The 72089-nt window shown below is 35.4% G+C and overlaps 1 pseudogene; it reads right to left on the bottom strand.

Annotated features, from left to right (window-relative positions):
• Nucleotides 1–35648: 35648 nt before the first annotated feature.
• LOC149784228 (uncharacterized) lies at nucleotides 35649–58680 on the bottom strand (annotated as a pseudogene).
• Nucleotides 58681–72089: the final 13409 nt, after the last annotated feature.

Here is a 72089-nt window from a genome sequence, read left to right as displayed (position 1 = left end):
AACATAGGCTCCAAAATATATCCACAGCCATTGCAAAAACAAATAAAACAAGGAAAAACCAAGTACTTCCAAATGATGTAACCCCCACTCACCACAAAATCAAATCAAGCCACAACCAAGCAAAACCCACACCAAATCCAAATAAGGCACCAACTACAAAAGCAAAACCACAAAACACAACATCTACCCCAAGAATTCAAAGGAAGGTAATCCATGAGAGTAAAATATCTGACCCATCAGGGATCACAACCAAGAAGCGAACAAATTACCAACACAACCAAAACAATTCTACCAAAACTGACAACCTCCCCAAGAAACCAGAAATTTCAAAAAACCCTCCACAAAAACATAACTAACAAAACTAACTCAAATAGACAGTATGTCCCCCCAGATCCCCCCAAAAAACAAGTAATATATAACAGTCAAATCCCAGGTCCATCAGGGAATCACCCTGGGAGTGAAAAACCTCTTAAATTTAGCATTAGAAACATAACAAATATGACGACCCTCTATTCATGACAGCCCATCAAAAAGGTAAAATACATAGGGAACATAAAGGGCCCCATGAAATCCAAAACTCAACCCAACCCTAGCCAAATTAGAACTAAGAACACACGGATAATGCAACCACAGCACCACTATCAAGACAATAAACCAACATTCCTCTCACTTGAACACACTCCTTTTATCAGCAGCAAATCCAACCAACTACTAAATCTAAGTACCAACAGTATCATTGTTGCCCTATTAAGAGTTCACCTGAGACAGTTTAGATTATTAAGGCCAAGAACAAACTACTTAATTTTCCACGGTAATACTTTCAACTAAGTAGATAAACTACTACAAATTGAAAATATAGGACATATCAAAATTAAAATCGAAAGGTACTACAAGATGTAAAAAGATCACACAACCCTGCCACTTCTAAATCAACACTACCCAAACAAGCAACTAAAACAAACCCTTGCAATGATCTTACAAAGCCACCCCCACAAACAAACTTCAAAGGAGTATTAACACTCAAAGGCTACAACAAAGACCAGGACAATGAAACATTAATCAAAAAACTCCAAGAAAATGGTATCAAGGTCCAAAAAATATATCGACTAAAAAACCATAAATAACAAAACACCTCAAAATCTGTTTTAGAATCTACTGAACAACTAACACCATTGGTCAAGCTATGCCCATACGGGGTGAAACACTTGAACCCTTTATTAACAAACCTCGGTTCTGCACAACATGTCAACATTGGGGACACTATGCCCAGAAATGCCGATATAATGTGAACACTGGTGGTCAGCACAAGGGCGCATGTCACTCATATAACATAAAATGCCCTAACTGCAGGGACCCTCACCATCCCAAAGCAGCAGAATGTCCTACACAATTAAAGAAAGGTTCATCATTGATCTTATGAACACCCAACAAACATACTTTGCAGCAAAAAATATAGTGAACAAAACCAAAACACCCCTCAAACATCCAGAGGCTAGTAATAGATCTAATCTCCCAAATCGAACTATGCCAAACCCAAATCCCACCCAGCAAATCATAACTCTCCCCAAAACAAAACCATAACTAACTCAAATACAACAACTACAAAAACAGATCGTACACAGGAAAGACCACAATCAAATCAATATCACAGTCACTCTAGCTACAACAAAACATAAACCTACCACCAAATGATATTACAACCACATTAACAGACATACTAAAGAAATTATCCGAATTCGATAGAAACAATCCACCAGATCTAGTAACCATAGCAACAACACTAAATCCTATAATAACCAATAACTTTAAATTATTGCTTTCAATTACTCCTCTGACCACCAATACAGCAGAAATATATAATACCTAACATGGATAACACAACAAAAAGAGAACTTATAGTCTAGCAATGGAACTGTATGGGATTAATTAAAAACCTCACAGAACTACTATTTAAACTTAACAAAACAATCAACAAACAATTTATCATTTGCCTAAAAGAATTACTTCTATCACAAAACGTAAAACGCTCTCCTAAGATTCAGGGTACTCACCAGGCATATTCAAACACCGTACTAATGGACAAAAGGGAGGAGTCCTGACGATATTTTTAATAGAAACTTTAATATATTCAGGAGCTATATCAGTCCCAATTGCCAATGATACTAACAACATCCTTGCAATAAAATCAATCCTGATAAGTACTGGCACAACTACTAGCCAAATTACCAACATATATGACCCAGGAGACAACAACTATCAAGTAAACTACAACCTAATTACAACAAAATATAACAAACAACTTAATCATCTATGGTGACTTGCACACAACAAATTATGGGGAGATAATAGGAATGACAAAAGAGGAAAGCTGGTCGGAGATTGGATAACAAAATGACGGATCTCAGCTATCGACAAACCATATGCACATTTAAACTTGCACAAATAACTAACTGGTGTGTAGACCAAGAAAATTCATTAGGTAGTGACCACTTCCCCATCATCAGCTCCCTCCAAACTGCAACTCAACATATCCCATTGAAGTCCCCCCGCCAGATGGAAATATGACAAAGCAGACTGGAATACATTCCAAAACATCTTAGCAACCATATATACTAAGGATTTAGAAAACCCAGATACTAACATCCATTCACAATGCAGCTTGCTTAAGCATACAAAAAACTGTAAAATCTCCAACAAAACCACCAATACTCTGGTGGATTGACCTATGCAGCAAAGCACATAAGGAAAGAAAGAGCATTCAACAAATATAAACACACAGAAAACTCCATAGATTTCACCCACTTCAAAGATAAGGAAAAAAGCTTAAACACATCATAAAAATAGCTAACGAAAAGTCCTGACAAATATTTTGTTCTAAATTAAATCTAAACTCCAATTCCAAACAAGTCTGGGACAAAATAAAAACTATTAGGGGGAAATCAAACTTCTCAACTTCCAAACTAATAGTTGCTACCACCAATCAATAATAGGCCGATACGCTAGCTAATCACTTTTCCGACATGAGCAGCAAGAAGAACCATTCCAAGACCTTTCAAGACCAATGACATATAGCAGAAAACACCCGTCGTCGCCTCTTTCAAAACAGAGGAACCATAGGTTCAAACTTAATCAGCGAAATCACCTTATACAGCGGCATCTGGAGAACAGGAAACACCGCCAGCAAACCAATCATTACTGAAATACAAAACAGTTTAGATAACATATGGAGATGGGCGGAAGAATGGGGGTTGTAAAATCTCACATGAGAAAACAGTAGCCATACTATTTACCCCAAACGAAGCAACAAATTAGCCTACCCTAACCTCTTTTTTCAAAATCAACTAATCAAATATGTTATAGTAATTATATTCATAGGAAAGTATTTTGACAGCCACATAAACTGGGAACACCATACAGATATCCTTATACAAAGATGTAATAAAGACTTAAACCTCCTAAGAAACTTAAAAGTACCACATGGGGTTCCAACGAAGAAACTGTGCTTACCATCTACAAAGCCCTTGTAAGATCTAAATTAGACTACTGTTCTCACGTGTATAACTCAGCAAAACATCCACTCCTAACCAAACTAGATGCCATCCAAAGAAAAGCTGTAATCGTTTGCACAAGCACACTTTCATCCACCTCACTGGACGAGCTTCAAGTCCCCACTAAGAAGCTACTGCTAAAGCTGAGACGACAGGAAATGCTACTCAGATACTCCATTTAATTAGCCAACCATCCCAACACGCATCCCACTAAAATTGCCATTTGCAAATGTAACATTTATTTTAGCCACAAACTAGTTCCAAATATACCAGGTGGCAAACTAATCCTAGAATTTAGGGAACAACTACAAATAATTGAACAACAGGAAGAATATATCAAACCACCTGACCAAACCCCTCGTACACAAACCAAACCAAGGATAAACACCATGACCACATAATACGGAAACAAACTGGAACAAGAAAATAAACTAAAATCCATAATCGCAAATGACATAAGGGACACCTACCCTGGTTTTATCAAAATGTACACAGACGGATCCAAAACAGCTGAGCCACCTAGAATGGCAGCTGCAACAGTAATCCCTGAATATAACATCCTCATGGGAACCAAGCTACCGGGCCATTGCTTTATATACACAACATAATTCTCGGCAATTATTGAATCACCTCATTGGATCAAAATAATAACATCCAAAAAGGAGCCAATATTAACAACTCTATTAGTGTCATAAACTCAATTAAAACCCCTAGAGCTAAATCAAGACAGATGTTTCTTGCAGGACCTTCCATTTGATTAAAGAATTATCCACAATAGATCAAATAGCCGAGGTGATGCCATCACTATAGGAATCCGGTGAACGGGCAGGCTGATAAAGTCGTAAAAAGATAGGAGACCCCAGTCCAGACACCCTTAGATATAGCATTACAGAAGCTCAATGCTTTGTAAAAACCTATATCTATCAAAAATGACAGGTGCACTTGAATTCCACCCCTAAAGGTATGAAGCTACATTCCATCCTTACAACAGTTAACAGGTCCATTAAACCACCCAAAATGTAACAGTGTTGACCAAACATTAACCCAATATTGATAGGTAAAACCAAATTATCAGGCAGTTTTGGTAAATACATAGGTCCGAAACCTATAAACAAACTGCTACCATTGTCACACCATAGAAGACCTGCAACATGTATTAAATAGTTGCACCAAATGCCAGCTAGCAAGAACCAACTTCCAAACAGCACAACATGCAATTTGAACTCCTTAAACATTTCCAGAAATTCTAGACTTAAAAAACCCTGACATGCAATTAACATCCTATAATATATTAAAGTTCTTAGAAAAAAACTGAAATTAAAAACAGAATTTAACCAGACACAAACAACCTTGTCAGCAAGATAACAAAAGACGGGCGACTTTGATATGTCTAACGAGACCTGAGTATTTAGCAACGAAACCCGTCTTCCATTAACAAATACCAAATAACCCCCTCCTCAGTAAACTTACTTAAAATTACCAAAAACGATTACTTCAATTAAAAACCAAAAACCTACTATAACTATTAGTCAGGCTAACAAACTTAAAGTTAGGGAATAAATAAGTTCAGATGTCTTTGACACGTCTTAGCGATCCGAGTATTCGACAAAGATATCTGTCTTATTAAAATAGAGTTAGCCTGAAATAAAATAACAACACATTAATAAAACAAAATAAATACAACTAACATAACTAGTAAACAGGCTAATAAAGTTAAAAAACTAGGGAATAAATAAGATCAGATGTCCTTGACATGTCTTAGCGACCCTAGTATTCGGAAAAGATATATGTCTTAATAAAATAGACGTAGCCTGGGAAATAACAATATACTAATAGTTTCATCAATAAAACTAAGAAAATAAATCAAACAACCTTAAAAATCCACAGATAAAGGAACAATAAACTGCAATAACCCTTAGGCTATTTTTTAAAACAAATTAATTTATTTTATACAACTTCACTTTCTCTATTTGCATGCTCCATACTAACCAAATTAAACAGCACAGAATATTTTTTCCAAAATCGAACAATCAAACAAAATCTCAAATTTCCTGCATACCAGAACCTTAGACCAACAAATTGACCTAGAAACAACGGACACCACTACTGTGGAGAGCCGTCAACCTTCCATCATTTTTCCTCCCTTGCCTCGGTCGGACACCAATTATCAGCGTGCAATGCGCTCATAAATGTTTCCTAATAATCACATGAGTGACTGAGCGCAGTGCACACTCATCACATCAAGTGAAACAGTTTTTTATTTTCGAGACATGAGAGTGTGTTTGGTCCATTTCCACTCTTGTCAGCCCTCCATTCAAGCCGTTAGGGACCTATATGGATCCACGATCTGTGGGTAAATTAACAATGTCCTTTGGGCACATAAATACATGAGGGATGAGGCACTGATTCCCTCCCCCAGGAACAATTAACAGGCCGCAGTGAGATCATTAATCCGAGGTACATGTACTTAATGTGCACACACCTCGTTAAGTCAATAAATCATTCATTCAGTCTTTCTACCCAGAGTTCACTCGTTAACAATGAAGATGAGTAGAATCAGCACATTATTGGAGCGTCAGATGAGCACGAATTATGCCAGGCGCCATCTGGATGAGCTGGTCATGGAGGCAATCCAGGAAAGTGAGAGGCTTAAAGAAGAGGTGTAAAACAAAAAGAAAGAGAAGGAAAATAATCCTTGTTGTTCTTGTTTTTGCAGGGTTTGACGCCATGTTTCAGCACACGATAGGCTATACTTGGCGACCAGTATTAATGGTGGATGAAGAACCCGGGAAAACCACCGACCCACGAGAAGTTACTGGCAAGCTTTCTCACATACCCACATTGGCTGAATCCGAGACTCGAACCCACGCAGACAGAGTGAGATGGCAGTGATCCGTAACGGAGAGCGCTTTAGACCACTCGGCCACTCGGGGCCCCGATTCAGATTCCTAAATAATCCTGCCTCACCTGATGCTAAGATAGAGCATTTACGTGAAAATGATGGTGAGGACATCTCCACAGAGACAAGCACCACATCCACTACCAGCAGAGACCTTTGGTCCCAACAATAGAGAACAGGGATCAAGAATTGGAGAGGCAGAGGCAAGAGTGGGAGCCTCAGCGTCTGCAGGAAGTAAAGAGGCAGCATCCACGGGCGTGGAATAGGAGAAGGAGGAAGTCTTCACTATCCCTAAAAGTGAAAACTGGGAAGATGAAGCCGCTCAAGCAGCCTATGCGCTCCCAAAAACAACTGTGAACTGGGGGCAAGACTGGAGCGGCCGTTGTATCTGTATTCGTTCGCATACGTTTGTGTGGATATTATAGTTGTTTATTTTTCCCCTGTATGGATAGTATAAATTGGTTTTTTTTTAACTTCCCTTTGTGGCGTGGGGGGAGGGGGTGGTTTTGTATGCGTTCAGGTACGTCTGTATGGATAGTATATTTGGGGATAGTATGCGTTCGCGTACGTTTGTGTGGATAGTATATTTGTTTTTCTTCCTCTACCCTCAATTAGGAAGGTATAATTTGGGTTAGCTTTTTCTTCTTCACTCTGTGGTGTGTGTGTGTGTGTTTTTGTGTGTGTGTGTGTGTTTGTATGCGTTCGCGTACATTTGTGTGGATACATTTTGGGGTTTATATTCGTGCACGTACGTTTGTGTGCATATTAGAGTATGTGCTTGTATACGTGCGCACATGTTTGTTCGAATAGTATGTTGTGTTTTTTTTTAAAGTAAATATTGGGGCATCATTTATAGTACATATTCGTTTTTTTACCCTTCCCTTCTGTATGGATAGTAAATATTGGATTTTTGATAGCAAATATTGGGATACTTTTTATAGTAGATATTGAGAGTTTTACCCATCCCTTCTGTTTGTATATTAGTTCAGTCACTTGCAGCAGTATTGCCAGTGTCCACTACCGTAACGTCAATTCCTTGTGAATCTAAACAGGCCCATGTTCAATTCCAGTAGATACTGAGACTTTTACCCATCCCTTTTTAACACGTCGGTTGATGCAATAGTACTTCCCTACACTACTAATGACTAGGTGGAAATTCTGGTTCTTTATTTATTTTCTTGTTTGTTTTTACCATTGAGGACTTTGGTGTCTGCTAAGACGAACCATCTCGTGAGCGACAATTTAAAATGCTATAAAATCGAAATGGTGTGCCTGTAACATTACAGCCGAACCCGAATCAACATATATTTTAATTTTACATCGAAACTATGCCAGTAAAAAAGCTAACCCGACATACAAAAAGAGAGTGTTGGGGTTTACATATTGCAACTTTCCTAGCTTGGAAAACAAATGTGAAATGTTACATCAAGAACATTTCATATTTCAATTATTTTTTTAATAGGACAAACATGAAACATAAAACTGTATATACAGACTATTTCATTAATAGCGCAAACAAATACAAAAAATACGAAAATCCGAAAGTTACAATATCAAACGCATGATATACAAAAATAAAACACGGCAATATAACATATGAGATTAAATATATCTAATTATTCCAATGTAAAGCAAACCTCCTATTTGTGCAAGAAAACAACATTTTTAAGATGAAGTGTCATGTATTGATTCTTTGCTTTAAAGAAGAACAACTTCTTGACTTAATACCTTTGTGAAATAAAAGTAAAAGTGGAATAGATAGAAGGTACAGCTTGGGATTTTACTACGTCACAGTGATTATTTATAATAATTGCATATTAATTAATACAGAGACCATTGAGTTTCCTGTTTTTGGTCCAATATATCATTAATAATTTTATACAATATAACAATTGTGCTTAAAAGACACTATTCATTATTCTGCTTAGAACCTTGGAACCTATCTTAACAAATAAATTGAAAATTGATGAAAGTGACTATAAAAAACACCTTACCTTGTGCTTTAATTTTGCCAGATTTTCGAACGGATTGTTGCAGAAACATGAAACATTTTTAAGTTTCCCATCAAGCATATAAAATACATTATTGATTTATATGTCGTCTTATTATTCATGTATTTTTCCCTGGTAAATTTTCAAATCGGTCACCATTGTAAACTTACTAATGAAACTATGAAACTGTAAAACCAGCCGATTGAACTACCTGTATTTACAGGAATATTTACTTGTAACCTCACGGTCACGCAATTTCTACAGAAAGACCGCAACATCTCGGGATTCCAAATGATTGTGTTATTCCAAGTTGGAGCCCCAACAGTAGTGATTAGAGGTCACATAAATATACATGCTGGAGATACAATATTCAGACGTGAACTTAGTGACAGGTTATTCAGGGTGAGAATTTGAAGAGTCACATGAGGATGGAATGGAGCAGGGTTGAGTTGTTGGGTTTAACGCCATTTTATGTACACGATACGCTATGCATGGCGGCCAGTTTTAATGGTGGAGGAGGAACCCTGGAAAACCCCGGGAAGAACCACCGGCTTATAGACAATTCGGCCCGAACACAATTCTTCCCAAGATAATTCGGCCCATCTTGGACCAAAATTAAGACAATTCATCCCAGCTTGGAAGACATTTCGGACCAAATCGAAAGACAAATCGACCCAACTTTGCAATAGTTGTATGAAGTTCTTTTTCTTCAAACAGCAAGCAGATACTATGTAAGATATATATAATTTAAGTTGGACAAAATGTTTTTGACAATTTGTATAGGTTGTAAATAGAATATGTTTTAGGGGAAAAAATGGAACAAATTTTAACAAACTAAACTATCTAGATATTCTTTAAAAGAAAATGGTCATACTTCGTTATATATATATATATATATATATATATATATATATATATATATATATATATATATATATATATATATGTATGTAAGAGAAAACACAAACTAACATATATTGCGCATTCTATTCAAAAATACTTAAATACATTTATATTTTATGTTAAAAAAATAGTTGGATCTTCACAACGACATTTTCGATTTAAGTCGACCGGTCGAATTATCTATATTGATTTATAAAACATAACACTTAGGTATTATTCTACAGAATACGATTACATTTTTCTAAAAGTAGCGACACCGTACATGATAAATTATAACAAATATATTTGATTTTAGGCTTCAGATTGTAGCACTGCTTTATATATGACACACTCGATTTCACATGGCTTTATAAAATAGAAACGATATATTGTTACATATTAGTGACAAGACTAGAGGCCAGGTATACCTCTTGAAAACACTAATCCGACATTGAGAGGGATACTTAAAAGGCTTTCTTACCTTTTAATGAATACTTATTTGTTTTGTTAGATGATCTGTTATTTTATTAATCGGAGAATATAGTAGAAAATCAAGGACCCTTGATTCCCATGACATATGTTTCACCCAGGCTTCATAGATGTACTTCAAACAGGCTATAGTAATTGTTATTGCATCTTTTAATTGACTCTTCTTCGAATTCTTTGTTTGAGTAACATGTGTTTAGGGTAGGCCTATTTATACATGTAGAACCAGTCGAATGCATATTTATTATTTAAGGTTATAGTGTTGTAGCTATATAGTGCTATACTGTGTGTCTGTACCTTGTATATTCCAAGTTGAGATTGATCACATCTGACTGTAAGCACCTTTGCACCTTTACACCTTTGTTTCATTTGTTTCATGTGTTTCCTTTTTCCCCTTGTGGGATTTTCTATGTATTTTTGTATTTTGATCATTTTTTGCATTTTTTGTGTTTTGATACTTTATCTCCAAAGTGGGTTTAGTCTATTGTGATTGTTGATAGATATTTTCATTATTACATGTACATATCTAGGGGATTAACCCCTTTCTGAATTAGCTAGCTCAGGGAGGAAAGTATATAGCAGTGTGAGACCCACATAGTGAGAAATACTCAGTCAAATGGATTAGAATGGAGCAGGAGCTGGGAATTATCAACAGTCAGCCCAAAGGGACAAAATTATGTACATATTTTAAAACCCAGGTAGTAGATAGGGTATGGCATACCACCCCAAGGATGCCAGGCTTTAGACTTTAGCACAGCGCCAAATGTCCCCAGGCAGGGGGAAATGCTCTCATTATTAAATGCAATGGGGATAGATATACGAATGATAGAAGGCTTGCAAAACGCGGGATGCAACAAGTATATTCTGTATCCCCGCCAACACGACACACCCCTACTGATAGTGGACTCAATAGAGGTTAAAGGGGTGGTGGCCCAAATTAGGAAGGCCCCCCTTTACTAGGGAAATAGAGGCGAAATTAGTATAAGTACATGTGTCAGGACACACCCTAGAAGTAGAAACTCAAGAGTTAATAAGGAAAGTAGAAAACAAACTGAAGGCAAAAGTAACCACGCACAAAATGGCGACTGTCTGGGGCTTTAGCCGCTTAAAGTCAGGGGTGCGGATCTTAATTACGTCATGAGAAGAAGCCAAGAAGTTACCTACCTTCTTTTATGTAATGGGGTTTCGTTTGAAGAGCTGGTATAAGGGAAGTGAAAATGATAGGAAATGCCCGATATGTAATCAAACAGGTCATGCCCCAAAAGATTGTAAACACCAGCCTGCTGACCAACCAACAGCAACAGCTGCAGCAACATATGCAAGTAAGGCTGCATCAAGCAAAAATATGTCCCCCAAAACGATTGAAATTGATACACCGTGCAAGAAGTTTCTAAACAAGGGGAAGAGCAAATACAGGCAACACCAACAACACAACAGGACCAAAATGTCACAATTGTTGATGAATCTCAAATATATCAGGAGTGCGGTCAATTCTTGAGCCCAAATAAAACAGGGAAAATGAAGACCCCTGGCAAAGAAACTTTGGCAACAAGTAACACATATACCCTCCGACAGGAGGAGGGAGAGTCCATACAGGAGTAGGAAAGAGAAGAAGAGGAGGGGAAAATACAGATATGCCTGGTCTGGCCCCTTTAACATGCTCCACACCCCTACCTAACAAAAAATTGAAAATGAGGAAAGCTGCATCGGGGTCTTCATCATCGCAAAAGGAAACTCTTGATGAGACAAAAAATGACACCCCGAAACTGCACATGATAGAAATGAAGTCAATCTAATGAAATGAAGGATGAAAAAGAAACTACTGGAACACAGTGATAAATCTGACAATACGAGCGATGACGAAAACACAACGGATAAAAGTGACGACGGGAACGACGGCGACAGTGAAGACTTTGAGAAAGTGACGGAATACGACAGTGCTACGGACGATACAAAACGAACAATGGAAAACGGAGGAACGAAAACGGAAACGGAAATGGAAACCGAAATGAAAACTGAGAACTTGACTGATCAAACAAACAAAACCGATAAAGAAATGTTAGAGACTCCGACAGAAAGCATAACAGGGTGAGACCCAGTGCCCCCCCCCCCCATTGATTTAAATTAACTAACCGGAAATACTTACAACCATTATTTTAATATATTTAGCATTTACCTCACTAAATTATAATGTATATACAACCAAAATAGCGGCAACCTGGGGAAACGACAAAAATTTAAGGAAAAAACTTCCGTCTTTTGTCAATAAGTGTTAATGGAATTAATAGGGATAACATTTTAAATTTGAGCACTTTAACCCAATGTGATATGATTTTTATACAGGAGTCACACAATGGTTTCGCAAAGGAATTAATATCCTTATGTGAATAGAAAATGAATGGGATTGTGATTTTAAATAATTATCTAGGAATAAACACAAGCGAGGGGCGGGGGCGGTAGTGATAAATAGTAAAAAAAGGTGTAAATAGGAGAGAAGGGAGGTGTACATTTTATTAATGTTTATATACCAGCAAATAAGTATCAGAAACTGTAATTTATAGAAAAACTATCTAAATATTTAGAGAAATATACTATGGAGGATCTTGTTTTGGGGGGAGATTTCAATTGGGTGGAGCATTCAATTGACAGGATAGGCGCTTAACAACAAATTACATGAGATTTAGACCTGAAATGGAATTGTTTTTGAAAAATCATAAATTTACAGATATATATATAGGAAACTGAATATGCCTAAAAGGGAATTTATCTATGAATACAAAATAGGAAATGGGAGCTGATCGGACACATTTTATGGAAAACACTTTGAGAAACATATATATACAGATACAGGTATCTTTAATTACAAAATATCAGATCATAAACTTATTTACTTGGACTTAGAGATTAAAAATAGAACTAAATGGGGTAAGGGGGAGTGGAAATTAAATAACAAATTTTAGAAGAGCCAGAATTTATTGAGGAACTTAAAGACGATATACAAAAAATTATGAACAAGGCGAATCAGGACATACTTGAAGAATGGGATGATTTAAAGAATATCATTAAAAGAAAGGCTATTATATTCCCAAGAATGGGGATAGATAGAATTAAAATTGAAAAAGAATGAACATAATTTTTTTTTTTAAAAAGGGTCTGACGTCAGAAAGAGAAAACAATTTAAAAGAGAAGATAAGTAAGATATGAAAGAAAAGGAAGAGAAATAAAAGCTGGGAAATTTACCCAAATTTATAAAAAGCAGATGGACTGTAGACAAGAGAGGAATTGAGGAGGGGAGGGGGCAAACGTTTTGACAGTTTAAAATTAGGAAATAACGAGAAATCATCCAACAAAAATAAAATTTTAAATCACATTAAGCAATACTACACCTAATTGTACCAATCTCAAGAAATTGACAACACTACGATAGATAAATATTTACAAGGAATAGAATGCGAGATGATATCATCAGAACATAAAAACTTATGTGATGATTTCATCTTTACACATGAAATTACAGGTGTAATTAAAGATTTATCTACAGGAAAATCACCAGGTAGAGATGGACTCACCGCGGAATTCTATATTAAGTTCTGCAGGGAGTTGTCGCCCATACTAGAATGAGTGTATAATAATATACTACTAAGAAACGATACAGTGACAAACAGTATGAGGGAGGGGATAATTAAATTGATATATAAAGGGAAAGGAGACGGGGAAGATTTACAAAATTGCAGACCCATCTCCCTTTTAAACACAGATTATAAGATATTAAGTAAGATATTAGCAGATCGCGTAAAGAAGGAGAAATGGCTAAAATAATCAACATAAATCAGACATGTGGGGGAAAAGGGAGGGACATTCAAAATAATATCTTAAGCATTAAGACAATAATAAACTATATAAATGATTCTGGACAGAAAGGTGCTATGGTACTTTTCGACCAGGAAAAAGCTTTTGATAGATTAGAACACAACTATACACAGAATGTCTTCGAGAAATTTGGATTTGGAAATAAGTTCCAAAAATGGACTAAAATCCTGTACAGCGGAATAACTTTAAGAATACAGGTAAATGGAGCCAATAAAGGGAAATTCGATATTAAAAGATCGGCGAGGCAAGGGTGCCCCTTATCAATGCCATTATGTGTAATAGCAATACAAATTCTAAGTATAAAAATAAGACTAAACAACAAAATTGAAGGTATCAAAGTTCCAAACATCAGAGAAGAGGTGAAAATACTACAGCACGTAGACGATTGCACAAGCTTTATCAAGTATCCCAATTCCTTTAAACACCTTGTGAAGGAATTCGAATAATTCGGTAAGGCCTCAGGATCCCAAATCAACCATGACAAAACGGAAATTTTAAAAAATAGGGAACTGTCGAGGGAACCACTCTGGTTTACACCACAACAAATTAAGGAAAAGGTTAAAGCTTTAGGAATATACGTTGGTAAAGATGAAGAAAAGGACAAATGAAACCAAATGAAAATTAAAGTAAATGAAAATGTGAACATCTGGACGCTTAGGCCACTATGCCTCATGGAACGGGCCCAGGTGGCCAAAACATACATCTATGCTAAATTACCTATAGCTTTTAACATCTATAGACATTAAAAACGAGACATGCACAAAATGTATGGGATTTTAAAACCCACTATGTTAATAATAGAACAATTTATAGAGCAAGAGAAGGTGGGGGGGGGGGGGCTAGCAATACCTAGCCACTTAATTATTAAATGTGCAAAAATATAATTAACATGTTTAAAACGATACAAGCAGAGCCAAAATACCATTGGAGGGATTGTAAATATATATTGGTTTGAGTTTTCAATGAGACTAATGAGATATATAAAAAAAATAAACTAGCAAAATAACTAGAAACACCAAGAAGATTTAGGAGTACCAAATACCTATTAGTTAAAGATAGAGACAAGAAAGAATTATGGGAATATGATGGAAAAAAACCCACCTACAAATGGATAAGAGAATAAATTATTAGTAAGATAAAAGCAATGTAGAGATGTAGAAAATACATGTGATTTGGAAATGAGCGTGGGGGCACTGGGTAAAACTAGGCTCCCTGCTTCAAGTACATGCATGATGAGTGGTTGACAGGAGATATAGCAGTGGGGCGGCATATGGTCAGAGTATCGCAGCAATGCCCACTGTGCCAAGAAATTACATTTACCAAAGTTCACTCCATAACCCAATGCGAAAGTAGGAAGACAGAAAGATTAATAACAAATAATGAAATAAGTAAAAAAGAGATATACAAACCGCAAAACATCCTATACTTAGACGGGAATTATGATACGAAAAAGTTTATACCAAATTACGAATTTCATAGTAGATACGATGAAAGCGTATGGACATTTAATTGCTACTGGACGGGACTGACGAAAGGGTGAAAAGAAGAGGGGATGAATGGGGGGAAGCAAAGGAAGATCACCCCTTAAGGGTAGATTACCGAAACCGGATCTTTGCTCTCATACTCGACCCCCGGCATGGATCCCGCAGCGGACAGTGCCTTGCCTCCATTTTATGATTTCTAAATTTAGCGTAAATATATCTTTACTTTCAAAGAAACATAACATAGGGAATTTAGAGGGAGAAACAGGGGATCTACATGGAGTAAGTACAAGTCGAGGACGTCATGGGGCTATGTCACAGGGCGCTACGCGAAGTGAACAGGCGCATGAAAGAGCTTGGAAACCATCCCATATAGAACACTTAATAGGCACACACGAAACTAGGGTTAGCATATAAGGAAATATGATTTTAATTTCTAAATATCTTCTACCTCTTCTACCTTTTCCTAAATATACAGCTGTAATTGTAAAGCTTCTGGTGAAGAAACCAACACTAGACTATAACGATTTAAAGAACTACCGCCAAGTTTCTAATCTCCCATTCATATAAAAAATCTTAGAAACGGTTGTTCTATCCCAGCTTGTATCTCATCTAAATTCAAACAGTCTTTTTAGCAATGTACAATCTGCATATCGCCCTTGCCACAGTACTGGAACTACTCTTCTAAAAGTAGTTAATGACATTCTCTCTGCGTTGGATAGCGGAAAGATTACAGTCCTCACCCACCTTGATTTGTCTGCAGCACTTGACACAATAGACCATGATATTCTATTTCACCGTCTCCAGCATGTATTTGGCATTCATGATGCAGCCTTACTGCGGTTCAAGTTCTACTTGGTCAACAGGACATGAATTGTATCGGCAAATGGAATACACTCCAGTCCAGTTGATCTATATTGTGGTGTTCCACAGGGATTTGTTCTTGGACCTGTTCACTTCATGCTGTACACTCAGTCGCTCTCAAGTGTCATAGATTCTCATCCAGTGTCTCACCAATTGTACGCTGATGACACCCAAATGTACAAATCTAGCCACCCAACTGAAGCTGATGCTACCATCCAAGGTGTAGATAGGTGCATTTCTGATGTGAAATCATGGATGACATGTAACAAGCTGCAGATGAATGATGATAAAACTGAGACCATTCTGATCACAACACAAAGACTTTCTCATTCACATCCTTTACCTCAAATAATAAATATCAGTAACACCAATTTTAAATTCACACAATCAGTACGAAACCCAGGTGTTACTCTGGACAGTACTCTCACATTGCACCAACATGTCATGAACATATGAAAGGTTGCATATCTTGAGCTGAGACGCATCAGATCAATTCGCAAATATCTTTCAGTTGATGCCATTAAAACACTTGTGTGTTCATTAGTACTTTCAAGACTGGACTATTGTAATTCAATTATGTCTGGTTCATCTCAATATCTAACCCGGACACTTCCGAAAGTTCAAAACACAGCTGCTCGGATCATACTTAGAGTACCACGATCAGAGCACACCTCCCGCTGTTCTGCACCTTACAATGCCTATCCATTCGATCCAGAATCAAACATAAAATTAGTTCTCTGTGCTACGTTTCACTGTCGGACTCTAGTCCAACTTACCTATCTGACCTCACCCATACACACCAGCAAGATACTTACGCTCCTCTTCTGACAAGCGTATACTCGTTATTCCCACTATGAAAACAAAATCATATGGACAGCGTTTTTCTACATACCAGGGCCCAGCAACGTGGAATAAATTGCCCACTGAACGTAGACACAAAGATACAGTAATCACATTCAAGAGGGCTTTCAAAACTCACTTATTTCGACTGTAAGAACAAACTTAAAGACCTAATAATGTTTCCTGCCTGAAATATTCTCAGGATGTTTTCTTTGTTTTTGAATGTTTTTCTAATTTAATGGTGTTTGTTTTTGCAATAATATTATGATATGTTATCTATCTTAATGGTGTTGCCTAATTTTGTAAAGCGCTTAGAGCTTCTAAAGATTAGGCGCTATACAAAGTCCTTATTAATAGTATTACTATTATAATACTGCCCCAGCACTTTATATTTACTAAACCTCACTCTCGAGGGATGCTTTAAAATATTTTGGTAACATTTGCTGCTAAATAATTATGAGAAGACCTGTTCGAGATGGGGGAAATACATGCAAATAAAGAAAGTATGAACCCCATTTCGAATACAGTCAATCTCACCCAAATAATGCGAGGAAAAGACACAGTAGACACACATTATATACTAAGGATTTTATTTTTTATCATAATTATTACACCGTTATACTCGCCATAATTCAAAATAAAAATTAAAATTAAAACATAAATCATTGGAGATTTTACCCAATGGAAAATGATAGGGCAACTAGGTCAATAACTTTAATATCTAAATACTGTCCCAACACGAAAACAATATATAACATACACACATATAGCACATATACATAGCACACACGGGACGTAGGTGACCTCTAGCAAAGGTCAACTATGGAAACTAGGGAAGGAATTCCGAGTAGGTGAGAGAAACCTAACCCGGATGAACAACCCTATATAAGCACAAGGGAACTTCAGAAATACCCCAGCTAAAATATTTCTAAATAAATTTTAATTCAAAATTCTTTTTTTAAAATTAAACAAACAACAGATCTTTGGGGATACAGAAACACATACAACAACTTTTATTTTTGCATGCATACATGCAGACTTACATTAATACATACATACATACATCCATACATACATACATGCATACATGCATACATGCATACATATTGTGCTTGACTAAAATGTTCTTTTTGCAGTAAGCTTCGGTCAAGTTATATATATATATATATATATATATATATATATATATATATATATATATATATATATATATATATATATATATATATTTATATACTTTGCATACGTCACATTTTAGAATATATTTCTCAAGTCTGGAACAATTGATCTACTGAATACATGGACAGATTGTAGAAACAATTACATTGGAAGATGCGCCAATTAATTGCTATCGAGAGTCTTTTCATACAGAAACTGATTGATAAACCTCTTGCGCAAGGAAGGAAGAAGAAGAGATAATGCATATTTGTATAGTTATAAATGCTCAAGTACCTAAAACAATCGACCTTCTTCCACGGGAGATATGATGCATCTCATTATCATCTTTGTAACTCACAATCAACACGTCCATCTCTACTATACTTATTTTATTCCGACGTATAATATATATTTCTCCCATGTAATATTTGCCTTTGGGGACGGCTGTCCAAAATATATCAGAAAGCTCATAACCTTTATAACTTCGAAAAACATTTATCTAATTCAACAAATGTTTCAAATTTTATTCTCAACCTATTCTATTTTACCAACTAATTAAATTGCGAATGAAACGGTGTTCTCAAACCAAAGCACACGTTCACAGGTAGCAACTAATTATTGTACATGTTTGATATTCATTCTGACTTTGAAAAACAAAATAAGTACTAGAAAGGAAAAGGTGACCTCCCTTATTTCATTTATTACACTTATTATATACCAAACGAAAAACAATAATTAAGTTACCTAAAGCAAGGATTTTGAACATTACGGTAAAAAATACAAACATATATAAGAATTGTCAAAGAATATTTTGTCTTAGTGAACTTACGCATATGTAAGTTATAAATTACTGAGTATTTCTTACTTAGTAATTCCTTTTAAAAATAAACACTTGTTAAAACTATTGTCATTTATATTATAAAGTTGGGCCAAACTGTCTTTCGAGTTGGGCCGAATTGTCTTTTAAGTTGGGTCGAATTGGCATATGTTCGGTCCAAGATGAGCCGAATTGTCTTGGGCCGAATTGTCTTTAGGCCGAATTGTCCAATAGCCGAACCACCGACCCACGAGAAGCTACTAGCAAGATTTCTCACATACCCCTATATTTCCGAATCCTAGACTCGAACCCACGCCGACAGAGGTGAGATGGCAGTGATCCGTAACGGAGAGTGCTTTAGACCACTAGGCCAATCGGGGCCCGGATGGAATGGAAATAAACCCTTCAAATGTGAAGATTCTGATAAAATGTTTGGACAAAGAAGTACCTTTTGTTTTAAATGCCACACGAGAACACATTCTGGACTTAAACCTTTCAAATGTGAAGTTTGCAATAAATTGTTTGTAGAGAGCAGCAATTTGAAGGTCCACATGATGATACATACTGGAAATAGATCAGAAGTTTGTGATAAATTGTTTAGGCAGAGTGGTACCTTGAAGAAGCACTTGATGATACATACTGGAGATAAACTATGTAAATGTTAAAATTTTAATTAAATGCAGACTTAACATGACAATACATAATGAACTGGAATCACCCATCAAAAATGAGTGTGTGATAAAATGTTTGGACTGAGTATCCACTTGCAGAGCCACTGGATGGTATACTGTAGATAGCGCATTCAAATGTGAAGTTTGTGGTAAAATATTTAAGCAGAATACTAAAATCAAATAGTTCAATGCCACAAAATAACATAAGGTTCAGATTAATTATTTGAAGGTACTATTAAGAATAGATACTGGACATTAAAATGTGAAGTTACTTATGAGATGTGTTGGCAGAGTAGTACTACCATGTGGCATGAATTGATGGCGAATAAGCATGAAAGGGTTTAGTGCTTTGGTTTTCAGTTGAATATGTTTATTAATGTATTTATTTGCTTTCAGTTCAATAGTATTGATGTTTTGCTGTAGCTTCAGCTACTTTATATTCATCTCTGCACCTTTGCTTCTGCCACGGGGTTAACTTTCCCATTTCGGATATTATACCCATATAGATCAGCTTGGCTGACACTGATATATGTTAAAATACTAAAAAAGTAGTTTTAAATACTTGGCTCCTTTATGATGTAATCTGTAAGGGGTTACTAAATTTAAATCTACTAAATGTGTTGATTTTAATTTACACTAAGTAAAATTCTTTTAACAAAAAGAAAGAAAGCGGTTTATATGAAATAAGAACAAAGAAATGGACATAAAGATATGTTCTTCAAAAGATACCAAATGTAAACACAAGCTCATATCATGGCCACTTCCATGATATTACCTAGAACTTTGTTAAATGTATAAAAGGAACATGATTTAAATGAATTTTGCACACATCCTCTCATTATTCTCAATAATTTGTATTTTTTCTTATATTAAACTTACATTAGACTCGAATGTGACCATCTTAAAAAAACTAGGTTCTGGAATTGTGGAAAAGTTCTTAAATTTGAAAGTTCTTTTTTATGTCTTGAAATTGTTTCGAAAAAAATTGAAAACGACATTAAAATGTCTTGAAAAAGTTTTACGTTTCCATTATTTCAGGAACTGGTAACGCAATTTGTCTCTTGCATTTGGGACAAATAAATGCATATGTCAACAGAACACTAAAGTCCCAAATTGAATGAATCCTGCATTTTTAATAAAGTAAATTAAAAAGCAACCAGTTCAGACTCATTCTGTTCTACAATTAATTGATGTTATCACTGCAATATCACAGAGCCATTTTGTTTGGTTCTCCAGAGTTGCTCTTTGATGGCAGCTTCAACAGAACATGTAGTCTTCATCAGAGTAAGTCAGCATCAATCTTCAATAAAAGCAATACATCTATTATCAAAGGAAGTTGTCACTAGAGTTGGATAAAGGCAATGGAATCTGTATATTATTGCATTTTCCAAAGTGCCGGGAGAATGAATATTGCACCTTGAAAGTTTCCTCTTTGCAGAAACAATAATATATTGCTTACAATGGCTATAATGGCCACATAAACACAATCCAATTCCAATCGTTTGTAACTAGATATCTGGCCCTCAATTTAACTGAAGGTAAGACATCAGACAAAGATGTTTGTGCAACATTTTATTTGGTCACATATTTTGATTTACCTAAGAATGGCCTCAGCAAATATGTAGCCCCAGCAAGCTGATAGTTGTCTCAGCCAGACCAAACTCTACACCAATTTAAGGTCTGGAACACGAAGCATATAAACAACAACAATATAGCTATGTTCTAGCGGTAACAATGAATATAGTGTTGAGTGAGCGTTTATTGACAATAGGATGTAGATCAAATGAGGACTACCATTTTATATGATATATGTGTTTGCTAATTTGATTTGGATTTTTTAACGTAGCTTTACCAATGTTTCAGTTATATTACTACGATGTCTGCAGTGTGGCAGATTATAGTGATGTCTAGCACTGGGGCATCATGCCACATACATGTAGCATGATGACCCACCCAGTCACATTATCCTGCCACCAGGCCAACCAATCCTAACACCAATCTCTTAATGCTGAGCGCCAAGCAAGGCAGCTATTAGTACCATTTTTGTAAGTCTTTGGTATGACTCAGCCGGATATCGAACCCACGACCTCCCACATGCGTTCTAATTTGATGACATGTGACTGCTACATGAATTTTCTAACAATGTGACCTATATTCCCATTCTTGGGTTTTTCATATACATGTACAGTAATTAATGCATTGTGAATTTTATTTCATAAATGCAATTTGTATATATACAAGTTTATTTCAGAGAAGTTTTGACTTCATGAAAACATGAAACCACAATTTCTAGTTATTTTCTCTCATTGTAATTCTTACGTATGCCTGGTCTCCTCATGCAAATTTCACTTGTATGCGAAATTTGATTTTTGTCGCTGCTCCTCCACATATCGCAATTTTATTTATGTAGACAATATTTCCTTGGTGTAAAGGCTGTCCAGTTGAAAGTGTAGGACTGTAGCTGTTAAATGTGTGGGAGATTTTCATGTAATCATTATAACTTAAAATTGTGCAGCCATCGAGAATTAGTCTGTATTTGTATTTATTTGATTATTCAATTAAGTTTTAGTGTTGCGTTAATGTGATGCATAAGTAAAAACAAGTCCTGAATGAAACTGACTTCGAATCCAATTGAAATCCGAAATGGAAGACGTTGACGTCATTAATAGTCAGTGAAGAGCTTTAATGTTAACTGTGTCTTGTTGAATGATATAAAATATTATTCCAGTTTTTGAATTCTGTATAAATATCGATAAATGTCCTTGTCCAAGAATTAATTTAGAGCACTAGTATTTCCAGGGATAATAATCACTTGAAATCCAATAATTTGAAGAAGATAAAATCTCAGCCAAAACTGTTCACAACAAACAACTTTAAAAGTTTAAAGCGCATTGACTACTTCTATACAAAACTTTAGGTATAAGGCTAACTTAAGACGCAAAAGAGATTCCAGGATAGGGGTTAAGAGTTCAACATTCCAGAAGAAATGGAAGTTTGTTACCTGAAAATTATCACGTCACCCAGGTATGGCCTTGACGTAATTCTTATACTTGAGAAAGAACAAGCAACAAACAGAAAACGTTATGTACTAAAACTGTCACTCATTTTGAAACAAGGTCAGGAACTAGGTTAGCATTAAATACAATGTCTCTATTGTTGTTTATGTAAAAAATATTTTTTAAATCAGTCAGAACTGAACTCTATTCCAGACAATATCAAATCCATAAAACAAAGTTACATTATGAAAGCAATTAATAGAATTAAAAAAATTAAAAACTAAGAAACAAACAATCAAATTAAATCAAATATATATGGCAGTATATTCATATCAATTTTCTGGGATATGATTTAATTTGCCATTATTGGACCGATTTTTGTGTGTCTTTCTTTGGGCCTAATATTATTTATATAATGTCTAGATATGGTGTTTATAACCTTTATGTGGGAAGATAATGGCGCCTTTAAAGCCTGCATAGGACCTTCAACAATTAAGAACAAACTTCATCTCGGTTCTGCAGGAAAGAGTTTTGAAAAGAAGGCCTCTTTCCCTCAGATTTCTAAAGCCTCATCAAGACACACCAGTTTGCAGACTACATAGTTTACCCTGTTTTGTAACAGCCACATAATTGAAAACTATCATTGGACATCGGCTTTACCTACTCTGCGTTGTTAACAAAACGTGAAACATAGGAATTGCTGCAGAGAAATACGTCTTCTAAATCGATGTTGCTAGAGTGACGCGAGAAATATAGCAACCTCTAACATTTGCATCGATGTGTTGTGGATAGTAGTACTGTAAAACAAAATAATCCATTTCATGCATTAGTGAATGCAGACTCACAAATCATCCATCTGGATCAATGCAGATTTAGTGGGGGGGGGGGGAGGGGGGAATTTATCTTACGCAATAGATGCATATTTGATTTATTACTGTCCAAACAATTTAAATAAAAAACCAATGTAATGCGTAAAACTCTCAGAGATGTTTAAACAAATAAAATCTAAATTTACCAATATAAATTGTTTTCAGTGCTAAACTTCTAATATTCAGTGCAATGAATTACAGAATAGTTTTACTAAAACTACTGTCCATTTTTTAAATTTACTTCCTCATTTACAAATCAGAAGTCAAGAATGTAATGTTACATACTTATATACCTTTATAAGAATTGTCATGACAGTAGAATACATTTTCGTCTATAACTCTATTTCTTTTTTGTAATTCATTTCTCTTTTTGTGCATTATACTATATGACTCTCCAATAATTTTCGACAGGGAGAGGGAGATATTTGAGCAACAAAGCTATAAATTCCCAGCCTTTGGATAGCTTTTAAAAATATCTATCTTACTGATGGAAAAATAACACATTATACCTTGTTTTTTCTCGTTGAAATGAATGAACAATCATGAGGTAAAAGGAAATCAAATATTTCTGATTTGAAAATAAATCCAAGGTACCCACTAATCTCAGCCAAAATGGTTTGTTCCTTAGCATAAATTAGTTTACTCTCGATACAACTCAAACTGTATACAATCTCAATGATATTTATTTCATTTTCAAAGTTTGCCTTTTTTTGCCATGATATATTTGAACATTACTAAAACAAGTTTTCATCCGGCTGGTGTCAAGGATGCTTCGTTGTTATGGTAACAAGTGAAACATCATTATCTAAAACATATCATATTCAAACTTTCCTGGCAGTACAGCAACATTAAATGAAGTGACTTTAAGATGTAAGCATTACATTTCACACCTGGTTGACATGGTGACCAATGTGTTTGTTAAGATATACTATTTCATTAATACTAAAGTTAGCAGTGTATGTTAGGTCAAATGTGAAAATATTTACTACCTGGAATATCTAGACTTTTAATGGCTGCTATGGAAGATGTCATACCGTTCGAATGTTTAGCCAAACATAGTTATTTTTTAGGTGTCATATGCTCTTTTGTTCCGATTGTTATATGGTAAGAAACTCTGGTCTGTGCTGGATATATATCTCATTTTGTTTCATCCTTCCCTTTAAACCTATGCACATTTATAGGTTGTATAAAATAACAGTTTCCAAGGAATGTCCTAAGTCTCCATCCACAGATTCTGTACTGGTATTTTTATTTGATTTCGTCTTATGTCCTTCAACAAGTATATAGTTACAAAGTGTTGATCTTTATTGTTTCCATGTTATGACTCGGTGGCAAGTCCTCAACCTAAAGGCCATAACCCACGGTCTGTTTTGGGTATCGGGGTATGTCTAGTTATTCGTACGTCCTTCAGACACATCTAATATATTTTGTTAAAAAAACACTAAACCCATTCTTTGGAAGCACTAAACGTAAAGTATTGATCTGGATAGGGAAAACCTGTACACATAATCCTTCACAACAACACATTCATTTATATCAGTGTAAGCTAAGCTCACATAGTCTTGTTACGAGTCTATGCTCTTAAAATAACATAAAACAGCGAATGACAACAAGCTTAGTAGAATTATCAAATAATTTATTTAACTAGAATATAAAGGGAACAAGATACAAATATAACTTACGGTACTGCGAGTTAAATTCCAAAATAATCAAAGAATTACAGACACAAGTCCCAGTAATTTAATGTCCTGAATAAAATTCAGAAAAAAAGTCCCGAAAAAATCCAAACACTTAAGTCGATGACGTGTCTTTGGTAGCTATTAAAGTGTTGATTTGTCAATAGTCTTTCATTGAATTACAGTAACATAATTCCAGATTCGCATTTAGTATACATTCCACTGTCTTTATCCAAGTATTTTATCAGAGCACCTTTGTATTTCCAAGGAAAAGAATCAGTTGAATTCAATAAGTTGAAGAAAGAAAATAAAATATTCGTTACCTCAGATCACAGTTATCATTTTCGTAAGAAAACCATTACCTAATGGGAAATAACTTTCTAGAATGATCTTGACGTTTACAAAATAATAACCTGGATAATGTGCAGTTCACTTAGGAAACTCCATAACATTGACCCAAATAAACATATTAAGCTCTAATATTAATAATGATCGTGATAGTAAGCACAGTCATTTAGCGATGTATTAGCTGTTTACAATGAGTTTAGAAAAAGTAAATCAAATCAAGTAGAAATCAACTCAAATTTGGTCAAGATGATGTGTTGATATACTGTTATATTGCAATAATATGTAATGAAATTAAATAAAATAAAAGTAACAAACAATGTAAATTAAATAGACATAACAATACCCCTTATCAAGAAAAAGAAAGGTTTACGCGATACAGATTTCTATTTACTCCGAGTCCAACATATATTTAACACAAATTACCCAAGATGAAATCTTATGAAAGACACAAAGTATACATGAAACAATATATTTCTTTATACATGAAAGTAAATATTGCATTAAATTTTATTTTCTCCTGATGTGCTTAATGACAAAATTTGTATTTCTGCAACATGAAACTCCACTTAATCTCTGATTTTTCTTTTTTATCTTGCCGATGAAAGTAACAGGGCTGTGATCACTACACAGACTAATTGGAGAAGGAGCTGAACTAATGTAGACTTGAAAGTGTTGCAATGCCAATGTCAAATCCAAACATTCATTCTCGACTGTGGATCAATTCAGCTTGTACTTATTTAATTTCTTAGAAAAATTGCATACTGAAATGATCCACAACATTTTTGTCTTCTTCAATCAATACTGCTCCAATCACAACATTACTTGCATCAACAGAGAGTTTACATGATTGACTGAAATTTAGAGCTGTAAGAACTGGTGCACTCTTAAATATGGCCTTTAAGTTATCAAAAGCCTCCTGACAGTTTTGTTTTCTTTCTCAATACATTTGTAAAGTGTTCATCAATTATGGAAAAATTGGAACTGGATTTCCGATAGTAGCCAACCATACTCAAAATACGCATCAGTTGCGTTTTACTGATAGAAACATTGAAGTTAGAGATAATTTTGACCATATCATATATAGGTTTAACTTTTACATGTCCCACGATATGTCCTAGGAATGTTATACAAGCACTGCAAAACTCATGTTTGGATAAACTGTGAAATTTGCATCAGTGAGTCTGTCAAAGTATTGTCGAATTTTCGTTAAATGTTCTCTCCTGGTGTCGTTGCAGATGATGACGTCATCTTTGTAAGTACCACAATTATCTAGACCAGGTGTAATCATGTTCATTAAAAGTTGAAAGTACAAAGCGAAACATTCATCCCAAACGGTACCACTTTATATTGATAAAGTCCTTCTGGAGTCATGAATGACGAAATTGTCTTTGTCCTTTCCGTGACGTGGAATTTACTAAAGTCCATTCAGAAGGTCAAATTTGGTGACATTGTTTGTTTTCCCAATTTTATCAAGGCAGTCATCGATTCTTGATAATTGAAATGAATCTGATTTAGTCACACTGTTCAGCTTTATATAATCAGCGGGCGTTAGGAAAGTATAATTTGGTTTTGGAAGAAGTATACATGGTGAACTCAAGTCACTTGTACTCGGGTTTATGAAAGCATTCTGCAGGAAATACTGAATTTCCTTCTTGTTTTAGAGGGTGTATCCTGTACGGGTGTTGTTTCACAGGTGTGGAAAGTACACTTTTAGCTTCATGGTATACTTTATTTGTTATAGCATGAACATCTGGAAGTGATTACTCACATTCAAGTAATAATTTCTTTTAGGTCATCCTTTTCATGTTGCTGAAAATGTGAAAGCTTCTGGTCCAGATTATTCATAAATTCTGACTTTTGAAGATTTCTTACTCCTAAATCAAAATCCGATTGCGTTCCAGCTCTAAAATCCTCACTGTGTGGGACTGGTAGAACTAAATAAATTGCATCTCTTTCAAAATGTTGGTACTCTTTTAATTTATTTACATCCCAGGAGTACTATTATTTTTATTTAGCTATATCATTTACTTTTTAACTTTGAAAGGGCCATACTAGCTAATGACAAAGAGACAGAACTCAATCACCAAAGTGAAAAATTATCTCCATTGTAGCTCTGTCAAGCCTTAATTTCAATTTTGACTAAACAAACTGCTGGGTGCCAAATTTCAAGAATAATTGAATGAAACATTCCATAAAAAATTTGACCATTGATCAGATTTGATAAATTTGGGACAGCCAAATTTAATATAAAAACTTTATCAAAGCTTTTGCAATCGTTTTTTGATTTAATATTCCTCAAAGTATTTGCCTCTGGGAATCTTGTTGACGTACACATTATGTCAACAAATATTGGTTCCCTGGCCTGGTCTTACGTAATGGACTGGCACAATTTAACATTATTCTGCTAAATGGTTCGTCCAGGAATAAGTTTCATATTATCGTTATGTATCTTCTGATTTGGTGTTACTACCTTTTGACAGGTATTACAAGATCTGCTGAAGTTACAAATATCACTTTTAATTTCTGACCAATAGAAGTGAGTCAGGATCTTGTGATATGTCTTATTGATCATTAAATTACCAGGCAAAGCAGTTACATGGGCCTAACTAAGAATTTCCTGTCTGTTCGATTTTCGAAATACACCTTGATATTTCACTGCCAACTCGTCTACAGCAGGTACTTCAGATGGTCCCCAACCCATAGAATTGTAAATGGCATAACAAACAGGTACTTATGTGGCTTCCGTTTAACTAATGGCCCTTGACACAGACATGAGATCCCAAGATCCAAATTATTTTTCCTGTTCGACGACAAGTGATTGTCGTTTGTCACCCTGATTAGATGTGTCACGTAAGCGAATACTTTCCTGATCAACATCATTCTGAAATGCTTTTTTTTGCCATAGCTCTAGAAACTGCACGAGCTGGGTATAAATTGGCGATTTCGTTTGATAGGATCGACTTCTTATCCAAACAAGGCATGTCAATTACAAGTGGATAAACCACAATATTTTGTCCCGCTAGGTCATTGCCTAGTAATACAAAATTACCCTCAATTGGTAAAGATGACACTGTTCAACGAAATCGTTTAACAATTGCCTGATCCCGATGAATTGCAGTATGTCCTCGTCTGATTTCTACATTATGTTTTTCATCAGAGATGATACCGCACCAAGAAATTCCTTTCCAGGATCAACCTGCAATAGCTGCAACCATCGCAAGGGTCCTCGTTGATAAATTCGTTCAGAAACATATACAACTTCAGCAGCTGTTTTAGTCGATAGTGGTTCTGCTTCTTTATATATAACATCAACGGTAAAAATACAATATCAGCCTGATGAACTTCATTAGGAGTGCTGACATAAAAATGTGCATGCTGAATTGGTTTACGTGGTGGTAATTAATTTTTCCATATTGCCTGCCGTACTAACCATTTTTCAGCAGTATAACGTGTATTATTTGCTGCGTCAGCGAGTTTACTAATTGCTACTCTACCTTTACAATATCCTCTTTGGCAATAATAATTCGATTCCATTGTTTCAATAACTGGTTCATTAATATTCTGGCTCCGAACAATAATTTACCTTTCCTTGGAGACTGTATTACCAATCTGGCTAATGTTTCTCTAAAATATAAATATTTTATGCATTTTAATGCATACATTAATTCCACATCTGCAATATGTCTCCTTTTGTAAATCATTAGTTTTGTAAGCTACGTCATGAGCGTGACATGTTTTATCAATATAAGTTAGTCGGCACTCTAACCACAGGACATCACTGCTCCTGTGTCCTAGTGGTTAGAGTGCCCGCCTCGCACGCAGAAGTTCGTTGGTTTGAACCCCAACCAAGTCATACCAAAGACTTATAAAAATGGTACTAACAATTGCATGTCTAGGCACTCATCATCAAGAGGTTAGTGTTATGACTAATAGGCGTGGAGTCAGGATAATGTGCCTGGGTTTGACATCATGCTACATGTGTCAATTGTATCCGACAAAGGAGAGTAAGAGCAGGGACAATTAGTAACAATGCATGCGTACATGAGAACAAATGAATGAATTTGGTAATTTATAATTTTTGGCTTAATGATAAATTTGAATTCATTGTATACATCTCCAAGTTTGCATTATGCTCATTATACTAAAGTATAAGTGCCTGGGTAAACAAATTTAAAATTTCGAAGATAAAGTAAATCCCCAGTAAACAGTGAGGTAAATGCAGTATTAATGTCAAGTAATTCTGGCACAGAATTTAGTAAAATTTCTATGAATCTAAATACTGCTGAAAAACAGAGACCTATTGAAATTATTTCAAAAATAAAACAAAAAATAAAAATTAAAAAAAAAATAAAATTAATAATCAAATACGTGTGAAATTGAATTAAGTCTGGAAACTTAAATTTACTAGATATCTGTGGATTATAGCATTTGATAACTTAACATTTCAATTATGCTTGTCACTTGTATGTTATTTGTAAGAACATTATCTTGCGTCTGTTATATACTGTAGCTAGCCTAAATCTGTAACATTGTATCAACGCGGAATGTGCCAAAACAACTGGTATGTGGCAGTCCACGAAACATCTGTTTTAGTTCATTCAGAAACAAATTTATAAAACCATAACGTAAAGAGCCTCTTATGCAAGTGTACATGATTTGTGTACAAATCAAAAGTGCTAGCGTCTGCGTCCATTGCTTATTTACAATAGAAAGTAGTTCCTTTATGCACGTGAATGCCGTAAGTGTATGGTCGCGCGAGTTCAGTGTATGGTAATAATGAACGATTCTGACAATGTAAAGTTAACGGGGAAAAAAATGAGCATATAAAATATCCCTTACTTATTATTATTATTATTATTATTATTATTATTATCATTATCCATTTATATATAGCCGTTACGTCACTAACATGTAGTAATTTTGTATGCCTCTATGTAGCTATACATATATATATATATATATATATATATATATATATATATATATATATATATATATGTGTATATATATATATCACAAAGGATAAAGAGCAACATAGAAAAACGTATGAAATAATGAAATATCCTTTTATAATATTAGTGGTTACATTTGAAACGACTATATCATTGTGTACGAAGCGACCATTGCTTTGGGTACGAAACTATTCATGTGGGTAGTAAACGGCTTGGGTGTTGCAGTTTTAAGAATCACACGCAAAAACATACTGGATATGAACCATTTAGTTGTAAACTATGTGATAAAATGTTTAGAAAGAATAGTCATTTGAAGTGCCACATGAGGATAAATACTGGACATAAACCATTCAAATGTGAACTTTGCAATAAAATGTTTGCATACAGCAGTCATTTGAAAGGCCACATTTGGATACGTACACAGGTGCTTGACGCGAGCTTGATGTTAACAAAAATAATAATCTAAAGGAAAAAAATCATACAGAGTGACAAAAATACCTTTATTACCCCCATGACCTGTTCTGACAAAGGACCCTCTCTATCATAATATATAAGAGAGAAAGTACGGAACTTCTAAATACTTCGTTCCACCCTTGACCCTCGATTTCCTTCTGCTATTTCCGTCTTTAAAGGCACGCGACCATACTTTATGGATTGTTTTACTTCTGAGATATTTTTTTATCCATGAAGCCATCATTGACTTTTCTGCGTTGTACCAAACTGAAGTTACTGGCTCCGAAACGTGCGATTTTCGCGAAGTTTTCGTTTGTGGACACTTCCGTGCTCATCTGAAAACCAGTGACAAGAACGATATGGACAATGTTTTCAACGCTATGGGGCATCCCTTCTTGAATTACAGAACAGCGGTAGATGCAAAAGTAAGTTTTTTACTTACCATTAACTCGATTCAACTTTAGGAATCTGTTCCATGCAAGAATTAGACATTGTCTTCTTCACTGCACATACGTTGTATACATCACACTATATTTTCAAAATAGGTAAACTATGCGGCACACGCGCCAACGCCGAAATATGATTGGCTCGAAAGATTATACTTAAATAACATCCATGCATCAGAGAAATAAATATTTTCAGTCATTATCTAACATATTTCTGGAAATTTGAATTTACTGTTGTGCAATCGTTATTAATTTATTTATTGTATAATAGGTAGTATGCACAGCTTAATTAACTCCTCTGGAATGACCCAATTTCTCTGCCAATTAACTGCACGACATTCAAATTTTGAACTGGGTCAGTTGCAGATGTGGAAGAGAAACGGCTGAAAAGAAATTTCTTAAATTGGTTATTGATGATTGTTTATCATGGCTGTTGTGACTTGGCAAGTTAGACTTTGTATAAGTTACATATATAACAAGAAATGAAAATAATTTGAACTTGTAATACTCTTTGCCAAACATTGGAACAAATGGGAAACTAATGGCTATATAATAATAATAATAATAATAATAATAATAATAATAATAATAATAATAATAAAATAATAATTTATTATTATTATTATTATTAATATTATTATTATTATTATTATTATTACGCCTACATTATTATAATAAAGAATTAAAAGTTAGTGTTATAAAAAAAATTATTACAATTGGTGTATATTAGTTTAAAATTTAATATAGAAAAGTCACTCACTCTGAAATTTGCATTTTTTTATGCAAGACAGCAGGACATTTTCCCATCACAATGGTCTACTGGTTTTGTAAGTTAGGGAGATTCATATTCTTTCATGAAATGTATAAAACAAATACAGTATTGAACTGGATTCTTATTAAGAAGTATGATATACAACATATGATAATATTACAACTTTGGGGAAAAAACTGGTTACATAATATCAAGAATGTAAATAAAATAGTTATGCCAGCAAGTACAACAAGACAAGAAATACACAAGTGAAAACTTTACTCAATGTGTATTGTACAGCAATTTTTATACGTACTTGACAAGACTCTTTGAAACCTGTTCAAATCTGAAATGTTGTCAACCTTGCTCTGATTAATTAATACTAGTGTTACCAAAACTTAATGATTTTATTTTAAGAAAAAAATATATATGACCTCTCACAAACCATAATTTATACTATTTTTCATACTTTGTTCATTGTGCATAGAAGAGAACAAACATAAAACAAAAGGAACATATATTTTAAGTAATACAAAACATAAACTACTTTTTCCAAGATAAGACCATACTTGCATGGGTGATTTTGTAAATAAGGGAGTGGTGGTTTATATACATAGAAAAATGTTCTTTGTTCGAAACATGGCTTACATGTACAAAACCAGAATGATCATAAAATAAGAAATGCACAGTTGTTGATTTACTAATATGAAAGTACATTTATATAAAATTTCAGATAGCTAGTATTTTGAAACATGTCACTGAATGATTTTGTCTATCACAATCATTCAAAATAAAGCGATTTGAAAACCTCAGGGATAAATTTATATTTTAATGCTAGGTATATAATTACATGTCACTAGTACCTGTTAGCATTTTCAAACCAAGTGACTAAGAGAAGGGTCTGTCCCAACCTTCTACAGCCAAGTGATTTGGTGACACCATCCAGAATTCCATGTTATGCTAGACAAATAATGGAGTATTGCTATTACTGTACTGGGTATTTCCAAAGCAGTGACTGAGAGATTAGGTCTGCCCCAAACTTCTACAGTCTTATGATTTGGTAACCCCAGCCACACATTTCCATGTTATGTTAGACAAATAACTGAATGATGTTGTTATGTTATTTGCAAAGCCAGTACCAAATATAGGGTCTGTCCAATCCTTGTATAGTCAACGTATTTTTGAACATCAATATATATATATATATATATATATATATATATATATATATATATATATATATATATATATATAGAGAGAGAGAGAGAGAGAGAGAGAGAGAGAGAGAGAGAGAGAGAGAGAACAGCAAAACACTTTAAACACTGAACGGACTGTGCCTTCTCTTTGACAAAGTAAATCTTCATTATGTTAGTAGTGCCTAGCTGAAGTACATGATACTGTTACACTGAAAAAATATAATTGGGCATTTTACATGTAGCACATAACATGCTCCCTAAAAGAATTCAATTAACCCGGTATTGTTTTGTACTGAGAAAAGCAGAGCTTAAAGATGTTAGAATGAAGTCTGTTCCACCACACTTTAGGTATTACTTCTCATGCATACACACCATCCAAGGTATAAACTGAAATTATAGCTCTGTCTCTTCTTGTTATTTGCTCTTTTCCCATAGTGGTATATGTCCAGTCTAAATCTAGGTGAAAATGAATCTTGTTGCTCATTTAAATGCAGTATTACCTCATTTACAAAATCAATTTGCTCCTGAAGCTGAATATCCTGCTCCTTGAATAGATTAGGGTCATCATGTCCTTTAGTCCTGTTCCATTCATGGACTGAGATAGGAGGCATCTCAAGAAATACAATTTTACAGTTTTTGTTTCTGCAGAGTCTGATGAGTCTACCATACTGTGATTCAAAATGCTGCACAACTTTTCTATAGTCTCCATTCTTTAAATATAAAATCCTTCCACTTTTATTAGTGAGATCACATGTCCCTAGCCATATATAAATGCACAGTGTCCCATAGTCATGTACAAATTTGTTAATGTTGGCCTGTAACCAGAAAAAATATTCTTCAATTCTTACTCAAATTTTATATGTAAAACTAACTGATATTCCAAATTTATTCCAAGTTTTATAGTGATGATCCAAAATACCCTCCCTTGCTCTCACTCAAAATACATGTAGTGTAAATTTTTGCAGACCAGTGGGTTTAGTTTGGTTTCTCTTTCGCCAAGGATTTTAATAGCTTTGGGATACTCATGCTTGTCACCAGAATGGCACTGTGTGGTAATATGAAAATTGATAAGGAATGACAATATTGGTCTTAACACTCCATTGTGCACAAGCTTCACAAAATATAAATGCAATCACTGTTACTTCTTCATGTATAACAGCCAGTTACAACTATGTTTGCAAAAAAGTTATGAAATGATGTCATACTATTGTATGTTAAAATACAGAAATGCGGCACTAATAGTATGTTGACAATGAATGATTTATATGAGGATATCTAGAGGGAATCACTAAACTATCAAACATGAAAATATTGTGCAAAACTTCTAAGTGCTAAAATTATATTCACTTTTATAGAAAAGCAGTGTGTTCTTTGATCTTAAGTCAGAGCACACCTGAAAGTACATGGAATAAAGCTTATTTCACTCATGACTGGTAACAGTCACATTCCTTAGGTTCATGATACTTGCCATTTAAAACTATGATTTTGTTGGTTTTTCCTTCTATAGGCTTGCACATTACAAGATAGTCTAAAGTGTCTCATCCTCAAGGACAATACTAACTGATATATGCTGCCTCCAACAAAATACATATGCATGAAGTTTGTTCATAGTATCCTAAAAATAATGATATAAAATGTTTACAAGAAACCCCAAAGGTCAACAAACTTGTAAAAAACACAATATGAGCTACACATTGGAACATAAAATTATTGTGCATTGTAATAATAAATGTATTTACTAAAAGAAATGTTCATTGCCAGTGCAATACCTTAATGTTTAACACGGGCTTAAATAATGGGTATGGATTAATCACATGTGATAGGGTGCATGCAGAAGATAGTGTCACATGAATGTAAAATCAATATACAGTACGCTAAATAAATCATACTAATCAATATTAGTGAGTGTCCGTGACATACATACTTATTTACTGACACCCCAAACATGTGAATTTTATTCCAGTCTTACTGAATTTTTGCCATCTCTTAATATTACTTAACCTTGCACATTTTCTATGATACCAGCCAGAACAATCATCACACTGTATCCAGAATTCCCATTCCACATATACCTTTTGGCAGAGTTTGCAATTTTCATTACTCTTCACTTCTGACTCTCTTTCATCACATTCATTAGCATCTTCTTTGTCTGATTCATGTGGTATGTTACTGAACTCCTTTTCTTTTTCTTTCTGGCCTTCACGCCTGATATAACTTGTTCCTGCTACAGGCTCAGTGATACTTGCTACTGTTTCCTTACACTGATCTCTCAGTGATGCTTGTTTTTTCACTTGCTGCTCAGTTACTTTATTTTCTGTATCTGTGTCATCATCTGATTTATGCATGACATGACCCATATGATCTGACACATTTTCTTGTACATGCTGTCTTTCAACAGATGTGGTTCTTCTAAGAAATTCAGGGTTTGCCATCTTCTCCAACTGGATTATTCCTTCAATCAACTTTTCTGACATTTTTTTTCTTTCCATCAGCAGCACGACATTTAATCCCATATGCTTTACACACATTTTTCAGTTCTTCTCTCTTGAAGGACATAAGAAACGACTTGTCTTCCAAAATACAAGATTTCAGCAAGTGATGAGAAACAACCTTGTCTTTTGACTTATCCTCAATGATGTTTTTGTAGGAAATAGGTAATAATTTGGTACAAGCCTGTTTTGAAATTCTTATTTGTTTTCGATGTGCCATTTTCTTTTCAACTGACATTGCCTGCAGAAAGTCCTTTCTAAATTGATTCGGCATGACAGAAAGAAATTTTTGAATTATCTCATCGAAAAGTTCTTTTATGCATGAAGCTTTCAGTGATAAATCATAAACCAGATCTTCAACTGAACTGTAAGTAGAAATTTCCTCAAAACATCTTTTGCATATCATTCCATTCCAGTCCAGAGATCATACAGTGCACCTGAGCCCAATAATTCACTTATACAAAACTGGTGCAAATTTGACCCATACATATTAATGTTTTATCAATTAATAATTTGAGACACTGGGAACACAGTTCCATGAATAATTTAAACAGGTCATCAGAAATATTAGTCAATCCTCTTGTGAGGCACTGTTATCTTTCGGTTTCTGTCAAACTTTCAGGGTGATCTGTCGACTCTTTGAGATGATGCTCCATCGGCTTCAATCCATCCAAAATTGTCATTTTGCACTTGGCCTCTGCATAACATGACTGGCCTTGTTCTGATGTGTTGAAGCAATTTGACTGCTGGATACTATTATACTTGAATCGCAGCTTGGCCAGACAATAACCACCAACATACCGAATCTTACTTCTGGCACTACCTGTAACAGATGAAGAACACTGTCTTTCTGAAATCTTTCTTGACGAAATGGGTACAAGTTTCTCCTTTTCCTTCAACAAGTATTTTCTAACATCTACTGTTAAATTAAAACACCCGTGGTACAAAGCAGCCTGTGAATGTACAGGTTTATCAGCAACCAGCAAAAAGCATGAAAGTTTGTACTCATCACTTGGTTGGTATGTGTGACACTTTTTGTATAATTCAGATATGAATTCTGGTTTGACAGCATTTATAGCATCTTTATTCATCTGCAGGTTTTCAGTTAACTTCATAATAGCTTGAAACTGTTTACTGATGAATATCTGGACTCTCTTAAAATTTTCATCCTTTAATAGATGCATTGCAAGGTCATTAATATCTTTCTGCATGGGAGTTTGAACATTGTCCTTCATCAATTCACGAATACATTGCCTTATGTCAAAATCAACAGGAATCATTGTCACATCTGTATCATCTTCTTCAAGTGGTAAGTTAGCAATTATCTGATTGAAATCATCATCCAGTGCTTGCTCTTCCTCTTGGAAGTCATCTTTTTCAGTAAATGTTTTACACTGAAATAAGTCATCCTGGGTAAATACAGCAGATCTTGTAATACCTGTCAAAAGGTAGTAACACCAAATCAGAAGATACATAACGATAATATGAACCTTATTCCTGGACGAACCATTTAGCAGAATAATGTTAGATTGTGCCAGTCCATTACGTAAGACCAGGCCAGGGAACCAATATTTGTTGACATAATGTGTACGTCAACAAGATTCCCAGAGGCAAATACTTTGAGGAATATTAAATCAAAAAACGATTGTAAAAGCTTTGATAAAGTTTTTATATTAAATTTGGCTGTCCCAAATTTATCAAATCTGATCAATGGTCAAATTTTTTATGGAATGTTTCATTCAATTATTCTTGAAATTTGGCACCCAGCAGTTTGTTTAGTCAAAATTGAAATTAAGGCTTGACAGAGCTACAATGGAGATAATTTTTCACTTTGGTGATTGAGTTCTGTCTCTTTGTCATTAGCTAGTATGGCCCTTTCAAAGTTAAAAAGTAAATGATATAGCTAAATAAAAATAATAGTACTCCTGGGATGTAAATAAATAAAATGAGTACCAGCATTTTGAAAGAGATGCAATTTATTTAGTTCTACCAGTCCCACACAGTGAGGATTTAAGAGATGGAACGCAATCGGACTTTGATTTAGGAGTAAGAAATCTTCAAAAGTCAGAAATTATGAATAATCTGGACCAGAACCTTTCACATTTTTAGCAACATGAAAAGGATGACCTAAAAGGAGTTATTACTTGAATGTGAGTAATCACTTCCAGATGTTCATACTATAACAACTAAAGTATACCATGAAGCTAAAAGTGTACTTTCCACACCTGTGAAACAACACCCGTACAGAATACACCCTCTAAAACAAGAAGGAAATTCAGTATTTCCTGCAGAATGCTTTCATAAACCCGAGTACAAGTGACTTGAGTTCACCATGTATACTTCTTCCAAAACCAAATTATACTTTCCTAACGCCCGCTGATTATATAAAGCTGAACAGTGTGACTAAATCAGATTCATTTCAATTATCAAGAATCGATGTCTGCCTTGATAAAATTGGGAAAACAAACAATGTCACCAAATTTGACCTTCTGAATGGACTTTAGTAAATTCCACGTCACGGAAAGGACAAAGACAATTTCGTCATTCATGACTCCAGATGGACTTTATCAACATAAAGTGGTACCGTTTGGGATGAATGTTTCGCTTTGTACTTTCAACTTTTAATGAACATGATTACACCTGGTCTAGATAATTGTGGTACTTACAAAGATGACGTCATCATCTGCAACGACACCAGGAAAGAACATTTAACGAAAATTCGACAATACTTTGACAGACTCACTGATGCAAATTTCACAGTTTATCCAAACATGAGTTTTGCAGTGCTTGTATAACATTCCTAGGACATATCGTGGGACATGTAAAAGTTAAACCTATATATGATATGGTCAAAATTATCTCTAACTTCAATGTTTCTATCAGTAAAACGCAACTGATGCGTATTTTGGGTATGGTTTGCTACTATCGGAAATCCAGTTCCAAATTTTCCATAATTGATGAACACTTTACAAATGTATTGAGCAAGAAAACAAAACTTTTCTTGGTCTACAAATGTCAGGAGGCTTTTGATAACTTAAAGGCCATATTTAAGAGTGCACCAGTTCTTACAGCTCTAAATTTCAGTCAATCATGTAAACTCTCTGTTGATGCAAGTAATGTTGTGATTGGAGCAGTATTGATTGAAGAAGACAAAAATGTTGTGGATCATTTCAGTATGCAATTTTTCTAAGAAATTAAATAAGCACAAGCTGAATTGATCCACAGTCGAGAATGAATGTTTGGATTTGACATTGGCATTGCAACACTTTCAAGTCTACATTAGTTCAGCTCCTTCTCCAATTAGTCTGTGTAGTGATCACAGCCCTGTTACTTTCATCGGCAAGATAAAAAAGAGAAATCAGAGATTAAGTGGAGTTTCATGTTGCAGAAATACAAATTTTGTCATTAAGCACATCAGGAGAAAATAAAATTTAATGCAATATTTACTTTCATGTATAAAGAAATATATTGTTTCATGTATACTTTGTGTCTTTCATAAGATTTCATCTTGGGTAATTTGTGTTAAATATATGTTGGACTCGGAGTAAATAGAAATCTGTATCGCGTAAACCTTTCTTTTTCTTGATAAGGGGTATTGTTATGTCTATTTAATTTACATTGTTTGTTACTTTTATTTTATTTAATTTCATTACATATTATTGCAATATAACAGTATATCAACACATCATCTTGACCAAATTTGAGTTGATTTCTACTTGATTTGATTTACTTTTTCTAAACTCATTGTAAACAGCTAATACATCGCTAAATGACTGTGCTTACTATCACGATCATTATTAATATTAGAGCTTAATATGTTTATTTGGGTCAATGTTATGGAGTTTCCTAAGTGAACTGCACATTATCCAGGTTATTATTTTGTAAACGTCAAGATCATTCTAGAAAGTTATTTCCCATTAGGTAATGGTTTTCTTACGAAAATGATAACTGTGATCTGAGGTAACGAATATTTTATTTTCTTTCTTCAACTTATTGAATTCAACTGATTCTTTTCCTTGGAAATACAAAGGTGCTCTGATAAAATACTTGGATAAAGACAGTGGAATGTATACTAAATGCGAATCTGGAATTATGTTACTGTAAATCAATGAAAGACTATTGACACATAAACACTTTAATAGCTACCAAAGACACGTCATCGACTTAAGTGTTTGGATTTTTTCGGGACTTTTTTTCTGAATTTTATTCAGGACATTAAATTACTGGGACTTGTGTCTGTAATTCTTTGATTATTTTGGAATTTAACTCGCAGTACCGTAAGTTATATTTGTATCTTGTTCCCTTTATATTCTCGTTAAATAAATTGTTTGACAATTCTACTAAGCTTGTTGTCATTCGCTGTTTTATGTTATTTTAAGAGCATAGACTCGTAACAAGACTATGTGAGCTTAGCTTACACTGATATAAATGAATGTGTTGTTGTGAAGGATTATGTGTACAGGTTTTCCCTATCCAGATCAATACTTTACGTTTAGTGCTTCCAAAGAATGGGTTTAGTGTTCTTTTAACAAAATATATTAGATGTGTCTGAAGGACGTACGAATAACTAGACATACCCCGATACCCAAAACAGACCGTGGGTTATGGCCTTTAGGTTGAGGACTTGCCACCGAGTCATAACATGGAAACAATAAAGATCAACACTTTGTAACTATATACTTGTTGAAGGACATAAGACGAAATCAAATAAAAATACCAGTACAGAATCTGTGGATGGAGACTTAGGACATTCCTTGGAAACTGTTATTTTATACAACCTATAAATGTGCATAGGTTTAAAGGGAAGGATGAAACAAAATGAGATATATATCCAGCACAGACCAGAGTTTCTTACCATATAACAATCGGAACAAAAGAGCATATGACACCTAAAAAATAATTATGTTTGGCTAAACATTCGAACGGTATGACACCTTCCATAGCAGCCATTAAAAGTCTAGATATTCCAGGTAGCAAATAATTTCACATTTAACCTAACATACACTGCTAACTTTAGTATTAATGAAATAGTATATCTTAACAAACACATTGGTCACCATGTCAACCAGGTGTGAAATGTAATGCTTACATCTTTAAAGTCAGTTCATTTAATGTTGCTGTACTGCCAGGAAATTTTGAATATGATATGTTTTAGATAATGATGTTTCACTTGTTACCATAACAACGAAGCATCCTTGACACCAGCCGGATGGAAACTTGTTTTAGTAATGTTCAAATATATCATGGCAAAAAAAGGCAAACTTTGAAAATGAAATAAATATCATTGAGATTGTATACAGTTTGAGTTGTATCGAGAGTAAACTAATTTATGCTAAGGAACAAACCATTTTGGCTGAGATTAGTGGGTACCTTGGATTTATTTTCAAATCAGAAATATTTGATTTCCTTTTACCTCATGATTGTTCATTCATTTCAACGAGAAAAAACAAGGTATAATGTGTTATTTTTCCATCAGTAAGATAGATATTTTTAAAAGCTATCCAAAGGCTGGGAATTTATAGCTTTGTTGCTCAAATATCTCCCTCTCCCTGTCGAAAATTATTGGACAGTCATATAGTGTAATGCACAAAAACAGAAATGAATTACAAAAAAGAAATAGAGTTATAGACGAAAATGTGTTCTACTGTCATGACAATTCTTACAAAGGTATATAAGTATATAACATTACATTCTTGACTTCTGATTTGTAAATGAGGAAGTAAATTTAAAAAATGGACAGTAGTTTTAGTAAAACTATTCTGTAATTCATTGCACTGAATATTAGAAGTTTAGCACTGAAAACAATTTATATTGGTAAATTTAGATTTTATTTGTTTAAACATCTCTGAGAGTTTTACGCATTACATTGGTTTTTTTATTCAAATTGTTTGGACAGTAATAAATCAAATATGCATCTATTGCGTAAGATACATTCCCCCTCCCCCCACTAAATCTGTATTGATCCAGATGGATGATTTGTGAGTCTGCATTCACTAATGCATGAAATGGATTATTTTGTTTTACAGTACTACTATCCACAACACATCGATGCAAATGTTAGAGGTTGCTATATTTCTCGCGTCACTCTAGCAACATCGATTTAGAAGACGTATTTCTCTGCAGCAATTCCTATGTTTCACGTTTTGTTAACAACGCAGAGTAGGTAAAGCCGATGTCCAATGATAGTTTTCAATTCTGTGGCTGTTACAAAACAGGGTAAACTATGTAGTCTGCAAACTGGTGTGTCTTGATGAGGCTTTAGAAATCTGAGGGAAAGAGGCCTTCTTTTCAAAACTCTTTCCTGCAGAGCCGAGATGAAGTTTGTTCTTAATTGTTGAAGGTCCTATGCAGGCTTTAAAGGCGCCATTATCTTCCCACATAAAGGTTATAAACACCATATCTAGACATTATATAAATAATATTAGGCCCAAAGAAAGACACACAAAAATCGGTCCAATAATGGCAAATTAAATCATATCCCAGAAAATTGAAATGAATATACTGCCATATATATTTGATTTAATTTGATTGTTTGTTTCTTAGTTTTTAATTTTTTTAATTCTATTAATTGCTTTCATAATGTAACTTTGTTTTATGGATTTGATATTGTCTGGAATAGAGTTCAGTTCTGACTGATTTAAAAAAATATTTTTTACATAAACAACAATAGAGACATTGTATTTAATGCTAACCTAGTTCCTGACCTTGTTTCAAAATGAGTGACAGTTTTAGTACATAACGTTTTCTGTTTGTTGCTTGTTCTTTCTCAAGTATAAGAATTACGTCAAGGCCATACCTGGGTGACGTGATAATTTTCAGGTAACAAACTTCCATTTCTTCTGGAATGTTGAACTCTTAACCCCTATCCTGGAATCTCTTTTGCGTCTTAAGTTAGCCTTATACCTAAAGTTTTGTATAGAAGTAGTCAATGCGCTTTAAACTTTTAAAGTTGTTTGTTGTGAACAGTTTTGGCTGAGATTTTATCTTCTTCAAATTATTGGATTTCAAGTGATTATTATCCCTGGAAATACTAGTGCTCTAAATTAATTCTTGGACAAGGACATTTATCGAAATTTATACAGAATTCAAAAACTGGAATAATATTTTATATCATTCAACAAGACACAGTTAACATTGAAGCTCTTCACTGACTTTTAATGACGTCAACGTCTTCCATTTCGGATTTCAATGGGATTCGAAGTCAGTTTCATTCAGGACTTCTTTTTACTCATGCATCACATTAACGCAACACTAAAACTTAATTGAATAATCAAATAAATACAAATACAGACTAATTCTCGATGGCTGCACAATTTTAAGTTATAATGATTACATGAAAATCTCCCACACATTTAACAGCTACAGTCCTACACTTTCAACTGGACAGCCTTTACACCAAGGAAATATTGTCTACATAAAATAAAATTGCGATATGTGGAGGAGCAGCGACAAAAATCAAATTTCACATACAAGTGAAATTTGCATGAGGAGACCAGGCATACGTAAGAATTACAATGAGAGAAAATAACTAGAAATTGTGGTTTCATGTTTTCATGAAGTCAAAACTTCTCTGAAATAAACTTGTATATATACAAATTGCATTTATGAAATAAAATTCACAATGCATTAATTACTGTACATGTATATGAAAAGCCCAAGAATGGGAATATAGGTCACATTGTTAGAAAATTCATGTAGCAGTCACATGTCATCAAATTAGAACGCATGTGGGAGGTCGTGGGTTTGATCTCCGGCTGAGTCATACCAAAGACTTACAAAAATGGTACTAATAGCTGCCTTGCTTGGCGCTCAGCATTAAGAGATTGGTGTTAGGATTGGTTGGCCTGGTGGCAGGATAATGTGACTGGGTGGGTCATCATGCTACATGTATGTGGCATGATGCCCCAGTGCTAGACATCACTATAATCTGCCACACTGCAGACATCGTAGCAATATAACTGAAACATTGGTAAAGCTACGTTAAAAAATCCAAATCAAATTAGCAAACACATATATCACATAAAATGGTAGTCCTCATTTGATCTACATCCTATTGTCAATAAACGCTCACTCAACACTATATTCATTGTTACCGCTAGAACATAGCTATATTGTTGTTGTTTATATGCTTCTTGTTCCAGACCTTAAATTGGTGTAGAGTTTGGTCTGGCTGAGACAACTATCAGCTTGCTGGGGCTACAATTTTGCTGAGGCCATTCTTAGGTAAATCAAAATATGTGACCAAATAAAATGTTGCACAAACATCTTTGTCTGATGTCTTACCTTCAGTTAAATTGAGGGCCAGATATCTAGTTACAAACGATTGGAATTGGATTGTGTTTATGTGGCCATTATAGCCATTGTAAGCAATATATTATTGTTTCTGCAAAGAGGAAACTTTCAAGGTGCAATATTCATTCTCCCGGCACTTTGGAAAATGCAATAATATACAGATTCCATTGCCTTTATCCAACTCTAGTGACAACTTCCTTTGATAATAGATGTATTGCTTTTATTGAAGATTGATGCTGACTTACTCTGATGAAGACTACATGTTCTGTTGAAGCTGCCATCAAAGAGCAACTCTGGAGAACCAAACAAAATGTTCTGTTGACATATGCATTTATTTGTCCCAAATGGAAGAGACAAATTGCGTTACCAGTTCCTGAAATAATGGAAACGTAAAACTTTTTCAAGACATTTTAATGTCGTTTTTCAATTTTTTTCCAAACAATTTCAAGACATAGAAAAGAACTTTCAAATTTAAGAACTTTTCCACAATTCCAGAACCTAGTTTTTTTTAAGATGGTCACATTCGAGTCTACTGTAAGTTTAATATAAGAAAAAATACAAATTATTGAGAATAATGAGAGGATGTGTGCAAAATTCATTTAAATCATGTTCCTTTTATACATTTAACAAAGTTCTAGGTAATATCATGGCAGTGGCCATGATATGAGCTTGTGTTTACATTTGGTAAGCCTGCCAGTAGCTTCTCGTGGGTCGGTGGTTCTTTCCGGGGTTTTCCGGGTTCTTCCTCCACCATTAATACTGGCCGCCATGTATAGCCTATCGTGCTGAAAAATAGCGTTAAACCCCACAACAACAACAACAACATTTGGTATCTTTTGGAGAACATATCTTTATGTCCATTTCTTTGTTCTTATTTCATATAAACCGCTTTCTTTCTTTTTGTTAAAAGAATTTTACTTAGTGTAAATTAAAATCAACACATTTAGTAGATTTAAATTTAGTAACTCCTTACAGATTACATCATAAAGGAGCCAAGTATTTAAAATTACTTTTTTAGTATTTTAACATATATCAGTGTCAGCCAAGCTGATCTATATGGGTATAATATCCGAAATGGGAAAGTTAACCCCGTGGCAGAAGCAAAGGTGCAGAGATGAATATAAAGTAGCTGAAGCTACAGCAAAACATCAATACTATTGAACTGAAAGCAAATAAATACATTAATAAACCTATTCAACTGAAAAACAAAGCACTGAAGCCTTTCATGCTTATTTGCCATCAATTCATACCACATGGTAATACTACTCTGCCAACACATCTCATAAGTAACTTCACATTTTAATGTCCAGTATCTATTCTTAATAGTACCTTCAAATAATTAATCTGAACCTTATGTTATGTTGTGGCATTGGACTATTTGATTTTAGTATTCTGCTTAAATATTTTACCACAAACTTCACATTTGAATGCGCTATCTACAGTATACCATCCAGTGGCTCTGCAAGTGGATACTCAGTCCAAACATTTTATCACACACTCATTTTTGATGGGTGATTCCAGTTCATTATGTATTGTCAAGTTAATGTTAAGTCTGCATTTAATTAAAATTTTAACATTTACATAGTTTATCTCCAGTATGTATCATCAAGTGCTTCTTCAAGGTACCACTCTGCCTAAACAATTTATCACAGACTTCAGGTCTATTTCCAGTATGTATCATCATGTGGACCTTCAAATTACTGCTCTATACAAACAATTTATTGCAAACTTCACATTTGAAAGGTTTAAGTCCAGAATGTGTTCTCGTGTGGCATTTCAAACAAAAAGTACTTCTTTGTCCAAACATTTTATCAGAATCTTCACATTTGAAGGGTTTATTTCCATTCCATCCGGGCCCCGATTGGCCGAGTGGTCTAAAGCACTCTCCGTTACGGATCACTGCCATCTCACCTCTGTCGGCGTGGTTCGAGTCTAGGATTCGGAAATATAGGGGTATGTGAGAAATCTTGCTAGTAGCTTCTCGTGGGTCGGTGGTTCGGCTATTGGACAATTCGGCCCAAGACAATTCGGCCCAAGACAATTCGGCTCATCTTGGACCGAACATATGCCAATTCGCCCCAACTTAAAAGACAATTCGGCCCAACTCGAAAGACAGTTTGGCCCAACTTTATAATATAAATGACAATAGTTTTAACAAGTGTTTATTTTTAAAAGGAATTGCTAAGTAAGAAATACTCAGTAATTTATAACTTACATATGCGTAAGTTCACTAAGACAAAATATTCTTTGACAATTCTTATATATGTTTGTATTTTTTACCGTAATGTTCAAAATCCTTGCTTTAGGTAACTTAATTATTGTTTTTCGTTTGGTATATAATAAGTGTAATAAATGAAATAAGGGAGGTCACCTTTTCCTTTCTAGTACTTATTTTGTTTTTCAAAGTCAGAATGAATATCAAACATGTACAATAATTAGTTGCTACCTGTGAACGTGTGCTTTGGTTTGAGAACACCGTTTCATTCGCAATTTAATTAGTTGGTAAAATAGAATAGGTTGAGAATAAAATTTGAAACATTTGTTGAATTAGATAAATGTTTTTCGAAGTTATAAAGATTATGAGCTTTCTGATATATTTTGGACAACCGTTCCCAAAGGCAAGTATTACATGGGAGAAATATATATTATACGTCGGAATAAAATAAGTATAGTAGAGATGGACGTGTTGATAGTGAGTTACAAAGATGACAATGAGATGCATCATATCTCCCGTGGAAGAAGGTCGATTGTTTTAGGTACTTGAGCATTTATAACTATATAAATATGCATTATATCTTCTTCTTCCTTCCTTGCGCAAGAGTTTTATCAACCAGTTTCTGTATAAAAAGACTCTCGATAGCAATTAATTGGCGCATCTTCCAATGTAATTGTTTCTACAATATGTCCATGTATTCAGTAGATCAATTGTTCCAGACTTGAGAAATATATTCTAAAATGTGACGTATGCAAAGTATATATATATATATATATATATATATATATATATATATATATATATATATATATATATATATATATATATATATATATATATATATATATATATATATATATATAACGTGACCAAAGCTTCCTGCAAAAAGAACATTTTAGTCAAGCACAATATGTATGCATGTATGCATGTATGTATGTATGTATGGATGTATGTATGTATGTATTAATGTAAGTCTGCATGTATGCATGCAAAAATAAAAGTTGTTGTATGTGTTTCTGTATCCCCAAAGATCTGTTGTTTGTTTAATTTTAAAAAAAAGAATTTTGAATTAAAATTTATTTAGAAATATTTTAGTTGGGGTATTTCTGAAGTTCCCTTGTGCTTATATAGGGTTGTTCATCCGGGTTAGGTTTCTCTCACCTTCTCAGAATTCCTTCCCTAGTTTCCATAGTTGACCTTTGCTAGAGGTCACCTACGTCCCGTGTGTGCTATGTATATGTGCTATATGTGTGTATGTTATATATTGTTTTCGTGTTGGGACAGTATTTAGATATTAAAGTTATTGACCTAGTTGCCCTATCATTTTCCATTGGGTAAAATCTCCAATGATTTATGTTTAAATTTTAATTTTTATTTTGAATTGTGGCGAGTATAACGGTGTAATAATTATGATAAAAAATAAAATCCTTAGTATATAATGTGTGTCTACTGTGTCTTTTCCTCGCATTATTTGGGTGAGATTGACTGTATTCGAAATGGGGTACATACTTTCTTTATTTGCATGTATTTCCCCCATCTAGAACAGGTCTTCTCTTAATTATTTAGCAGCCAATGTTACCAACATATTTTAAAGCATCCCTCGAGAGTGAGGTTTAGTAAATATACAGTGCTGGAGCAGTATTATAATAATAACACTATTAATAAGGACTTTGTATAGCGCCTAATCTTTAGAAGCTCGAAGAACTTTACAACATTAGTCAACACCATTAAGATAGATAACATATCATAATATTATTGCAAAAACAAACACCATTAAATTAGAAAAACTATTCAAAAACAAAGAAAACATCCTGAGAATATTTCAGGCAGGAAACATTATTAGGTCTTTAAGTTTGTTCTTACAGTCGAAATAAGTGAGTTTTGAAAGCCCTCTTGAATGTGATTACTGTATCTTTGTGTCTACGTTCAGTGGGCAATTTATTCCACGTTGCTGGGCCCTGGTATGTAGAAAAACGCTGTCCATATGACTTTGTTTTCATAGTGGGAATAACGAGTATACGCTTGTCAGAAGAGGAGCGTAAGTATCTTGCTGGTGTGTATGGGTGAGGTCAGATAGGTAAGTTGGACTAGAGTCCGACAGTGAAACGTAGCACAGAGAACTAATTTTGTGTTTGATTCTGGATCGAATGGATAGGCATTGTAAGGTGCAGAGCAGCGAGAGGTTTGCTCTGATCGTGGTACTCTAAATGTGATCCGAGCAGCTGTGTTTTGAACTTTCTGAAGTGTCCGGGTTAGATATTGAGATGAACCAGACATAATTGAATTACAATAGTCCAGTCTTGAAAGTACTAATGAACACACAAGTGTTTTAGTGGCATCAACTGAAAGATATTTGCGAATTGATCTGATGCGTCTCAGCTCAAGATATGCAGCCTTGCATATGTTCATGACATGTTGGTGCAATGTGAGAGTACTGTCCAGAGTAACACCTGGGTTTCGTACTGATTGTGTGAATTTAAAATTGGTGTTACTGATATTTATTATTTGAGGTAAAGGATGTGAATGAGAAAGTCTTTGTGTTGTGATCAGAATGGTCTCAGTTTTATCATCATTCATTTGCAGCTTGTTACATGTCATCCATGATTTCACATCAGAAATGCACCTATCTACACCTTGGATGGTAGCATCAACTTCAGTTGGGTGGCTAGATTTGTACATTTGGGTGTCATCAGCGTACAATTGGTGAGACACTGGATGAGAATCTATGACACTTGAGAGCGACTGAGTGTACAGCATGAAGTGAACAGGTCCAAGAACAAACCCCTGTGGAACACCACAATATAGATCAACTGGACTGGAGTGTATTCCATTTGCCGATACAATTCATGTCCTGTTGACCAAGTAGAACTTGAACCGCAGTAAGGCTGCATCATGAATGCCAAATACATGCTGGAGACGGTGAAATAGAATATCATGGTCTATTGTGTCAAGTGGTGCAGACAAATCAAGGAGGGTGAGGACTGTAATCTTTCCGCTATCCAACGCAGAGAGAATGTCATTAACTACTTTTAGAAGAGTAGTTCCAGTACTATGGCAAGGGCGATATGCAGATTGTACATTGCTAAAAAGACTGTTTGAATTTAGATGAGATACAAGCTGGGATAGAACAACCGTTTCTAAGATTTTTGATATGAATGGGAGATTAGAAACTGGGCGGTAGTTCTTTAAATCGTTATAGTCTAGTGTTGGTTTCTTCACCAGAAGCTTTACAATTACAGCTGTATATTTAGGAAAAGGTAGAAGAGGTAGAAGATATTTAGAAATTAAAATCATATTTCCTTATATGCTAACCCTAGTTTCGTGTGTGCCTATTAAGTGTTCTATATGGGATGGTTTCCAAGCTCTTTCATGCGCCTGTTCACTTCGCGTAGCGCCCTGTGACATAGCCCCATGACGTCCTCGACCTGTACTTACCCCATGTAGATCCCCTGTTTCTCCCTCTAAATTCCCTATGTTATGTTTCTTTGAAAGTAAAGATATATTTACGCTAAATTTACCCTTAAGGGGTGATCTTCCTTTGCCTCCCCCAACTCATCCCTCTTCTTTTCACCCATTCGTCAGTCCCGTCCAATAGCAATTGCCTGTCCATACGCTTTCATCGTATCTACTATGAAATTCGTAATTTGGTATAAACTTTTTCGTATCATAATTCCCGTCTAAGTATAGGATGTTTTGCGGTTTGTATATCTCTTTTTTACTTATTTCATTATTTGTTCTTAATCTTTCTGTCTTCCTACTTTCGCATTGGGTTATGGAGTGAACTTTGGTAAATGTAATTTCTTGGCACAGTGGGCATTGCTGCGATACTTTGACCATATGCCGCCTCACTGCTATCTCTCCTGTCAACCACTCATCATGCATGTACTTGAAGCAGGGAGCCTAGTTTTACCCAGTGCCCCCACGCTCATTTCCAAATCACATGTATTTTCTACATCTCTACATTGCTTTTATCTTACTAATAATTTCTTCTCTTATCCATTTGCAGGTGTTTTTTTTCCATCATATTCCCATAATTCTTTCTTGTCTCTATCTTTAACTAATAGGTATTTGATACTCCTAAATCTTCTTGGTGTTTCTAGTTCTTTTGCTAGTTTATTTTTTTATATATCTCTTTTGTCTCATTGAAAACCCAAACCGATATATATTTACAATCCCTCCAATGGTATTTTGGCTCTGCTTGTATCGTTTTAAACATGTTAATTATATTTTTGCACATTTAATAATTAAGTGGCTAGGTATTGCTAGCCCCCCCCCCCCTTCTCTTGCTCTATAAATTGTTCTATTATTAACATAGTGGGTTTTAAAATCCCATACATAGTCAATAATACGGCTATCAATTTTGTGCATGTCTCGTTTTTAATGTCTATAGATTTTAAAAACTATAGGTAATTTAGCATAGATGTATGTTTTGGCCACCTGGGCCCGTTCCATGAGGCATAGTGGCGTAAGCGTCCAGATGTTCACATTTTCATTTACTTTAATTTTCATTTGGTTTCATTTGTCCTTTTCTTCATCTTTACCAACGTATATTCCTAAAGCTTTAACCTTTTCCTTAATTTGTTGTGGTGTAAACCAGAGTGGTTCCCTCGACAGTTCCCTATTTTTTAAAATTTCCGTTTTGTCATGGTTGATTTGGGATCCTGAGGCCTTACCGAATTATTCGAATTCCTTCACAAGGTGTTTAAAGGAATTGGGATACTTGATAAAGCTTGTGCAATCGTCTACGTGCTGTAGTATTTTCACCTCTTCTCTGATGTTTGGAACTTTGATACCTTCAATTTTGTTGTTTAGTCTTATTTTTATACTTAGAATTTAAATTGCTATTACACATAATGGCATTGATAGGGGGCACCCTTGCCTCGCCGATCTTTTAATATCGAATTTCCCTTTATTGGCTCCATTTACCTGTATTCTTAAAGTTATTCCGCTGTACAGGATTTTAGTCCATTTTTGGAACTTATTTCCAAATCCAAATTTCTCGAAGACATTCTGTATATAGTTGTCTTCTAATCTATCAAAAGCTTTTTCCTGGTCGAAAAGTACCATAGCACCTTTCTGTCCAGAATCATTTATATAGTTTATTATTGTCTTAATGCTTAAGATATTATTTTGAATGTCCCTCCCTTTTCCCCCACATGTCTGATTTATGTTGATTATTTTAGCCATTTCTCTTTCTTTACGCGATCTGCTAATATCTTACTTAATATCTTATAATCTGTGTTTAAAAGGGAGATGGGTCTGCAGTTTTTTAAATCTTCCCCGTCTCCTTTCCCTTTATATATCAATTTAATTATCCCCTCCCTCATACTGTTTGTCACTGTATCGTTTCTTAGTAGTATATTATTATACACTCATTCTAGTATGGGCGACAACTCCCTGCAGAACTTAATATAGAATTCTGCGGTGAGTCCATCTCTACCTGGTGATTTCCCTGTAGATAAATCTTTAATTACACCTGTAATTTCATGTGTAAAGATGAAATCATCACATAAGTTTTTATGTTCTGATGATATCATCTCGCATTCTATTCCTTGTAAATATTTATCTATCGTAGTGTTGTCAAATTCTTGAGATTGGTACAATTAGGTGTAGTATTGCTTAATGTGATTTAAAATTTTATTTTTGTTGGATGATTTCTCGTTATTTCCTAATTTTAAACTGTCAAAGCTTTTGCCCCCTCCCCTCCTCAATTCCTCTCTTGTCTACAGTCCATCTGCTTTTTATAAATTTGGGTAAATTTCCCAGCTTTTATTTCTCTTCCTTTCCTTTCATATCTTACTTATCTTCTCTTTTAAATTGTTTTCTCTTTCTGACGTCAGACCCTTTTAAAAAAAAAAAAATTATATTCATTCTTTTTCAATTTTAATTCTATCTATCCCCATTCTTGGGAATATAATAGCCTTTCTTTTAATGATATTCTTTAAATCATCCCATTCTTCAAGTATGTCCTGGTTCCCCTTGTTCATTATTTTTTGTATATCGTCTTTAATTTCCTCAATAAATTCTGGCTCTTCTAAAATTTGTTATTTAATTTCCACTCCCCCTTACCCCATTTAGTTCTATTTTTAATCTCTAAGTCCAAGTAAATAAGTTTATGATCTGATATTTTGTAATTAAAGATACCTGTATCTTTATATATATGTTTCTCAAAGTGTTTTCCATAAAATGTGTCCGATCAGCTCCCATTTCCTATTTTGTATTCATAGATAAATTCCCTTTTAGGCATATTCAGTTTCCTATATATATCTGTAAATTTATGATTTTTCAAAAACAATTCCATTTCAGGTCTAAATCTCATGTAATTTGTTGTTAAGTGCCTATCCTGTCAATTGAATGCTCCACCCAATTGAAATCTACCCCCAAAACAAGATCCTCCATAGTATATTTCTCTAAATATTTAGATAGTTTTTTCTATAAATTACAGTTTTTGATACTTATTTGCTGGTATATAAACATTAATAAAATGTACACCTCTCTTCTCTCCTATTTACACCTTTTTTTACTATTTATCACTACCGCCCCCCCCCCGCTTGTGTTTATTCCTAGATAATTATTTAAAATCACAATCCCATTCATTTTCTATTCACATAAGGATATTAATTCCTTTGCGAAACCACTGTGTGACTCCTGTATAAAAATCATATCATATTGGGTTAAAGTGCTCAAATTTAAAATGTTATCCCTATTAATTCCATTAACATTTATTGACAAAAGACGGAAGTTTTTTCCTTAAATTTTTGTCGTTTCCCCAGGTTGCCGCTATTTTGGTTGTATATACATTATAATTTAGTGAGGTAAATGCTAAATATATTAAAATAATGGTTGTAAGTATTTCCGGTTAGTTAATTTAAATCAATGGGGGGCGGGGGCACTGGGTCTCACCCTGTTATGCTTTCTGTCGGAGTCTCTAACATTTCTTTATCGGTTTTGATTGTTTGATCAGTCAAGTTCTCAGTTTTCATTTCGGTTTCCATTTCCGTTTCCGTTTTCGTTCCTCCGTTTTCCATTGTTCGTTTTGTATCGTCCGTAGCACTGTCGTATTCCGTCACTTTTTCAAAGTCTTCACTGTCGCCGTCGTTCCCGTCGTCACTTTTATCCGTTGTGTTTTCGTCATCGCTCGTATTGTCAGATTTATCATTGTGTTCCAGTAGTTTCTTTTTTATCCTTCATTTCATTAGATTGACTTCATTTCTATCATGTGCAGTTTTCGGGGTGTCATTTTTTGTCTCAACAAGAGTTTCCTTTTGCGATGATGGAGACCCCGATGCAGCTTTCCTCATTTTCAATTTTTTGTTAGGTAGGGGTGTGGAGCATGTTAAAGGGGCCAAACCAGGCATATCTGTCTTTTCCCCTCCTTTTCTTCTCTTTCCTTCTCCTGTATGGACTCTCCCTCCTCCTGTCGGAGGGTATATTTTTTACTTGTTGCCAAAGTTTCTTTGCCAGGGGTCTTCATTTTCCCTGTTTTATTTGGGCTCAAGAATTGACCGCACTCCTGATATATTTGAGATTCATCAACAATTGTGACATTTTGGTCCTGTTGTGTTGTTGGTGTTGCCTGTATTTGCTCTTCCCCTTGTTTAGAAACTTCTTGCACGGTGTATCAATTTCAATCGTTTTGGGGGACATATTTTTGCTTGATGCAGCCTTACTTGCATATGTTGCTGCAGCTGTTGCTGTTGGTTGGTCAGCAGGCTGGTGTTTACAATCTTTTGGGGCATGACCTGTTTGATTACATATCGGGCATTTCCTATCATTTTCACTTCCCTTATACCAGCTCTTCAAACGAAACCCCATTACATAAAGCAAGGTAGGTAATTTCATGGCTTCTTCTCATGACGTAATTAAGATCCGCACCCCTGACTTTAAGCGGCTAAAGCCCCAGACAGTCGCCATTTTGTGCGTGGTTACTTTTGCCTTCAGTTTGTTTTCTACTTTCCTTATTAACTCTTGAGTTTCTACTTCTAGGGTGTGTCATGACACATGTATTTATACTAATTTCGCCTCTATTTCCCTAGTAAAGGGGGGCCTTCCTAATTTGGGCCACCACCCCTTTAACCTCTATTGAGTCCACTATCAGTAGGGGTGTGTCGTGTTGGCGGGGATACACAACATACTTGTTGTATCCCGCGTTTTGTAAGCCTTCTATCATTCGTATATCTATCCCCATTGCATTTAATAATGAGAGTATTTCCCCCTGCCTGGGGACATTTGGCGCTGTGCTAAAGTCTAAAGCCTGGCATCCTTGGGGTGGTATGCCATACCCTATCTACTACCTGGGTTTTAAAATATGTACATAATTTTGTCCCTTTGGGCTGACTGTTGATAATTCCCAGCTCCTGCTCCATTCTAATCCTTTTGACTGAGTATTTCTCACTATGTGGGTCTCACACTGCTATATACTTTCCTCACTGAGCTAGCTAATTCAGAAAGGGGTTAATGCCCTAGATATGTACATGTAATAATGAAAAGATTTATCAACAATCACAATAGACTAAACCCACTTTGGAGATAAAGTATCAAAACACAAAAAATGCAAAAAATGATCAAAATACAAAAATACATAGAAAATCCCACAAGGGGAAAAAGGAAACACATGAAACAAATGAAACAAAGGTGTAAAGGTGCAAAGGTGCTTACAGTCAGATGTGATCAATCTCAACTTGGAATATACAAGGTACAGACACACAGTATAGCACTATATAGCTACAACACTATAACTATAAATAATAAATATGCATTCGACTGGTTCTACATGTATAAATAGGCCTACCCTAAACACATGTTACTCAAACAAAGAATTCGAAGGAGAATCAATTAAAAGATGCAATAACAATTACTATAGCCTGTTTGAAGTACATCTATGAAGCCTGGGTGAAACATATGTCATGGGAACCAAGGGTCCTTGATTTTCTACTATATTCTCCGATTAATAAAATAACAGATCATCTAACAAAACAAATAAGTATTCATTAAAAGGTAAGAAAGCCTTTTAAGTATCCCTCTCAATGTCGGATTAGTGTTTTCAAGAGGTATACCTGGCCTCTAGTCTTGTCACTAATATGTAACAATATATCGTTTCTATTTTATAAAGCCATGTGAAATCGAGTGTGTCATATATAAAGCAGTGTTACAATCTGAAGCCTAAAATCAAATATATTTGTTATAATTTATCACGTACGGTGTCGCTACTTTTAGAAAAATGTAATCGTATTCTGTAGAATAATACCTAAGTATTATGTTTTATAAATCAATATAGATAATTCGACCGGTCGACTTAAATCGAAAATGTCGTTGTGCAGATCCAAATATTTTTTTAGCATAAAAAATAAATGTATTTAAGCATTCTTGAATAGAATGCGCAATATATGGTAGTTTGTGTTTTCACTGTTATATATATATATATATATATATATATATATATATATATATATATATATATATATATATATATATAAAACGAAGTATGACCATTTTCTTTTAAAGAATATCTAGATAGCTTAGTTTGTTAAAATTTGTTCCATTTTTTCCCCTAAAACATATTCTATTTACAACCTATAGAAATTGTCAAAAACATTTTGTCCAACTTAAATTATATATATCTTACATAGTATCTGCTTGCTGTTTGAAAAAAAAGAACTTGATACAGCTATTGCAAAGTTGGGTCGATTTGTCTTTCGATTTGGTCCGAAATGTCTTCCAAGCTGGGATGAATTGTCTTAATTTTGGTTCAAGATGGACCGAATTGTCTTGGGCCGAATTGTGTTCGGGCCGAATTGTCTATAAGCCGGTGGTTCTTCCCGGGGTTTTCCAGGGTTCCTCCTCCACCATTAAAACTGGCCGCCATGCATAGCGTATCGTGTACATACAAATGGCGTAAAACCCAACAACTCAACCCTGCTCCATTCCATCCTCATGTGACTCTTCAATTTCTCACCCTGAATAACCTGTCACTAAGTTCACATCTGAATATCGTATCTCCAGCATGTATATTTATGTGACCTCTAATCACTACTGTTGGGGCTCCAACTTGGAATAACACAATCATTCGGAATCCCGAGATGTTGCGGTCTTTCTGTAGAAATTGCGTGGCCGTGAGGTTACAAGTAAATATTCCTGTAAATAAAGGTAGTTCAATCGGCTGGTTTTACAGTTTCATAGTTTCATTAGTAAGTTTACAATGGTGACCGATTTGAAAATTTACCAGGGAAAAATGCATGAATAATAAGACGACATATAAATCAATAATGTATTTTATATGCTTGATGGGAAACTTAAAAATGTTTCATGTTTCTGCAACAATCCGTTCGAAAATCTGGCAAAATTAAAGCACAAGGTAAGGTGTTTTTTATAGTCACTTTCATCAATTTTCAATTTATTTGTTAAGATAGGTTCTAAGGTTCTAAGCAGAATAATGAATAGTGTCTTTTAAGCACAATTGTTATATTGTATACAATTATTAATGATATATTGGACCTAAAACAGGAAACTCAATGGTCTCTGTATTAATTAATATGCAATTATTATAAATAATCACTGTGACGTAGTAAAATCCCAAGTTGTACCTTCTATCTATTCCACTTTTACTTTTATTTCACAAAGGTATTAAGTCAAGAAGTTGTTCTTCTTTAAAGCAAAGAATCAATACATGACACTTCATCTTAAAAAAAGTTGTTTTCTTGCACAAATAGGAGGTTTGCTTTTCATTGGAATAATTAGATATATTTAATCTCATATGTTATATTGCCGTGTTTTATTTTTGTATATCATGCGTTCGATATTGTAACTTTCGGATTTTCGTATTTTTTGTATTTGTTTGCGCTATTAATGAAATAGTCTGTATATACAGTTTTATGTTTCATGTTTGTCCTATTAAAAAAAAAATAATTGAAATATGAAATGTTCTTGATGTAATATTTCACATTTGTTTTCCAAGCTAGGAAAGTTGCAATATGTAAACCCCAACACTCTCTTTTTGTATGTCGGGTTAGCTTTTTTATTGGCATAGTTTCGATGTAAAATTAAAATATATGTTGATTCGGGTTCGGCTGTAATGTTACAGGCACACCATTTCGATTTTATAGCATTTTAAATTGTCGCTCACGAGATGGTTCGTCTTAGCAGACACCAAAGTCCTCAATGGTAAAAAACAAACAAGCAAATAAATAAAGAACCAGATTTTCCACCTAGTCATTAGTAGTGTAGGGAAGTACTATTGCATCAACCGACGTGTTAAAAAGGGATGGGTAAAAGTCTCAGTATCTACTGGAATTGAACATGGGCCTGTTTAGATTCACAAGGAATTGACGTTACGGTAGTGGACACTGGCAATACTGCTGCAAGTGACTGAACTAATATACAAACAGAAGGGATGGGTAAAACTCTCAATATCTACTATAAAAAGTATCCCAATATTTGCTATCAAAAATCCAATATTTACTATCCATACAGAAGGGAAGGGTAAAAAAACGAATATGTACTATAAATGATACCCCAATATTTACTTTAAAAAAACCGCAATATACTATTCGAACAAACATATGAGCATGTATACAAGCACATACTCTAATATGCACACAAACGTACGTGCACGAATATAAGCCCCAAAATGTATCCACACAAATGTACGCGAACGCATACAAACACACACACACACACACACAAACACACACACACACCACAGAGTGAAGAAGAAAAAGCTGACGCAAATTATACCTTCCTAATTGAGGGTAGAGGAAGAAAAACAAATATACTATCCACACAAACGTACGCGAACGCATACTATCCCCAAATATACTATCCATACAGACGTACCTGAACGCATACAAAACCACCTCTCCCCCCACGCCACAAAGGGAAGTAAAAAAAAAACCAATTTATACTATCCATACACGGGAAAAAAAAACAACTATAATATCCACACAAACGTATGCGAACGAATACACACACACACACACACACACACACACACACAACAATACGTACGTGAACTCATGCAAACACAAACACACACACACAAATATCAGTAAAGTAGTTAGTGCTCATAGTCACACTTTTCCGTATTCACACAAATTGGCAACTTGAATAGTCTAGCGTTCGGATTAGCCCTTAGAAGGACTGTTTTTTCTTGAACTTCAGATGCACCCGGTTAATGGTGACATCTCCCAGGCCGGGCACCACAGATACAACGGCCGCTCCAGTCTTGCCCCCAGTTCACAGTTGTTCTTGGGAGCGCATAGGCTGCTTGAGCGGCTTCATCTTCCCAGTTTTCACTTTTAGGGATAGTGAAGACTTCCTCCTTCTCCTATTCCACGCCCGTGGATGCTGCCTCTTTACTTCCTGCGGACGCTGAGGCTCCCACTCTTGCCTCTGCCTCTCCAATTCTTGATCCCTGTTCTCTATTGCTGGGACCAAGGGTCTCTGCTGGTAGTGGATGTGGTGCTTGTCTCTGTGGAGATGTCCTCACCATCATTTTCACGTAAATGCTCTATCTTAGCATCAGGTGAGGCAGGATTATTTAGGAATCTGAATCGGGGCCCCGAGTGGCCGAGTGGTCTAAAGCGCTCTCCGTTACGGATCACTGCCATCTCACCTCTGTCTGCGTGGGTTCGAGTCTCGGATTCAGCCAATGTGGGTATGTGAGAAAGCTTGCCAGTAACTTCTCGTGGGTCGGTGGTTTTCCCGGGTTCTTCATCCACCATTAATACTGGCCGCCAAGTATAGCCTATCGTGTGCTGAAACATGGCGTCAAACCCTGCAAAAACAACAACAACAAGGTTTATTTTCCTTCTCTTTTTTTTTGTTTTTCTCCTCTTCTTTAAGCCTCTCACTTTCCTGGATTGCCTCCATGACCAGCTCATCCAGATGACGCCTGGCATAATTCGTGCTCATCTGACGCTCCAGTAATGTGCTGATTCTACTCATCTTCATTGTTAACGAGTGAACGCTGGGTAGAAAGACTGAATGAATGATTTATTGACTTAACGAGGTGTGTGCACATTAAGTACATGTACCTCGGATTAATGATCTCACTGCGGCCTGTTAATTGTTCCTGGGGGAGGGAGTCAGTGCCTCATCCCTCATGTATTTATGTGCCCAAAGGACATTGTTAATTTACCCACAGATCGTGGATCCATATAGGTCCCTAACGGCTTGAATGGAGGGCTGACAAGAGTGGAAATGGACCAAACACACTCTCATGTTTCGAAAATAAAAAACTGTTTCACTTGATGTGATGAGTGTGCACTGCGCTCAGTCACTCATGTGATTATTAGGAAACATTTATGAGCGCATTGCACGCTGATAATTGGTGTCCGACCGAGGCAAGGGAGGAAAAATGATGGAAGGTTTACGGCTCTCCACAGTAGTGGTGTCCGTTGTTTCTAGGTCAATTTGTTGGTCTAAGGTTCTGGTATGCAGGAAATTTGAGATTTTGTTTGATTGTTCGATTTTGGAAAAAATATTCTGTGCTGTTTAATTTGGTTAGTATGGAGCATGCAAATAGAGAAAGTGAAGTTGCATAAAATAAATTAATTTGTTTTAAAAAATAGCCTAAGGGTTATTGCAGTTTATTGTTCCTTTATGTGTGGATTTTTAAGGTTGTTTGATATATTTTCTTAATTTTATTGATGAAACTATTAGTATATTGTTATTTCCCAGGCTACGTCTATTTTATTAAGACATATATCTTTTCCGAATACTAGGGTCGCTAAGACATGTCAAGGACATCTGATCTTATTTATTCCCTAGTTTTTTAACTTTATTAGCCTGTTTACTAGTTATGTTAGTTGTATTTATTTTGTTTTATTAATGTGTTGTTATTTTATTTCAGGCTAACTTTATTTTAATAAGACAGATATCTTTGTCGAATACTCGGATCGCTAAGACGTGTCAAAGACATCTGAACTTATTTATTCCCTAACTTTAAGTTTGTTAGCCTGACTAATAGTTATGGTAGGTTTTTGGTTTTTAATTAAAGTAATCGTTTTTGGTAATTTTAAGTAAGTTTACTGAGGAGGGGGTTATTTGGTATTTGTTAATGGAAGACGGGTTTCGTTGCTAAATACTCAGGTCTCGTTAGACATATCAAAGTCGCCCGTCTTTTGTTATCTTGCTGACAAGGTTGTTTGTGTCTGGTTAAATTCTGTTTTTAATTTCAGTTTTTTTTTCTAAGAACTTTAATATATTATAGGATGTTAATTGCATGTCAGGGTTTTTTAAGTCTAGAATTTCTGGAAATGTTTAAGGAGTTCAAATTGCATGTTGTGCTTTTTGGAAGTTGGTTCTTGCTAGCTGGCATTTGGTGCAACTATTTAATACATGTTGCAGGTCTTCTATGGTGTGACAATGGTAGCAGTTTGTTTATAGGTTTCGGACCTATGTATTTACCAAAACTGCCTGATAATTTGGTTTTACCTATCATTATTGGGTTCATTTTTGGTCAACACTGTTACATTTTGGGTGGTTTAATGGACCTGTTAACTGTTGTAAGGATGGAATGTAGCTTCCTACCTTTAGGGGTGGAATTCCAGTGCACCTGTCATTTTTGATTGATACGGGTTTTTACAAAGCATTGAGCTTCTGTAATGCTATATCTAAGGGTGTCTGGATTGGGGTCTCCTATCTTTTTACGACTTTATCAGCCTGCTCGTTCACGGGATTCCTATAGTGATGGCATCAACTCGGCTATTTGATCTCTTGTGGATAATTCTTTAATCAAATGGAAGGTCCTGCAAGAAACATCTGTCTTGATTTAGTTCTAGGGGTTTTAATTGAGTTTATGACACTAAGGGAGTTGTTAATATTGGCTCCTTTTTGGCTGTTATTATTTTGATCAAATGAGGTGATTCAATAATTGCCGAGAATTGTGTTGTGTATATAAAGCAATGGCCCGGTAGCTTGGTTCCCATGAGGATGTTATATTCAGGGATTAATGTTGCAGCTGCCATTCTAGGTGGCTCAGCTGTTTTGGATCCGTCTGTGTACATTTTGATAAAACCAGGGTAGGTGTCCTTTATGTCATTTGCGATTATGGATTTTAGTTTATTTTCTTGTTCCAATTTGTTTCCGTATTATGTGGTCATGGGTGTTTATCCTTGGTTTGGTTTGTGTACGAGGGGTTTGGTCAGGTGGTTTGATATATTCTTCCTGTTGTTCAATTATTTGTAGTTGTTCCCTAAATTCTAGGATTAGTTTGCCACCTGGTATATTTGGAACTAGTTTGTGGCTAAAATAAATGTTACATTTGCAAATGTCAATTTTAGTGGGATGCGTGATGGGATGGTTGGCTAATTATATGGAGTATCTGAGTAGCATTTCCTGTCGTCTCAGCTTTAGCAGTAGCTTCTCAGTGGGGACTTGAAGCTCGTCCAGTGAGGTGGATGAAAGTGTGCTTGTGCAAACGTTTACAGCTTTTCTTTGGATGGCATCTAGTTTGGTTAGGAGTGGATGTTTTGCTGAGTTATACACGTGAGAACAGTAGTCTAATTTAGATCTTACAAGGGCTTTGTAGATGGCAAGCACAGTTTCTTCGTTGGAACCCCATGTGGTACTTTTAAGTTTCTTAGGAGGTTTAAGTCTTTATTACAGCTTTGTATAAGGATATCTGTATGGTGTTCCCGGTTTAGGTGGCTGTCAAAATACTTTCCTATGAATATAATTACTATAACATATTTGATTAGTTGATTTTGAAAAAAGAGGTTAGGGTAGGCTAATTTGTTGCTTCGTTTGGGGTAAATAGTATTGCTACTGTTTTCTCATGTGAGATTTTACAACCCCCATTCTTCCGCCCATCTCCATATGTTATCTAAACTGTTTTGTATTTCAGTAATGATTGGTTTGCTGGCGGTGTTTCCTGTTCTCCAGATGCCGCTGTCATCGGCGAATTGTAAGATATTATCATTAGTGGAGGCTAGGTTACGGTCAAAGTCGCTGATAATAAGGTTGAAGAGTATTGGACTGACTACGCTCCCTTGTAGTGTTCCATTTTCAAGGGAGAATTCATTGGAGTGGGTTTTGCCTACTATTGTTATACTTTTACGACCTGTTAGAAAGTTTTCAATCCAGTTAAGCATGTGTCCACTAATTCCGAAGTTGTTGAGTTTCGCAATCAATCCTTTTGTCCATACTTGTTCAAAAGACTTCTAGGTGAAGAAAAACCGCTATGAGGTTTCTGTCTGATTTTTTCATGGAGTTGAACGCTAGTTTAATGTCCGTTTCTAATCGTGATAATTGGCCAGTGGTGAAACAATTGTTTCGAAAGTCACATTGGTTTTCTGATAGAAGATTGATGCTTTCGAGTTGATGTTTTAATCTTTTTGAGAGTATAATCTCCATAAGTTTGCAGATATTACTGATGAGGGAGATGGGTCTAAATGATGTTATGTTGTTAGCATCTTTGCCTGGTTTGGGAATGGGAATAACAATGGTTTGTTTCCAGCTATTTGGAAGTCTTCCATTATTCCAGATTGGTTGAGTAGTTTGATAATGGTTGTTATTATATTGTGGTATAGATATTTATATATTATATACCCAATTTGATCTTTTCTAGGTGATGTTTCTTTCTTTGACCCTAATGATATGTCCCATTCGTATAAGGTGATTTCGCTGTTTAAGTTTGAACCTATGGTTCCTCTGTTTTGAAAGAGGCGACGACGGGTGTTTTCTGCTATATGTCATTGGTCTTGAAAGGTCTTGGAATGGTTCTTCTTGCTGCTCATGTCGGAAAAGTGATTAGCTAGCGTATCGGCCTATAATTGTTTGATGGTAGCAACTATTAGTTTGGAAGTTGAGAAGTTTGATTTCCCCCTAATAGTTTTTATTTTGTCCCAGACTTGTTTGGAATTGGAGTTTAGATTTAATTTAGAGCAAAATGTTTGTCAGGACTTTTCGTTAGCTAATTTTATGATGTGTTTAAGCTTTTTTCCCTATCTTTGAAGTGGGTGAAATCTATGGAGTTTCCTGTGTGTTTATATTTGTTGAATGCTCTTTCTTTCCTTATGTGCTTTGCTGCATAGGTCACTCCACCAGAGTATTGGTGGTTTTGTTGGAGATTTTACAGTTTTTTGTATACTTAAGCAAGCTGCATTGTGAATGGATGTTGGTATCTGGGTTTTCTAAATCCTTAGTATATATAGTTGCTAAGATGTTTTGGAATGTATTCTAGTCTGCTTTGTCATATTTCCATCTGGCGGGGGGACTTCAATGGGATGTGTTGAGTTGCAATTTGGAGGGAGCTGATGATGGGGAAGTGGTCACTACCTAACGTATTTTCTTGGTCTACACACCAGTTAGTTATTTGTGCAAGTTTAAATGTGCATATGGTTTGTCGATAGCTGAGATCCGTCATTTTGTTATCCAATCTCCGACCAGCTTTCCTCTTTTGTCATTCCTATTATCTCCCCATAATTTGTTGTGTGCAAGTCACCATAGATGATTAAGTTGTTTGTTATATTTTGTTGTAATTAGGTTGTAGTTTACTTGATAGTTGTTGTCTCCTGGGTCATATATGTTGGTAATTTGGCTAGTAGTTGTGCCAGTACTTATCAGTATTGATTTTATTGCAAGGATGTTGTTAGTATCATTGGCAATTGGGACTGATATAGCTCCTGAACATATTAAAGTTTCTATTAAAAATATCGCCAGGCCTCCTCCCTTTTGTCCATTAGTACGGTGTTTGAATATGCCTGGTGAGTACCCTGAATCTTAGGAGAGCGTTTTACGTTTTGTGATAGAAGTAATTCTTTTAGGCAAATGATAAATTGTTTGCTGATTGTTTTGTTAAGTTTAAATAGTAGTTCTGTGAGGTTTTTAATTAATCCCATACAGTTCCATTGCTAGACTATAAGTTCTCTTTTTGTTGTGTTATCCATGTTAGGTATTATATTTTTCTGCTGTATTGGCGGTCAGAGGAGTAATTGAAAGCAATAATTTAAAGTTATTGGTTATTATAAGATTTAGTGTTGTTACTATGGTTACTAGATCTGGTGGATTGTTTCTATCGAATTCGGATAATTTCTTTAGTATGTCTGTTAATGTGGTTGTAATATCATTTGGTGGTAGGTTTATGTTTTGTTGTAGCTAGAGTGACTGTGATATTGATTTGGTTGTGGTCTTTCCTGTGTATGATCTGTTTTAGTAGTTGTTGTATTTGAGTTAGTTATGATTTTGTTTTGGGGAGAGCTGTGATTTGCTGGGTGGGATTTGGGTTTGGCATAGTTCGATTTGGGAGATTAGATCTATTACTAGCCTCAGGATGTTTGAGGGGTGTTTTGGTTTTGTTCACTATATTTTTTGCTGCAAAGTATGTTTGTTGGGTGTTCATAAGATCAATGATGAACCTTTCTTTAATTGTGTAGGACATTCTGCTGCTTTGGGATGGTGAGGGTCCCTGCAGTTAGGGCATTTTATATTATATGAGTGACATGCGCCCTTGTGCTGACCACCAGTGTTCACATATGTGTTTATATCGGCATTTCTGGGCATAGTGTCCCCAATGTTGACATGTTGTGCAGAACCGAGGTTTGTTAATAAAGGGTTCAAGTGTTTCACCCCGTATGGGCATAGCTTGACCAATGGTGTTAGTGGTTCAGTAGATTCTAAAACAGATTTTGAGGTGTTTTGTTATTTATGGTTTTTTAGTCGATATATTTTTTGGACCTTGATACCATTTTCTTGGAGTTTTTTGATTAATGTTTCATTGTCCTGGTCTTTGTTGTAGCCTATGAGTGTTAATACTCCTTTGAAGTTTGTTTGTGGGGGTGATTTTGTAAGTTCATTGCAAGGGTTTGTTTTAGTTGCTTGTTTGGGTAGTGTTGATTTAGAAGTGGCAGGGTTGTGTGATCTTTTTACATCTTGTAGTACCTTTCCATTTTAATTTTGATATGTCCTATATTTTCAATTTGTAGTAGTTTATCTACTTAGTTGAAAGTATTACCGTGGAAAATTAAGTAGTTTGTTCTTGGCCTTAATCATCTAAACTGTCTCAGGTGAACTCTTAATAGGGCAACAATGATACAGTTGGTACTTAGATTTAGTAGTTGGTTGGATTTGCTGCTGATAAAAAGAGTGTGTTCAAGTGAAAGGAATGTTGGTTTATTGTCTTGATAGTGGTGCTGTGGTTGCATTATCCGTGTGTTCTTAGTTCTAATTTGGCTAGGGTTGGGTTGAGTTTTGGATTTCATGGGGCCCTTTATGTTCCCTATGTATTTTACCTTTTTGATGGGCTGTCATGAATAGAGGGTCGTCATATTTGTTAGGTTTCTAATGCTAAATTTAAGAGGTTTTTCACTCCCAGGGTGATTCCCTGATGGACCTGGGATCTGACTGTTATATATTATTGTTTTTTGGGGGGATCTGGGGGGACATACTGTCTATTTGAGTTAGTTTTGTTAGTTGTGTTTTTGTGGAGGGTTTTTTGAAATTTCTGGTTTCTTGGGGAGGTTGTCAGTTTTGGTAGAATTGTTTTGGTTGTTTTGGTAATTTGTTCGCTTCTTGGTTGTGATCCCTGATGGGTCAGATATTTTACTCTCATGGATTACCTTCCTTTGAATTCTTGGGGCAGATGTTGTGTTTTGTGTTTTGCTCTTGTAGTTGGTGCCTTATTTGGATTTGGTGTGGGTTTTGCTTGGTTGTGGCTTGATTTGATTTTGTGGTGAGTGGGGGTTACATCATTTGGAAGTACTTGGTTTTTCCTTGTTTAATTTGTTTTTGCAATGGCTGCAGAGATATTTTGGAGCCTATGTTTATTCCTGATTGTGGGCAGCTTGTGGTAAAGTCTCTGTAAAAGATTTAATTTGATAACATGGGGTGAGTGTCGTCTAGTTCTTAATATGTATATGACGCATCTGGGTCTTTGAAGTAGATTGTTGATAGTATACATTCTGTGTTTTGGTTAGTTTTGGTTACATGTTTGGGGCTAATGGGGGGGGGGGGTCCTAATTATGCATTTTAGTGTTTTTTGAATTAATTGTTTGATGGATGGGATGTTGTACTGTTTAACATTGCCTATTGCTATTTGGGGAGGGCGGCTAGTGGTGCTCTGAGGCTGAGGTTGAGGCTGTGTGGTACCCTGGGACTGAAGGTTACAGTTGGCCAATCGCTTTGTGAGGGTGTTTTTGTTTTCTACTTATGTTTTGTCTTTGGTTAAATGCAGCTCTGTTAATGCCAGTGTTTTGGGACATTTTGTTGGGATAGTTGAGCTTGAGTTGTTAATAGTATATATTAAGTTTTGTATGAATGTTTTACTAATTTCTTTTATTTTTAGTAGATGTTTTAGGGTTAGGTATGTTAGAAGATGGCAGAAAATGTAAGCAGAGGTATGTGAGAGCTTGAAAAATTGTACGTATTCTGCCCAGTTGTTTACTAGTGTGTTTCCTATTGCCTGTTTTCGGAGATTTTTCGCCAGAGAGGGGTTAGGTTTTAACAGAAACAGGTGGAATTTAGAGGTGTTAGATTATCCCATAACCGTGAATCTTACATTGAGCTTAGAAATGTGTAAGGTGAATGCTAGTGTGCGACGATCGCATCCCTTTATATTTGCCAAGCACAGACGTGAAGGAAAACATCCATTGATGCTATAATTTGCAAGACCCATAGCATTGCCGAAACAAATATCAAAGCCCGGACATAAAATAAACACCCACTCAACCTTTCACCTACCACAAACAAAATATACTATTTGATAAGACATGGAACGGATGTGTTGATAGACGCACTTATGTTGTTTGTTTTGGACGTAAAACAACGAAACGAAGTGCTTACAAACACACAAAATCATATGGCAATATAACTAGTATCTCTTTTCAAGATTATTGCGGTAGCCCTGCAAATGACTGTTTTTGTGGACGGGGCGTTATGGAAATCTTTTATCGTCTAAGATTTCTTCCCCATCTGGCGGCATGCTTTTCCACAGGATAAGATGAGCTTTTTCGGAAAGAGAAAGAGAACTAAACGGCAGTCGACAAAACCTATATATGATTCATTTTGCTGTTCATGATGTTCTCTTAGCTCTATTTGCTTCTGAAATCTATACTTATCCGTCCATTCGTCTTTCTCCTTTTTGATTTCCTTTCTGAAGAGTTCTTCTATCAGGTCTTCGGTCTCTTTCAACATTCTGACATTCTCAGTCTCTTCAGACTTCGGTATCAGGCTTTGCCTGACACGATGTAATTTCACGTAAGCTTAGTTCAGCTTGGCTAGTCTTGAACATCTTTATAGGATGAAGAGTCAACAACGGATGGTCAGACCGGATACTGTCTCGCTTTATATCGTTCAAGCGCAGACGCGATATAAATCAGGGTTGGTCGACATCGAGGTCAATGACAAAGTAAACGTGACAGAAAGAATGAGATATCGCAGTCGAGTAGCGTGGCTTTCTGAAGTACGTATGTGTCCTAACAACACAATACAATCTCTAGCACTATTGATGATACTAAGTGTATGTTTTTTTCTTCCATTGTTTCTCATTTGTGGTAGGTTTTGAATCGAAATGAGATCAACTTCCAAGTCACAGAATATAATAAGGCACAGAAAAAGACAGATATTTTTCAATGAAAGACTCACAGAAAGAGTAGTAACACCAAAAAGAAAATGTTCTTGTAGGGAACAAAACATTTATTTAATGACATACACCAGCTCTACGACCCGTGACTTGGTTTAAGCATTATCCATTTAATGCATAACAATTGGACAGCTCACTAACATATTTAAATGTTATGTACATATTCATCTGTATATCCCAAGGCAAAGTACTTTTCACATTTTTTATTTTTCAACATATTTAATTTTACAAACTCCCAAATCCCACTTAAATCATGATCTCTCCATATTCAGAGTCCTTGTACAAATCATTTGTATCATTCCTATGTTCCTCACGTTTATCCGTGTAAAGTTTGTACATATTTCCTTTCCATGCACACCTTTTCGGCATATGTAAAACCATAAACTTTAGCCGTCTCTTCTCTTCCATTTTTTAATTTAAAACCCTTTAGATTCACTCAACTTCAAATCACAAACGGAACTGTTAATCTCTGATACAATTACTGAATTGACCTCAAATTCCATCATCTACTTCCTCATCTTATGCACAAAACAAATACTCAGCCTTATTCTGCTTCTACTTCATTACGCATTGAAGTAAATCTTCAAAGAAATTGATATATAATATATATAAACTTCTCCATTAAATTCAATGGTATACCTGGAGAGAAAAACATGCTGTTGTTGAGCTGTCTAATCAATTCCTGACAAGCAGAGTATCCAAAAAGAAAGTTCTAACAAATTTTAATGAAATATATTTGTTCACTTGATCTACCTTACTCCTATGCAATTATTGGCCAAGATCATCTTTATTCACTAGCTTGATTGTCTCATCTCCCCTTTACTTGTAATGAAACTTGCAAATATAATATTGTATTTCCATTGGTATGTTTTTTAGATAACTTGTTACAGTCCTATCACGTAATAGAATTTTCACTCCAATCCAGTCCAAGTTAATTCCAAGGAAGCTAACCGGGTAATAAACAAAAGACTAAAATCTCCCACTCAGATATACCTCAATTCATGGGACATATTTCTCGTAATAAGTGTTGGTAATCCTCCACCTTCTGAATACTTTCATTGATTCCATTCTACGGAATTTGTTGTATCACTTCTGATAAAGGCTCTGGCATGGAAGCCCGTTTTTAATACCACTTTTGTCAGAGGCAATACGTGTACTTTCTGCACAGAGATTATCGTACTCCAGTGGCGAATCTAAACGTTTTAGTCACTAACTTACCCATCACACTCCGATCAAACGTTCCTCTTAAACTAAGTTTACGTTGTGTACAAGATTTCGGAAAACATCTCACCCTTCCTCTGGAATTCGTTACAGTATGTCTACCTTGTAGTAAATGCAATCAGTAACAAACTAATCGTTCTCATCCACAAGTAGCTATTCATTGCTTGACCACTCGAACACTTTAATCTGAATCAGTCCTCTTATAGCATTCAAGTACCAGTGGGTTTAACATCTGAGACGTCACGGATGCAAGTGTTCTTTGCGTTGAACTTGTATTTTGACCAACTCTCGGTAAATATATCAGATATTACTGAGGTTGACCCACTAAAGGTAGGTAGAAATAATGCGGAGACCATCGTGCATGTTCCAGGTAGTCGAATCGTTCTGCCCCCACTCGTGAAGTGACACTCTGCGACTGGAGCACATGACTTTATCCCCTTTGTCCAATTAGGAAAATCTGGATCTAGCTAATTCTTCGTGGGTAGGTCCTTTTATATATTTAGGTTACTTTGCTTGGATCGCTAGAGAACAACTTTCAAAGTCACAGTATTCAGGCAAACGCACAGGGAACGAATATTCATCTTTCACGGGCTCATTTTGATGAGGGTACGGTGAAATCCTCAGAAATTTACTTAGTACTGGATGAAATCAATAGGGTGGTAGATGCATGGTCTCTAGTGGAGGTTGACATACACCATGATATTCAGTATAGAGTCCACGATAACGAGTGGCATCGTTTTCGCATCCGTTAGGTTTAAGACGCAAAACACTTTCCGTGGTAGGTATGGTAGTAGTGATAGTAGTAGTCATAAAAAAGATCCCATGATGTGGTACTGAATCGTTGAGGTCTCATCCTACGGCATCGCTCTCATGGCAAGGCACAGCATCACACTCCACTTGAGAATCTCGGAATTTGAATGCTGTCTGTTTACAAGTATTTATCTTTCTCGATTGATTTTGGTAGTTACAATGAAATATCGGCCTTGGACATTTTACCCTTTATATGCTGGCCAATATTGGCGTGTTCGTATGGCAAAGTGAAGTGGTTGGTAATCCGTACTCACTTCTGGTACACGAGTTGATACATCTTTTCCAATGGTACCGACGATTGCCTTTCTGAGTTTCGTTGTCCTTGTGGTATCTTGGTGTCTTGTAAAGTGGTAAATTTCGTACACTTCCAAAACGTGGCATCCCAGGTCCAGAGCTTTAAATAATTCCACGCTGACCCATGCTCCCGTCAATGCGCGTTCTTTCTAGGTGTGCTGACAAGGCCGATCTTGGTTGCATGTGTCAGCAGAAGTACAGCACAAACGAATCATCAGTTTTCTTTGGCAATGGTGAGGTCAATCTGAATGGTAAAAGTCCGTGGGAGGCAAGACTTTGCATTTAATCAACCCTTCGTATTATCGAATGTTGTCCAGGTCGATGTGTGCGGTAAGTAATTGCGTATGCCCTGCTGTAAAATGACGATATTTGCACATGTAAGGATACAGCGAGCACAAGTCGAAGTATTTGATTTCTTCTCGTCAGCTTGGTATAGCAAACAGGTGGCATTCGTCTGTCCTCCATACAAACTATTCCTTTGGTTTAGAGGGTCAACCAGCTTGCAATTTTCCATGATGCGTTTAATCTCGGGATCGGTTTTCAAACGGTGATCATGCTTGTGTTCCATAGTTTCACCACTTTGTATCCTTGCTTTTCTAACTTCAAGCGTCGCTGACAGGTGTCCTCGTACAAGTCATTCATGGTACGTTGTTAAAACTGAGTTTAAGTGTCACGTTGAGGGTAGCAGATGGGACATCCGTGAAATAAGCACTCGTTAAACTTGTATACAATCTACTGTTTATCTATGTCCCAACTATCAACCGAATACAGTCCGGTCTTCTTTTCGCCTCCTCCGATTCGAGCGTGCTGAATCAATTTGTCTACTTTGTCGCACAAGTAATGTAACCAGCATAAGGATTTGACCGAGCATCGCAATCAATACAGTTCGTCGTTTTAGGGCTGATGACATCCAGAGTATTTTCGGGCATGAATCATTGGCGGTATACTAAGGAACACGCTTTGGCGATGGTGCAGGTTGGTTTCAGAGGATCGATCCTTTCGTGTTCCATGAATAATTCTCGAACTTTTCCACAGCATCGCTGTAAAACGACCACGTCGGAACGACAATACTTTAATATTTTTTCCTGAAAATTGCAAGGGTCTGAGGCTTGAGCCTGCTACCAAAAGTAGAAAGCTTTGTTAGGTGCTGATGTTATTGGGGTCATAATAGTGAGCCTCGTGTATATGGGGTAGAACGGCATCTTGATTGGCCTCTGTATTCAAAACGTGAGGAAAAAACCTTTGGTCATTTCTGTCATTCCAAGCGTTTTAGGTATTCGACTCAAACACATTGACAAGTAACTCATCGAATCTTTAAACTGCACTTGTCCCAGTTCCATCGAAATGATTTTCGCTCCGTTCAAAGTCAGTTTCGGACGTTCTGAACTTCCATATAGTATGTCATAAAACTGTCCATTGTATTCCTAGAAGTTGTGAACCATTACCATGGCATGGCGATTAACAGTCTCTGCTACCTTTGATGTCCTATTGGATCCACGTCTCATCGATGGGGTCTAAGACCCATTGGGCGAAATCAGCTAGGTGTTCGGTCCTCGAAATAATTGTATTGCAACCTCCAGGAATCTTGCTGCACTGAGGACAATGACGCAGAAAAAGATGAAATTCCATTTCTTCTGGTCATCCTCCTCCTCTTTTTTGATGAAGCAATCGTGTTCCATTTCGACGATATAGTTACAAATGTGACATCGTTTATTTCATGGACATGCGTACGCTTTAAAATTATTGGTATGTATGCCTTGTCCACAAGTAGGACACAATCTCAGGAGAGGACAAGCACTTTTCCTCTGTGAACCTTGCGTCTTCAGATTTAGTTGGTAACAGGAAGGGCTGACAAACGTGCCCTGACTAGCAGTCATTGTTGTCCTTCGGCAAGACAGGGTTTAGAATCCAAACATCCTGAGCATTTCAATCTACATGTTTGTGTTTCCCTCCATTGTTATAGCCATATTCACATTTCACACAGTAATAACTGTATC

The sequence above is a fragment of the Sinohyriopsis cumingii genome, chromosome 14 (genome assembly GCF_028554795.1).
Source record: "Sinohyriopsis cumingii isolate HCF-2022 chromosome 14, ASM2855479v2, whole genome shotgun sequence".
In the NCBI taxonomy this organism is placed as follows: Eukaryota; Metazoa; Mollusca; class Bivalvia; order Unionida; family Unionidae; genus Sinohyriopsis; species Sinohyriopsis cumingii.
The sequence above is the reverse complement of the archived record's forward strand: the minus strand, read 5'-3'. Positions and strand labels throughout refer to the sequence as shown.